This window comes from Ylistrum balloti, unplaced genomic scaffold (assembly GCF_031769215.1).
Source record: "Ylistrum balloti isolate Yb309-2 unplaced genomic scaffold, AGI_CSIRO_Ybal_v1 Utg371684, whole genome shotgun sequence".
Classification (NCBI taxonomy): Eukaryota; Metazoa; Mollusca; class Bivalvia; order Pectinida; family Pectinidae; genus Ylistrum; species Ylistrum balloti.
The window spans coordinates 206,227-267,627 of NW_026782851.1; the positions used below are offsets into that span (position 1 = coordinate 206,227).

Sequence of the window (61,401 nt, forward strand, 5' to 3'; positions counted from 1 at the left end):
TGATAATGTATTGAAAAGATAGTTCAAGTGATTTAAAATAAGATCAATATGTTGCTACACTTCTTTTTTTCCCTACCGACGTGACGTTATGGAAAAAAGGAAAGGTTAATTTTCACTTAGATCTGAACTTTTTGTATAAAAGTTATTTAGTGTTATTTTGGAGGAAATCTTTTTTATTCTGTTTCATTAAAATGTTATAAAAAGGAATTCAGAGGTTAATAAAATGTAGCAAGAAGGTACTGTGATGATACAGAATTCTCATTCTCATTTTTTCATGTTCAAAACAGTATGGCATACCTTAAATTTCATTTTTGACATTATATCCAAATTCATGGGGTTTCATGCTTTGATAAAGAGATATGAGGTGATGTGTTTCATGATTACATAATATTGTATTACTGTGGTTTGCTTTAGCACTTTCCATTCAGTACTTGTAACCCATGTCTTCTGAGAGAGAAAATTTAATTTCCAGGTCTAAAAAATCAGGGAAGGGATCCACTCAGCTAGGATTCACTTATTTTGCATCTCTGATTCGTGTTGATAATTAATCCTCAGTTTTATTGAAATCTTTCCAAGATTCCCTTATTCTCATTGAAATCAATGATAATGTTAACTAAATGATGACATTAACCACACAGTAAAAAATTGGAGATCACAAGCAAAAATTCTACAAAATATCATTAGAGATCCATTCTAGTTTAACATTGTAGATAGAGATGGATATAATAAGTATGAAATTTAAGACATTCTTAATTTGGAATTAATTTGATTTCGAATTATGTTCTACTTTCAGTAAGACCTCCTATTAATTTTTCATGTTTCTTGGAATGTTTGGAAGGTTAAAGACATAACTTCTCCTTTAAAAGTATTTTGTAATCAATTCATCAATTTCAAATGTCAATTAAGATTTTGTTGACAGGTTTCTCTTTCTCAAACCTGAACTGGCCAAGGATGAACCATAATTGTGGATCACATTGTTCTTGATTTCTGAATGAAGGGAAAGCACTTTTTTGTTCAATTTTTAAGGAATGTTGTCATGTTAACTTAACAAACTGTATCTATTCTAAACCTTTGTAGGTGGTTTGTGGTACTCCGCTGGATTTCCCGCTGCACATACTATGGGCATTTTTGTGAAAGGTTTGTTGTACTTTCCTGTCTGTATCAAAACCAATTTGAACTCATTTAGATTTTAAAAATTAAGTAGAAACATTTTTTGGCAGGGAGGGAGTAGGGGAAAGAGCAGGTGATGGAATATTACCTTTCTAATCATCAGTACAATCAGTAATTAGCATGACTTTGATACTGAATATTAAAACACGAGAAAAGATCACAGAGGTGGCACAGTGATGTCAATTAACAAACAAATCCTTCTCTTCTGCAGGGTTTTACCCAGTGATGAAGTGGGCCAGAGGTCAAACAATATCCCCAGCTTCCAGTGTCTACAACCTTTGGACTGGGACGTATACATTGAATGAATTTACAACTTCTGCTCATTCGTTTGCTGCCTCTACAGCTACATATAAATCCAGTATTGTAGACAGTTGGACAAGTTATTACATCAAGGCGGTAAGATGGATAAGAAAAATTGATAATATGAGACAATTGTTCATCTGATTTCGCCCTGATATTTTATGAGGTGGCTTAAAGCGTCCTGTCCTGTCATATAGGTCTTAAGAACCTTAAAACAGCTGGTAACATAACATCAGCTTCTATGCATTATCATATAAAGGTGGTCATCCATTTAGGTTAAAGGGTCAATGGTCACATTTGATAACCTTAGCAACTTCACGAAAAGGTGATACTTATTTAACCATGGTAAGTACATATACTAGCTACAATATATAGCTCACCTAGAGAGAACTTCTCATTACCTTAAACAGTTGTGTGACAGTATATCAGAGGTTCTGGGTTCGAATACTAGAGAAGGCATTAAAATAAAAATGACCACCTTTACACTTATATGCAATGGATTGAGGGCATCCATGCCTTAATTATATATATATTTCAGAATATCGGGTTATGGCAATATATCTTTATATCCCTTATTTGTCAGGTTCGTGTGTCTATGTACAGTGGTGGGTCTGAAGTGGCCTACGTGGTGTTTGATGCCCATGAATCAGACAAAACGACCTGGTTTGATTGTGATAGAATTTTGTACACGAATTACCAGGATCTAAACCGACGGACAGGCTCATTTACGCACTGTAGTATTGCTGGGTAGGTGGAATGTATCACAGTACTATTATAAAGGAGTAATTGTTGAGGAAATATTCACAATAATAAAAAGTATATTTTCTTGAAAAACTGAAACACTAGAGAAATTTTGATCATGTATGAGAATTGCAACAACTAAATTTGTAAAATTTCTGCTATATATTTTGCCTAATTAATTGGTATTAATCAGTATATTGGACTTGTAGAGACTCCTCGGCATACAGACGTTTTTTTATTGAGTACACTTACTCAAGTTGTACCACAGCAGGAGGATGGATTGGTGTATTTGAAGGGTCTGATTGTGGATTTGATAACCTTGGTACATCACCATTCGCATTATACAGTGATACATTGCCTGGGTTTGAATACAATATCAGTAAGTATAATGTAAACTTCATGGTTAAAATGTTTTGAAAATTGAAATTAGAATAAGGAGTAGTAGGCATAATGAAACTGATTTTGATAAGTGTAATGAAATATCAATTTCTTTTATTATAGAAACAGAAACAAAATGTTTTTACCAACCTTATGTTTTATTTGGCTTTATCATTAATTCATTCTGTCTTTGTTTAGAAAAAATATATCTATATATATTTATAAATATCAATAAAAAACAATAGAATGTTTGATTCCTTTGCAATCCGACCTACCACCAAAGAAAAGCAGGACATTATTTCTCTCCCATTCTGTCAGGAGTTTTTTATTTTATGTAATGTTCAGGTAAAAGAGAAAAGATTGACTTCAGAGAGAGCTTTTTTGATTGTTAAATGCGTGTTAAAAACTACAGCATGTATATTATTTCTATTGATAGACATGGCGATTGCTGACGTGTTTGTGATATCAGTTTGTAAGTAAAAAATGAAATGGTTCATTAATAAAAGTCTTAAATGTAACATCTTTGTTGATAATATACAAATTTCTGTTCCTGTTTGAAATCTTGGGTAGAAATGTGACTTTGAATATAAACTTTTGCACAAGTGAGGCTTGGTTTAGAAGTAACTTTCAGTATTCAGAATTGAGAAGGATTGATATATAGAAGTTTTTTATTGCTATAATAAAGAGGATAACATTCTGTGCATTATTTTTTAGTTCAGTTTCATTGGGCGATCAGTTTTGAGAAAGATTGGTTTGGGAAAGTTGCACTGGATAAATGTTTTACAACTATAATGTCAATATCATGTTTTCAATAAAGCCCATTTATTCCATCAGATATAACTCGCCTTATAACACTTTCAATAAACTATTGGTAGTAACGGTGCCTTCTATGTTAGGGTAACAATGTATTCCTTGTTGTAGCCATGGACAATTTCTGTGACTTTAGTCCTTGTCAGAATGGAGGCACATGCTACCACAGGGGTGTAAAGTATGATTGTGTCTGTGCTGGAGATTACTATGGATTAGACTGTGCTGACCGTAAGTTCAGGTTTGACTACCACAAGTTTACCTATTTGTTAATCAAGTATGTTTAAAATGTCTCCTTTTTGAATGAAAGGACCCATATAGTTTTGTACTAGGTCTCCTGGACTTCCAGTTCTGGACTTCCGAATCTGGACTTCCGTGTCTGGTTTTTCAGTTCTGGACATTTCGACATTTCGGTTCTGAACATTTCGGTTCTGGACGTTTTGGTTCTGGACTTCCGAGTCTGGACTTTAAGTTCTGGACTTCCGAGTCTGGACTTCTGGTTGTGGATGTTCTGGTTCTGGACTTTTGGTTCTGGACTTTCGGTTCTGGACTTTTGGTTTTGGACTTCTGGTTCTGAACATTTTGGTTCTGGACATCTACTTCTGGACTTCCCAGTCTGGACTTTCGGTTCTGGACTTCTGGTTCTGAACATTTCGGTTCTGGACATCTAGTTCTGGACTTCCGAGTCTGGACTTCTGGTTGCGGATGTTCTGGTTCTGGACTTTCGGTTCTGGACTTTCGGTTCTGGACTTTAAGTTCTGGACTTTTGGTAATTTCTTGTCTGGGCATGACTTAGAAACCGTTGAAGAAATCTTGACAGTCAAAGGTCAAATAAGTGCAAATTTTTCCAACCTCAAGGTTAAAGGTCAAAGTGACAAAGTGCAGTGCCTTGCCATTCGATCATTTGACCTGTAGTGCATTTTCCCCCAATAATTAAATAATAACAGTAACTGAAAGTATCAGGCAATTTTACTCTTGCACATCTAAGCTACTACAAAAATTTTGGTTCTCTAAAAAAATCTCAGTTTTTTATTCACTGTTTAGTGATATGTGTCGTAATGTTTCGCAAGTAGTGTTTTTATTGTGTCACTAGTTCAACGTTGAATTTGTCTGAATTGTCATCTGAAACAAATCACTTATTCTGTCAAAATTGAAGAACAAACAGATTGAATCATTATTTTATTTGATATATTATTTTTAGTTGACGGAAACTTCACGACCTGGACGGACTGGAATACATGTAGTACGACGTGTTACGCATGGGGAACACAGAGTAGGACGAGAACATGTACCAATCCAACGCCAGCCGGCCCAAACGGTCAAAGCTGTACGGGAGATACGTCAGAAACACAGACATGCATTCCAGATCTTGATGCGTGTTCAGGTACGAAGGAGTATAATATTTCATTCGTATTTGAAAGGAAGCCATTTATGTTCGTCGCCCATAGATTCATTTTATCCATCATAACTGACTTTATTCAAAATATAGAATTGCTTTAAAGCGGACACTTTTTGTAATTGTGACTTTGTTGCAGTGTACAATACTGGAAACATCCAAGTTGACTCGTCCTACACCATGGTGTGTCCGTCGGGACTGCACATATTTGTATCGAGTGCCTTTTATGGATACAGTAGTACCTGCTACGATACAGATCCTCTGTCTGACGTCAGGGTTGTGTGTCAAGGAAGGAACACTAACTGTACCATTACCTTCAATGATGCGACTTTTGGTGGAAATCCTTGTTCATCATACTCAGTCACGAAATACGGATATGCTACAATGACCTGTGTTGGTGAGTAGATCATGTAGTTTAGTCCAACCTCGTTATCTCGTTGTTGGTGGGTAGTTTATATGTACTCCCTGAAAGTATGATATGAAATATTAGTGAGTTATAATTAAATCAGAATATGATTACAGTTGTGTGTCAATTTCTGTTTCCCTGGTAACAGATATACATCAATACACTAGAAATGATTATTGTGTTTCTTCACTTGCAGAGTCTTTGAAGTTATCTACATTCCAAGGCCGTAAGTAAAACACATGACATTTTTGATAATTATCAAAACTTCTGTAATGTTGCATCCTTCGGCATATGTTTAATTGAAAGTATCAACAATTCATTACTTTTTTGTTAATAACGCTTTAAACAATTCAATAAGGTTACATAAGGTAAGATTTTTCAACTAGACTTTAGAGTGAGATTTATTGGCTTAACTTCAGCTTGGCGGCTGGTATTCAAGGCTCCCTCTGGCACAGCTCCACCTTCATCATATGCTGATGTAGCCTCGTTTTACCTGTCGTCTGATACAGTAAATGATGGTACAGAGAGTGTGATGACAGACTTCTCATCCGGAGGCCAAATGTACAAATCTGCGCTGTTGAATGAATGGGGAGTCAACAAAACATTCTCAGCTGTATGTAGTCATGTACCCTCTATCAATATAGAATTATTCTCAGCTGTATGTAGTCATATACCCTCTATTAATATAGAATAATTCTATACTCATATGCTTGGTATTATTAACAATCATCCGGTGGCATTCTACAATATTTTATTAGAAAAAGTCCTGAACTGAAGGGATGATACGACTTTCATTTTTGGGAAAATTCAATGTTATTTTGTTTTTGTTATTTACACTTTTCATTGCTTACCATAGGTTCGATACTCGATTTACAAGAACGGAGAGGAGGTTGCATACATTGTATTTAATGGTCATGGTACATCTAAAGACACCTGGATGGACTGTAGTAACATCCTGTATTCAAGTTACACAGATATTACGACGGTGTCAAAGAACTATTGTGTTATTCAGTGAGTTTATCTTTAATTCAGTGATGCTGCCTACAGGTAAACAAACTGTGTTAATGATGATGAAAATGCATCCATGAAATGTTTTAGTTTTTGCTTTATTTGTATCTTATCTTAGAATCATTGAATTACTATTTAGATCTTGTCCTTGATTGTATATTGCAATGAAACAATTAAAAAAATTTTCTCTTGAAAAAAATTAAAATGTTCAAGCAGTCTGCATGTCAATGTTTAAAATATATAGAGCACCACTTACCATCAACACGATTTGTATTTACAAGCTACACAACAAAAAAAACTTCAAATTTGTATTTAAAACTAAATAATCCCTAACCACTGTCAGCAATTTCAATGTAATGTGATTAATGTCATTTGTAATATAAAAGCTATGGTTTTGATATCAGTAATTTGTATTATCATTACCAAATTGCTGATATTTTCAAAGTTAAGAATGAAAAGAAATTCTCTGATGTGTCTGTTGGGAATATATCATGAAAACATTTCCTCTAATTTATATACATTGTAATTATCAACTTCCAGATATACTTCATCTACAACATTTAAGCATAATTTCTACATAAGTGCAACCCATGGTGGGTGTAGCGCTGCTACTGGATGGGTTTTTATCAAAGACTACGGATCTTTGTCGGGCTGTTCTGCTTGGGCTCCGTACGATGGATCTAGGACAATGCCGTATGTTGCATATTCAACAGCAAGCACATTGACAACATGGAATTCAGGTGGATTGTTAATGTGTTCATTCCTTGAAGATTATTCTTATTAATAAATATGATTATAACCTAATTATCTATTTTTAAAACATGATAAACATTATATGTTCTTTTTCCCCCATGTTGTATGCATTTTGTTGATTATTCTATCCATTCATTTATAATTTCACATCAAACCTGACAGCAGATGAAAATGTGATGATGTAAAATGACACACTAACTTGTAGTTCATTCAATATCAAACAATAGACTGTTTTATCTACTCCTAGAAATATATTCCAGTTTTGCTAAAATTGATTTCCTCTTACTCTGACAGGAAACATGGATTATGCAGATGCAGTTGGAATATTTGTCCAAGGTAATTAACACATATATAAGTGTCCTTTTACTGTTCTGTTACACTTGTTGAACCTCACCTTTGTAATATGCTGTAACTCTGAATCAGTAGCTGTTCGAGATGGCCTGATAAAGTGGTTTAGATGTAATATGTGACGTTGACGTTAAATGATACTTTTACGGGTTGCTCCTATTAAATTGTGCAATTATGTCTAAAAACAATTATGTGCAAGTAGGTTACAAAGAAGCTTTTTTCTTTTGTTTACTTATTTATTTTAAGATCATTAATTCAAAACATCTCCTCATTTTCAAAGAACGATATCAAACAGATAGACAGTTTTAGAAGTAACACTGGAAATGTACAGTGAGTACAAGAACTCTGATAGAAAAGTTGGTAATTTGTCACTAAAGGGATTTCACCTGGGACTATTATTTGTTCATCAATGAGTAGAACAACACTGTTATTATCATATATCTGTCTCGTAGACTGGCATATGACATTCAAGGGAGTGGATGGCGTCACGCCCACAGCAGGTAACTTGGAAACCCTTTGGGAGGGTAGTACTACAGAATACAACGGTGATGAGACAGTCAAGACAATCACCAATGTTCCAGCTGTTTCTTACAAATCCGCCGTTGTGGAGGACTGGTCAAGCAACTGGACAATCATTGACCAGGTAAAGTATAAAAGCCATGGAATATGTTTACTTTGATAGTATGTAATGGTACCATACATTTCTATCATGTTTTTATTAGGTGGGAGGAGTGAGAAAAGGGGAGGGGATGTGGTTATATAGTTATCACTTTGTGTGACCGTAATAACCCTGTGTACAAGATATCTCATAAACCCATCGACCAATTTAGTTTATATTCACACCATAACATCACTCTGCCAATATCTACACCTGGTCAGGTTTTGGTGGTCATAGGGTAAAGGTGAAAGGTCTTGATGACTTTTGAAATAAAAGGCTTGTGTACAAGATATCTCCTGAACACCTTATTGCTTTATATTTTAGGTCTCACTTGTCAGAGAGCTTTGGAGATGCATGAATAGGACTGCAATGGCATCCCTGTAGGTCGTAATCTTTCTCAATGTGGTACTGTCCAATAAATTACAGTCTCTCCACCCTCTTTGTCTTTGGTTTGATCTAGTTGTTAGGACATCATCTCACAGGGGAAAAATCATGTTTGTGATTGATTTTGATGACTGTTCTTGAGCTCCAAACAGTTTAACTGGAGCCTGGTCATATATTTCTCTGACATAACAAATGTGTTCTCTTCCAGTTTAATTTTCATTTGTGTTTATTTATAGTCACCGGAAAATGATGACTCTCAATCAATGACACCACATTTAGTATACAATCATAAAAGTTATCATTATTGCTTTCAGGTGAAATTTTCATTCTTCTCCTCTGGGACGGAAGTTGCACACGTTGTCTTTGATGGAATTAACTCAGACAAGAATTCCTGGTTTGCCGTATCAAACATCCTGTTTTCATCTAAGTATGGAAGTGTAGCTTCGACTGCAACCTCTGCCAGTATATCAACGTATGTATTGCCTTTTCACCTTCAACATAATTATATAAACGAATGCTGCATTTCTGAGGAAAACCAATCTGATAAGAAGTCAGATGTAAAGTAACCGCTGAAATTACTCAAAATTTATCTGATATTATCTTGTATTATTTGTGTGTAGTTTTATCATTATAATTTGGGTCTAATTTTTTTTATTTGCATCAGTATCTGATTTAAATGGTTTCCTATTCATGTCATATAATTTCAATACCCATAAACAGAAATTAATGGACATTTCAATATTTCTTCCACTAAAAAGAGATGGGACAAGAACTTTTTCCATTGTCAAGAACTCGACAAGCTGTGCAGCTTTTGAGGCTTGGATGTTCGTCCTTGACGATGCCTCTGGAAGTACTACATGCTCATTTGACAACAATGTGAGGACACGTCCCTACTTTCTGTACAGCAGTGCTGACTCCGTGGGCATGCCTGAATCTAGTATGCATTTTACTTGAATTACAATATTTGTGTTTTGTAAGAACATTTATTCGAATCAAAATATCTTATGTATAATATTAATGTCCTTATATGGTAAGTAAATGTTAGTCCAAGATTTCAAAATATTAAAATTATTCAATAATTTGTACAACTAATATTTATTTGCTTGGTTTCTTTTAGGCTCAAGTTGGGATAGTGTGAACTTTCCGTATGCCAATACATTAGGCATTTTTATACAAGGTAGGTGTTTTTGATAAATGATTGAAGAAATACATGACCCAATTTTAATAATATATATGTTATGTTGTGTGAAAGGAGACAGTTAGATTGAAAGTGAATATTGTATAAACGAAATGTGTCATCTCTCCTAAAGGCTGGTTTCCTGTCATGAAAATAGCTAATGGACAGAGTTTGGGTTCTGCCACTGGAATTTACAATCTTTGGAGTGGCACGTACACTTTAAATGAATACACCGAGGCTGCATACTCCATGTCAGCGGGCACTGTTTCCTACAAATCAAGCATCGTTGACTCCTGGACGTCCTACTATATCCAGGCTGTAAGTAAATGTTTATTAAACACCAGCATCGCATGTAGATGTTTTAATTCATTCAGGAAAGATTTGATTTTGGTACCACTAATCTAATCTGAAAAGAATTGAACAGATACTTCTTCAAGAAGACAATAATTTATTTCTTTTTATTTCATCCCTAGGTTCGCGTGTCATTTTATGTGTCTGGACAAGAACAGGCGTTCGTGGTGTTTGATGCTCATGCGTCATCCAAATCTTCCTGGTTCAGTTGTAACAGGATTCTCTACACATCCTTCACAGATCTGTCCAGAGATACAACTGTGAACTACTGTTCTGTCGCAGGGTAAGAATGTCTTACTGTAATAACAAATTTTAAGAGAGAGCTGCCCAACAGTTTAAGTAATCAGCTTTCCCATCTGGATTCTTACTTTTAATTTGACCAATTTTTTGGTCATCATATTTCTTTCATCTTGTTTCAACCATTTATACCACCATCAGACAATGTTTCAGCCATTTTATACCACCATCAGACAATGTTTCAATCATTTATACCACCATCAGACAATGTTTCAGCCAATTTATACCACCATCAGACAATGTTTCAACCATTTATACCACCATCAGACAATGTTTCAACCATTTATACCACCATCAGACAATGTTTCAGCTAATTCATACCACCATCAGACAATGTTTCAGCCATTTTATACCACCATCAGACAATGTTTCAGCTAATTTACACCACCATCAGACAATGTTTCAGCCAATTTATACCACCATCAGACAATGTTTCAGCCAATTTATACCACCATCAGACAATGTTTCAGCCAATTTATACCACCATCAGACAATGTTTCAGCCAATTTATACCACCATCAGACAATGTTTCAGCCATTTTATACCACCATCAGACAATGTTTCAGCCATTTTATACCACCATCAGACAATGTTTCAGCTAATTTATACCACCATCAGACAATGTTTCAGCCAATTTATACCACCATCAGACAATGTTTCAGCCATTTTATACCACCATCAGACAATGTTTCAGCCATTTTATACCACCATCAGACAATGTTTCAGCCAATTTATACCACCATCAGACAATGTTTCAGCCATTTTATACCACCATCAGACAATGTTTCAGCTAATTCATACCACCATCAGACAATGTTTCAGCCAATTTATACCACCATCAGACAATGTTTCAGCTAATTTACACCACCATCAGACAATGTTTCAGCCAATTTATACCACCATCAGACAATGTTTCAGCCAATTTATACCACCATCAGACAATGTTTCAGCCAATTTATACCACCATCAGACAATGTTTCAGCCATTTTATACCACCATCAGACAATGTTTCAACCATTTTATACCACCATCAGACAATGTTTCAGCCATTTTATACCACCATCAGACAATGTTTCAGCCATTTTATACCACCATCAGACAATGTTTCAGCCATTTTATACCACCATCAGACAATGTTTCAGCCAACTTATACCACCATCAGACAATGTTTCAGCCATTTTATATAATCAGACAATGTTTATATTCATACCACCATCAGACAATGTTTCAGCCAATTTATACCACCATCAGACAATGTTTCAGCCATTTTATACCACCATCAGACAATGTTTCAGCTAATTCATACCACCAGCAGACAATGTTTCAGCTAATTTATACCACCATCAGACAATGTTTCAGCCATTTTATACCACCATCAGACAATGTTTCAGCCATTTTATACCACCATCAGACAATGTTTCAACCATTTTATACCACCATCAGACAATGTTTCAGCCATTTTATACCACCATCAGACAATGTTTCAGCTAATTCATACCACCATCAGACAATGTTTCAGCCAATTTATACCACCATCAGACAATGTTTCAAACAATAACAAACAGAACATATCATGAACATCCCAGCTTAAAAATCTTCCTGTTTCACCTTTATGTTCATCTTTTTAATATTGAGAAGCAACTTATAGATAGTTGGCTTTATTCAACCTGGTCCTGAGAATTATCATATTTAATGTGTTATAAGGAAACATGTTTCATTAATTATATAGCAGGTGTACAGGCTGTGTATATATATGTATTACAGGAACAGTAATCGATACTTTTTTCTGGAGGAAACGTATGGGTCAAGCTGTTCAGAAAATTTTGGTTGGTTTGCTGTAGTAGAGGGATCGACATGCAGATGGGACTCTATAGGAACAGTGCCATATGCCCTGTATAGCGATGCTGGCTTCTCTGAAGCAAACGATGGTAAAGTTTGATGTCGGAATATATATATATATATAAACAACAAGAATTGAACATTGAATATATAATCTGAATGTCTTTGATATCATAAACGATTTACTGAAAAATACAAGTGATAATCCTGTGAGAACAAAACCAACATTTAGGTTGTAAATTTAAAGAGGTTTTGTCGTGATCACTGTTATGAGACCTGTTAAAACTTGCTGATCTTTCATAATATACAATAGATATATTTGTTTGCTGGTATCTTTGATGTGTCAGCTCACTGTCAGCAGCCATGGTCATTTTGAGACAGAGTAGCTTGTACCAATCTCATACCATCTAAAACGAAGCAAACGGCTACCAAGTTTGTTAAAATGAATGATCTTTACTAACTTTCAAGGTCACAAGAGTCATATATGTTGAAGTCTTTGAACAATTTCTCCTCAATGATAAAAGTTTCAGGCTGTTGATAATGGTTCTTTAACATATGTGGATAAAGGGTTACCAACTAATTGACCTTGACCTGTATTGCAGGTCTCTTGGATTAAGTGAGTTGAGATCTTCAAATTTCTTTTTCAACAAGCAATAGGTCCAGAGTAATGGCATTGTGTAGTAGAAAGCATAAAGAATACAAATTGCAGAAAAAGTTTTTTCTGAAATAATAATGTCTTTTTCGTAAGTTGAAGAGTAGTTGAGCAATTTATTTTAAGCCTATTTTGCCTCTTTCATATATAGGTTTTCATAGCCAAATGACCGTTAAGGCATGAGGTTCTCCTGTTTCGTATGAGATTTTATGATGTAAATCTTTGAAGTTTTTATTTCTTAGAGCTCTTGGCATAAACTATAACTTTGAGAGGAGTTTGATCAAAATTTACATGAAATGAAGCAAGTATAAGATTCTTTTTATCACAAGTCAGAAAAGTTACGTTTTGACAATTTCAAAAGTCAAAATTTGTGGACAAAATTTCATATAGAGGCAGTCTGATTTTGTTGTGCCACTTTTGATTAATGATGTAATCTCATTGACCATGATAGACATGACAGTCGATTTCTGACTGGCACAGTCAATGAAAACACACTACAGGGTATATTAGTGACATATACACAAAACTATTGTGTGGGGAGTTCACTGTATAACAGGCAGATTATGTGATAAATTTATATATAATTAGTATTTTGTCTGCATTATCTAAGGATTTTCAATATTTATATACAAGTAATGGCTTGAATTCCCAGATATCTTTACTGTTTACATCAAATTGGAGAACAAGAACAATTTCTGTTTTCATACGTAACATAAGTAGAGTTAAATCTAAACACCTCAATATGGTAATTGTGGAAAGGATACTGTCACTTTTTCATCAAGGCTAGGAGACCAAATACAGATAGACATTCCCTACAAAATGTCTGCTAACTAAATATCGCTGCTAGCATTAAGCCCAGCTGTTGACAAAGCCTCATTAACATGATATTATATGTATACTATTTATTTTGCATTAAAGACATGGTGGCTGCTGAAACATTTGCCATATCCATATGTAAGTATATCTTGTTGATATAGAAGAAAAAAAGATAATAGTTCACCATCATTACAATCCTGGCTTGCTTTTCGAAATAATTCATTTTGACTTGTGAAATACTTTTTTTTATCTCTCTATACAGTCATGGCTTGTCCTGTGAAATACTTATTTATCTATCTATACAGTCATGTCCTGTGAAATGCTTATTCATCTGTCTATACAGTCATGGCTTGTCCTGTGAAATACTTATTTTTCTCTCTATACAGTCATGGCTTGTCCTGTGAAATACTTATTTATCTCTCTATACAGTCATGTCCTGTGAAATACTTATTTATCTCTCTATACAGTCATGTCCTGTGAAATACTTATTTATCTCTCTATACAGTCATGTCCTGTGAAATACTTATTTATCTCTCTATACAGTCATGTCCTGTGAAATACTTATCTATCTCTCTATACAGTCATGGCTTGTCCTGTGAAATACTTATTTATCTCTCTATACAGTCATGTCCTGTGAAATACTTATCTATCTCTCTATACAGTCATGGCTTGTCCTGTGAAATACTTATTTATCTCTCTATACAGTCATGACTTGTCCTGTGAAATACTTATTCATCTCTCTATACAGTCATGTCCTGTGAAATACTTATCTATCTCTCTATACAGTCATGGCTTGTCCTGTGAAATACTTATTTATCTCTCTATACAGTCATGTCCTGTGAAATACTTATTTATCTCTCTATACAGTCATGTCCTGTGAAATACTTATTTATCTCTCTATACAGTCATGTCCTGTGAAATACTTATCTATCTCTCTATACAGTCATGTCCTGTGAAATACTTATCTATCTCTCTATACAGTCATGTCCTGTGAAATACTTATCTATCTCTCTATACAGTCATGGCTTGTCCTGTGAAATACTTATATATCTCTCTATACAGTCATGTCCTGTGAGATACTTATTTATCTCTCTATACAGTCATGTCCTGTGAGATACTTATTTATCTCTCTATACAGTCATGTCCTGTGAAATACTTATTTATCTCTCTATACAGTCATGTCCTGTGAAATACTTATCTATCTCTCTATACAGTCATGGCTTGTCCTGTGAAATACTTATTTATCTCTCTATACAGTCATGTCCTGTGAAATACTTATTTATCTCTCTATACAGTCATGTCCTGTGAAATACTTATCTATCTCTCTATACAGTCATGTCCTGTGAAATACTTATTTATCTCTCTATACAGTCATGTCCTGTGAAATACTTATTTATCTCTCTATACAGTCATGTCCTGTGAAATACTTATCTATCTCTCTATACAGTCATGGCTTGTCCTGTGAGATACTTATTTATCTATCTATACAGTCATGTCCTGTGAAATACTTATCTATCTCTCTATACAGTCTTGTCCTGTGAGATACTTATCTATCTCTCTATACAGTCATGTCCTGTGAAATACTTATCTATCTCTCTATACAGTCTTGTCCTGTGAGATACTTATCTATCTCTCTATACAGTCATGTCCTGTGAAATACTTATCTATCTCTCTATACAGTCTTGTCCTGTGAGATACTTATTTATCTCTCTATACAGTCATGTCCTGTGAAATACTTATCTATCTCTCTATACAGTCATGTCCTGTGAGATACTTATCTATCTCTCTATACAGTCATGTCCTGTGAAATACTTATCTATCTCTCTATACAGTCATGTCCTGTGAGATACTTTATTTCTTTCTCTACAGCCCATCTTATACTTAGTCCTTTAGGATATATTTTTTGATAATTTTCAGCTCGTGACAATATGTGTGATTTAGTATCATGCCAGAATAGTGGCACCTGTTATGACTGGGGAGCTAGATGGAAGTGTGTATGTGCTGGTGACTACTATGGAGGCAGGTGCCAAAATTGTAAGTTTTTCTCAACGTCATGTTTTATCAATACATGGGCAGTATTCTCTGGTTCTAGGTATATGTTGTTTGTGACGGAAACCACTTAATGTTAGGTGATCCACGAGGCTCTGTTTATCATGTATTTATGAGATTAGTTTATTATGTATGATATTGTTAGACGGCATTTAAATCCTACATCAGGCAGGCATGTTTCAAATTAAAATTGATTTGCAGTGGATGGAGGCTGGACTGACTGGACGGCATGGACAGACTGCAGTACTACATGTTATGCACAAGGGACACAAACACGAGAGAGGACATGTTCGAACCCGACAACAGCTGGGGATGGAATCTATTGTCCAGGCTACCACAATCAGACCGAGTTCTGCATACCATCTAATCTGGACATTTGTACCTGTATGTTGTACAATATTCTTCATGCAGTTATATCAGATCATGACAGAATTGGTAGCTTGCTGCCTGCTGTCTGAATGTGGAAGAAATTATTTTCACTTGTAGAAGTCAGTATATTGAAATGACTTAACATCCAGATCAGTTTCCACAATTTTACGTCACTCTCTTCTTGATGATTTATAAAATGATGACCATTGATATTATAGGTAAATCTAGGATACTGAACATTATATTAAATGTAATGTGTTCTGTCTTCAGTTCAACTCAGTTCTTAGAAACATTTTGAAAAGTGAAAGTAGAAATTATCTTTGCCACCAATACACATCAGTCAACATCAATATAATCAGTAATCTATGTTGGTTTCAGTTGTCACAAAATGTAATTATTCCTAAGTAAAACCTTGTTTTTCATATCTGATTTCATTTAGTAAAAGGTTTGTCTATTAAGAAAGTCCGACATCTGGTGTAGCATGGTATTGTGAAGCAAACCGTGGTCAAAATACCATAATGGTGTGAGCTGCGGTTCACTGAACCATTATGATGAAATAAACGTCACCCCCACCAACCCCTTTTTCTCATTGCCATGATTCAATCATATCAACACATACATAACAATAAATAGGCCTGGGGTGGGAAAATTTAGGGTGATGATGTTTTTATCAGGAAATATTATGATAAACAAGGTTCACTGAAACTACAATTTACCATTTCAGGAGATCAGTTTGGAGGCTTAAAACTAATGTCTTATATTTATTGTTTCTTTGATTCATAAACACAGGATTTGACAGTGAACATATTTCGTTACAGCTTACAACACGAGTGATATCGCTGAAGGAGAGAACTATACCATGGCATGTCCATCAGGGTTCTACTTCCATGTGTATGCTGCATATTACGGGGCACCGTCCATACCATGTGTGACCTCTGACCCTCTTAGTTCAATGCGTACATTATGTCATAGTACTTCAGACACTTGTAACATCTTGTTCAGCGACGCCAACTTTGGTGGAGATCCATGTTCGTCATATCCTTCAGCAGCAAAGATTGGCTATATCGAATTCTTCTGTGCAAGTGAGTGCTATTAAATAATGGGTTTTTACAAACATTGAGTTTTTTGTTAACATGAATCTAATAGCAGTACAGCAGTCAGTTACATCAGATACTTGCTGTAAATGTCAAGATATCATTGAAAGGATTAGAAAGGAGATCATTTCCCGTTGTTTCACAGTTTTCAGCTGGAAAAAAGTTATACCTGTTGCTTTTGCAAATCAAGAAAATATTCACATACAAATACAGTTATTGTAGTTTTATAACAAGTGAAAACTGAGAGACTTACAACACTCGGACCTGGTGAGCAGATTCTGCTTTGTCAACAACACCTCCCATAAAAATCTTATGAATGATTAATCCTAGTGATGCTACATCGTCATTCTGAATGATTTGTATGGTAATTCAATCTCTTTACAAAAAGCAGGTTTAGTTTTTTGTATTGGTTTATAATGAAATGCACACAAATTTTTTATTTTGTTGCAGAAAGTCAGGCGCTTGATGAAGCAAGAGGGCGTAAGTTGTGTTAAAACATAAATGCAATGAAAAGTCATATTGTGTATTTCTTCACTGGCAGCTTTTTTTAAGTGAAAGGAAAAATATAGCTCAAGACATTAATTCATTATGTACCATTATCACTTTGTTTTTATCTATTATTGTGCAAATTTGAGATATCAGTGAAACAAGAGTGCAACCTGTGCTATACATCTTGTATATAAATTTACATATTAGTGGTTGTCTTTGAACACTTCAGCTTGGCAACTGGTTTTCAAAGCCCCAAGAGGTACCACTCCACCATCAGGGTATGCTGATATGATGTCACTGTATTCTTCCAGCGAGTCTTATAATGATGGTGTCATATCTGCGATGACTGATTTCTCTGCTTCAGGGAGTGTGTACAAATCATCTATGTTAGAACAGTGGGGATTGAATATCACAGCCACAGCAGTGAGTACACTGTGACAATTAAATTGTTTCTGCATGAGCCTGCAAAAGTCCAAACTGATAATTAAGTCATTTCTGAGCCATCAAAAGTCCTGGAATAGTTGTATTAGGGTGACCCACCCACAATTTTAGTGCTAGGACACAGACAAGTATAGTGTATAGTACTGACCCACCAACCACATAATCACAATACACAATCCCTAGGTATGGTTGGAAGAGAAACACATTAACATTACTAAATGTCCTTTTACTTTGTCTTTTGAATTTCCTCCACAAGTTAAACATGGCATCAGTTGAAATCCCAACTGATTCACCAAGCTGGATGCCAATTTCATAATCCTTGCTCTTCGATTCTTCTTAGTACGATAACTTTGTGAATGATGATATTTTTCTAGGATTACTGGATACACACACAGTGACAGGTAGCAACTATACAAAGTATGTACAACATTAAATTGTAGGTACGATTAGCCGCTTACAGCAATGGAATTGAATCAGCTTATGTTGTGTTTGATGCAACTGGGAAAGGAAAGAGCGACTGGTTTGATTGTACGAGGATTATTGACTCTAGCTGGAATGACATCGAGACAGGCAACACTACTTGTGAATTTGAGTAAGTTTGAAATATTAGGTACTGCGTGGAACATCAGAAAAATCTTAATACCTCATTTCCCCAAACTACAAGTGATACTATATTGTAATACAACTGCTCATTGTCTTTTTTTTTTCAGAGAACAAATAGGCCTCATAATAGGACCTAGCATGTGCAACCCTGTTGTCATATTAACCAGTAGTATAGTTGGACGACACACTGTCCACTTGTGGAGATGGTTGGATAAAATGTAACCAGCATGCCAAGTTTTCATTCATTTAAATAGTTGCACTGTTCAAAATATACACACATATTTGAAATTGTTCTAGAATTTCCAGATCACAGGAAAATTAGCAAATTTATTAAAGTGTTGATGTTTTGATTTTGTCTTTTTTATCGTTAACTTTAGATTTTCCACGGTAGCCTTCTCAACTTCAAAATTTAGGCCCTTAGGAACACTGATTAGTCCTAGAAGGACGTACAGCCCAGCTGTGTAATAAAGTTCAATTCATAGTTCAGCTCTTCCTAACTCTGAATTTGAATTAAGAGATGTTTTTTACTTGTGTGTCTTTGTACAATCATTAGTTGAGTGTTGTAAGCTTGAAATGTATGTGCATTTTTAAAAAACTACAGCTGTTTTGAATTATCAAAAGGCTAAAATGCCATGTAGTATGATCAGAGGAAGGTTAAAGTTTATACAGGTAAACTTTGTCAGGCAACTTTATCAGACTATTTTTAAACACTTTCTTTGGGTAAGAAACTATTCCTGATATTTATCATATTAATCATTTTTGGTTTATTCAACACTGATCCATTTTGAAGTTCACAGAAGTTACATTCAATGAATGCCAGTTTAGCAATATAGACCCACAGGTCTTTTTCTTCGTTGATTCTATCAGATTAAACAAACGTTGATCTGAAAGACATATTTATTTTCTGTTATTTTAGTTCTGGAGACACCTACAAACGTATATTCAACATCAAAAGTGACTACACAGGATGTAATTCGGAGACAGGGTGGTTTATGTTCAAGGACTATGGAGCCTCTGCAGGCTGTTCTGTATCAGACAGCACAGCATCCAGCATGCCGTATATGTTGTATTCAACTTTGGGTACCCGGACTGTATGGTCCTCAGGTTTGTTCAAATGATTGTATCAGTCTGAGATATGTTTCCAAAATAGAAATTTTACTGTAACTGTTTTGGCCTTTTCCCAGGTTGATATAGCTCTGGTTCTGGTGAAAGAAAAAAAATCATTCTTAGAATTTTTTTTGCTCAATTACCATGAAATTAATTAAAAATGATTGGTTTCATTTGTGTTTGTGTTATAACAAAACCTGATGGTGACTTTTTTGTTCAATGCTAAAACCATGTTATCACAAAAAAAATTATTAATCATTAATTAAATAAAAATTATTTACCAAATCTTTTTATTAGTTAAGGTTCTGACAATTGTTTGCCCCGACTGGAGATTAGAAGTATATGCTTTAGAGGGACACACAATGACTAGAATTAGGTTTTGTTCAGAACTATTCTAGTAAAACATCTATCCCTCCCCAAAGCTGTGTATAGAGGTACCACCCATAGAATCCAATAGATAATGTGCTAAGAAATTGAATAGGTAGGAAACCGAACCACAGATAGAAGTGATATATCTTGGGGTGCTAAGGTCATGAGGATGTTTTAATGGAATAGCTCTAATAGTATTACAGAAGGTTGTACCTGAGGCAGACCATTTTCAAAATTACACGTGTTTGTGGATTCCTTAAAAAATATTTATTTAATCAATGCTGTTACACTATTTTCAAACTTTTGAATTAAATTATAGTTTAATTCCAGGTAACAAAGCAACAGGAGACTGTCTGGCCATTTTTCTAATGGGTAATGTGAAGTTTTTTGCTTTAATTTTTTTTCTTTGAAAACATGTATGTAAAATGTGTATCTATTAATCTAAATTACACTATAATTGAAAAAAAAACACAATCTTGTGTAAAAGAATAATCTCATTATATTTGCAGATAATTTTCCTGTGTGTATATATTATTCCATCTGCTTGAAGTAACATATGAAATGAAATTTTTGAAATTCATTATTCATAGATTGGCACATGGCATTCAAAGCTGTAGCAGAGGATCAGACAAATGGCAGTCTAGTGAATGTTTGGACTGGATCAGACTCCGTCAACAATGAAGTCCAGTCAGCATGGTCGATCACTAATTCTCCTGCGATGAACTACAAATCTAGTTTGGTTGAGGCCTGGTCAGACGCTTTTACCTTTGTTGATATGGTACGTGTTGTCAACTGACTCGTAATTGTGGCACAGTAACTCAGAATTTATTTGGGCCTTGGCTGAAGCCATATAGCAATATGTTTGTCCATTCGTCCGTCCTGCTGTCCGTCTGTCCATCTATCTGTCCAAAACACATTGGTGTAGACTCCATCACTTTGTAAACAAAGTAGAGTGATGAAACTTTGTTTCAGTGTGAACTACTTGTAGAAGACAAAAATAGCCTGCCCATGCGTTTATCTGTACATCAGTCTGTCTGTTCATCTATATGTCTATATTACTTTGGCAGGTTAAGTATGCATATTTCACAAGTGGAGTTGAAAATGCATGGATTGCATTTAATGGGATTGGGACAACGAAAACAGATTGGTTTGCTGACAGCAGGATACTGTTTTCCAGCTTCAGTGATATACTGACGTCAGGAAAGACAACCGTCAGCATTACAGGGTAGGTGTTTTAATGAAAGTAATGTAGGTAAAACCAGCACAGAATCTCGTACCGAATAGTAAAGGATTACTTTTTTTATTTCCATACCTGCAACAAAGTTTATTCACATTAGGCTTAGAAATGCTTGGTGCTTGGTAAACATTAAATCCCAAACTATCACCCTTATATAAGATACTAGGGAATGGATTGAAAATATTTACAAAAATTCATTCCATTTTGGCGTAATAGATGATCTGATCACACATGATGTGGTTTTGAAACTTTTCAAAATTTGAGTATTTTCATGAATATTAAATCAAATTAATTTTTCCCAGATAACTTATTTATATACATTTAAAATTTTTGTAATGGTTTGGAACAGTTGAAAGTTGAAATATTCCTTAATAGATATCAGTTGGATATGAACGATGATAAAGGTGAATGTCTAGAAAACAGCAGTAAATAGTTAGACCATTAGATTGATTGTAAAAGTTTTTTTTTGTTGCATCAAGAACTAAAGAATAGTAACTACGCAGTATGTAAGTATTGCCACAAAGAAATGATTAAGGGAAATCACCAAGCTGTGGGCAGTCCCTCATTAATCATATTATGAGCAAACACATTATCAGACAAATCTAAATTTTGTATATCATTGATATTTCAGAATCATCCTCTATTGTGTTTGGATGAAAGACCATTTCGAATGTTGAACTGTGAATTATTTTTTATTTAATATTGTCTGTAAGGTACATTACAATTATACATTTTAATTCTGAATATTAATTAACTTTACAACTGTGAAGGAAACTGTTGCGTTAGAGTTATTATACATCATACACAGAGTTATTGGGTATGACGACAATAGGCTATTATAGCACGCCACAAGAGAAAATTACCCAGAATTCTAATGCATTAGGGGAAGAATCGTGTTACTAAATTGTCCTGATGAAGCCAGATCTGAGGCGAAACCAGTCAAACTATAAATAGACATGGAAAAAACTTGTCCCTAGTTTGTTGCGATTGATGTACTCCTTTCATTGATATGAAGATAAGTAATCCTGATTGATATATACCTGTAAGATCAGAAAACATACCGAGGCATTAATAACATTGACATCACTATTTTCACAGGGATGGGACAAGGTCGTTTGCGATAATCTACACCTATCCTAGCTGTTCTGGACTGAATGCGTGGATGATGATGCTGGATTACGGCAGCAGTACTACGTGTAGTAGCTCCTTTGATAATGCAGGAACCAAACCCTACTTTCTGTACAGCAGTTCAGGGTCGCATGGACAGCCAGAATCTGGTCATTATAACATTTAAATAGTATAGTTGTGTATCAGTAATATAGACGTTAGATATGCTTTAATTCTGATTTAGTTTATGGGAATTCTGTGTTAGTATCATTCTTGTTTAGAGTTTGTATTCAGTTATAATTTAAATGGTATGAAAAATGAAATATCCAATTAGCTGTTAATCAAAGGTATATTTCAAAAATCTGATTCTCTGATAATAAAATGGTGGACCTAACATCTAGCCCCTCCCCTTCCCCATCGTAAGAAGGTACAAGATGAGAGGCCCAAAAGGGGTTAAATTTCACATTCTGAAATGCCACATGTAAATGGTATTGTCTTTTGAACTTAGGTCTTGGCATGTGAGACATACGGCATTCATTCAACATAGTATGATTATAAATCTTTTGCTGTCTGTTCCCTTGCTACCTGAGTCCAGGTGTGTGATACAGACCCATTGAGCCTCTTGTAATTATGTACTTGAAGCACTATATACCCTGGATAAGCTACATTTACATTGACAGTATAAAAGGAAATAAGGTACAGAGTGTGACACATTTATTCCACAGTGTCAAGGATATACATGTTTCTGATCATTTCCTTTTCTAGCGTCCTCCTGGGACAGTTCTGCATTCCCAAAAGCTGATGTGATGGGTGTATTCATTCAAGGTATGTCAATAACAGATATGCTTAAATTTCAAACTATTTTTGTTACACGTGTTGAATGAAAGGACTAGCAACTGACCAGAGACCACAGGTCTAGGTCATTAGGTTAAAGGTGAAGGTATAATTTGAAATATATATTTACATTTCATTGGTAAATTGTTGTGTCTATGAAGCAAAAGACAAAAATTCAATAATGATTTTAACACTTGAGATAGAGTCAGACACCATGCCAGGCCATTTCTGATGTGTTTTAGCACTATGGTTACTTCTGTGTATGTAACATTTAATCTTGCTTGAATTCTACCACTCATAATCGTCACAAGCAAGCTAATTGCCACTGATTGCTGACTTGAAATAGGTTGAAATGTTATCATTTAGAAAAAGAAAGTTGCATTTTGACAAAACTTTCCCAGAAATTTTGACTCCTTGACCACTGTTTTAATATTAAGTTAATCATACCTCACAAAAATGTCAATCTAAGATTTTCTGAAATGATAGTGATGTGATAGCTCGGTAAAACTGCCAGGAACTCTCCTTAAAGTTAATTAGATGGATATCCAGTCCTTGACAGTGTAGTTATAGGTATGGTACTTGTGTAACAATATGTCTTAGATACGTCAGTTGGCTGTAAGACATCTCCACAATTTAGCCTAGGAATGCACTCACAAGATTATATTTGATGTTTACAAATTTGCGTACATGAGGGTTTATATTAATTGATGGTTAATTTGAAATACAGTTGAAAATATGTCAGAACTAGATAGCTGTATGCTTGAAGAAATGATGTGTACTACTAGACAAGCCTGATTAATGATATCTTCTTTTCACATTTCTATTTCAATTTTCTGACTTTTAATAGGATGGTTCCCAGTAATGAAAGTAGGGAAGGGTGCAACGTTTTCACCTGCGACTGGGATTTATGATCTCTGGAACAATACCTACACTATGAACGAATACAATGATACTTACGCTTTCTCCTGGAGCTCAAACTCTCTTACATATAAATCCAGTGTTGTTGATAATTGGTCCAGTTTTTACATCAAAGCAGTAAGTATTTCTGTGAAAACAGTAAACATGTTGGCATGGAGGCAATATCCTCTCAGATTTCCTTGGAAATGATATATGCTTCCCTCATATATAACCCACATGCTCTTTCATTTCTTTTCATTTCACCCGCCAATGATTACATGATAAACCTATATAAGTGTAGCAGTGTTCACCCCATCTTAGATTCATCCTCCTGTTCATGGATGAAAAGAATGAAAAATTCAATGGGGGCAAACTTTTCTCTGGTATACAGTATTATAGTCTATTTGGTAAGAATGAATATAAATCCGCATTAGGGAGAGGCTGGTTTAGAAATATAGCTGAAATTTCATTTCTGAATTGACTAGATAACAGTCTACTTGAACAAAAAGTATAAACAGTATCATACTTAGATATGGCAATGTGAAGTGACACACAAATGATTGAATGATATCAGGCCAAATAATCACTACAGTACAAGGTATTCACGCCTCCAACTCATTCATAACATCAGAGAATTAGGAATTCAGACAACAATCATCGACTTTGTAAGAATTCTTTTTAATGTCATTAGGTTCGGGTGTCATTTTTCTCATCGGGTGTAGAGCAGGCTTATGTCGTATTTGATGCTCATGGATCTACCAAGATGTCCTGGTTCTCCTGTGATAGGATATTGTACTCATCATGGACAGATCTGAACCGCCACGGCACGAAGGATTATTGTAGTATCGATGGGTAGGTTTACTTAATTAATTCTAGTTAATTAATCTTAGTTCGTTATTTCATTGACTGTGTGAAATGATGAAGTTTTATCTTTTGTTTCATATTGAATGCAAAAATTGCTTAATTCTAGTTAATTAATCTTAGTTCGTTATTTCATTGACTGTGTGAAATGAAGTTTTATCTTTTGTTTCATATTGTAAGCAATTATTGCTTTGAAAAATTGCTACCATGATCTTTGTGATTCGATGAATATTGGGTTTGGTATGCACTACAGGTAATATCTGTATTTCAAACTTGGAGAAATCAACTGTCACAAAAAGACATTATTAATGAACATGTTAAGGGCAGTTCTGATTGACTAGTCCAATGTCTGAATGTGCTTTTTGATATCAACTTTCTAGTTCATTATGGCTCCATGTTGTAGGGATCCATCTTCTCAACGATATTTCTTCATGGAGTCGAGTTACGGCACAAGTTGTGCCACCAATAGTGGCTGGTTTAGTGTTGTTGAGCGTACTTCTGGTGGATGCAGCTGGGAACAGATGGACTCCAACTATCCCCATGTTGTATACAGTGATACAACAACAGCAGAACTCAACACCGGTATACATTTTGTGTTAGGTTGTTAACTGTTGGAAGCAACTTGAATGAAATGTGTGTTTTGAAATCAAATTCAATCCGAATATTCATAGCAAGTTCATGTCATTGTATGTTGATTTTGAATGTGTTATAGGAAAGTTCAAATGTTTTAAATTCTATAAATTTATACTCTTTAAGTGTTTTAATATTTGTGTTTCTCGTGATAGGTATGGCAGTTGCTGACACCTTTGGAATATTGATATGTAAGTTGTATATTTTGTGCTGTTCATTTTCTGGTTGAGGTTTAATCAGACCTGCTATGAAGTATCAGATATTCAAAATTTTCTATCATCTCATGTTTATTATGTCTTGGATAGTAAGTGTATTGGAATGATGTATGTAAGACATATACATAGATATAGATAAAAAATTCAAACAACAATTGTGAAATAAGCTTGGGGGATGGGGATGTCTTTCTGTGCTAGAGTACCTGACAGAAAACCTACATGGTGGGGCGGGTGACCCCTTTACCTTTTCATGTCAGTTCAAAGAATCAAACCCCAGACAGCTAGATGAAAGGCGAGTGCGTTACCTCGGCACCACCCGACCACCCAAAAATATGTTAAATATGTTGTGTAGACATTCTTTGTTAGATTTAACAATTACACATTGAAATTATACAATTTTGTTTTCCACTTTCAGCGATGGATGATATGTGCAGCATTGTCGATTGCCAGAATGGTGCAACCTGTTTGGATTGGGGTGGACGGTACTTCTGTTCATGTGCTGGGAACTACTATGGCCATCTTTGTCAGAATTGTGAGTATATTGTTTTGAAACTACTACAGGGTTGCCAGATCATTGAAAAGTTCAGAAATTTTGTGGAAAGTCAGTGAAATGAAAGTCTTGGAAAAATAATTTTCATGGTTGAACATTTTACTGTGACTACAGCAAGCTTCTGATTCAGTAAAAGGATCAAACACAAAATAACCCTGCCTGATATTTCATTCAGTAAATTGTAAGATATAGGTTAACTGAATGGCTGTAGGGGTGTGTGTGGTCGTCGTTAAAGTCAACTTATTTTGGTCAAGGGAAAAATAGCATCTGGTCAGGGAAAATTCAGAGGGAAGTCGGGGAATTTTATGTTGACTGCTGGCTGGCAACCCAGTACTGACTGTAACATAACACTGTATTCATACAGAATGTTTCTATCCTATAAAACTACTTAGATTTCTATGAACTTCTGCCAAAGAGAAGACGGACCTGTGAGATTTTTGTTATAGAATTCCATGAACTTCAATTAAAGAGAAGACGGACCTGTGAGATTTTTGTTATAGAATTCGATGAACTTCAGTTAAACAGAAGAAGGACCTGTGAGATTTTCTTAAACAAAGTTAGATTTAAGGAAGTTCCACATGTTACTGTATAATTGTAGTGTATTCGTCTATTTAGGGGTTTTAGAGAGGAAATAAATGAAGGGATTGGAGAGACTGGTTTGATAATAGTGATAAGTCACATACCACTTAGGTTGTCCATGACATGTTTTGTGATGTATTTATATTATCACAGTGGATGGAGGCTGGACGACGTGGTCAGACTGGACAGACTGCAGCACGACTTGCTACTCTCAGGGAACCCAGACTCGCATTCGCTACTGTACCAATCCCCCTCTGGCAGAGGATGGACTTTATTGCCCCGGGTTTCAGAATGAGACTCTGTTCTGTACACCCACAAATCTGGACATCTGCTCACGTTTGTATAACTGTCAACTTCTCTGTGTAACAGATGATTTAATAAGGTCCTTCCATCATCAGATTTAGCCATCATATCTCCTGTTTTTCGCTTGTCATAATGGAAAAACTGAACTGAATGAAGTCTCAGGCGAAACAAATGAATTGCATAGTCCTAATTTAAAGTGAAATTTATTTATCAATGTACTTTTGAGTTTTAATTTATTTTATCTGCCGTCCATACAAGTGATAAATGAAACATTTTATCTGCCGTCCATACAAGTGATAAATGAAACATTTTATCTGCTGTCCATACAAGTGATAAATGACACATTTTATCTGCTGTCCATACAAGTGATACATGTAAAATTTTATCTGCTGTCCATACAAGTGATAAATGAAACATTTTATCTGCCGGCTATACAAGTGATAAATGGAACATTTTATCTGCAGTCCATACAAGTGATAAATGGAACATTTTATCTGCAGTCCATACAAGTGTTACATGTAAAATTTTATCTGCTGTCCATACAAGTGATAAATGAAACATTTTATCTGCCGGCTATACAAGTGATAAATGGAACATCTATAATTGTCAAATCCATGGTGCCTTAGTACACGTGTGATATAAATATCGTCACAGTATTGAAATCGTGCATTGGTGTATACATTCTGTTACAAAGAATCTATTCCACAAAGTTACAGTCCTGTAAAGCTGTTTTCTTTTGTGTAGCGTTTTATTTTTGCAATTTTTGTAATCCAAATATGTTTGTGAAATTTTAATCATGATCAAAAATTAAAACAGGAATTTTAGATAACACATATACTTTTGAATGAAGTCTTGATGTCTTGAAAAAAATTATCACTGTGTAAATTTTATGATGCAGTAATAGACGAAAATTAATGAAAGTGTGATTTTTTTTGCAAAAAAGAAAAAAATTAAGTTTTCAAAAAAATGGTAAATGGATTCATAGAGAGAAAAAATGGTTGACGATAAAGTTAAACAGTAACTGCTCTTTTTATTTTCTTTTTGCCTTGTTTTATTGAAAATGGTTATAAATTTGTTTTTGATCCAAATAAGTAATCCATAAAAGCCATTGAATGATTCATTTAGTCGCTGTGTTTTTTGTAGAATACAACACAACATACATGACAGAGAATGAAAACTACACAATAGTGTGTCCTTCAGGCTTTTACATCCATATCTATGAAGGATATTATGGTGCAGAATCTGTTCCTTGTTCGATAAGTGACCCAGTAACACCCTTGCGTACAGCTTGTCATGGCATTTCTGGCTCATGTAATGTCATATTCAGTGACACTTTCTTCGGCAGTGATCCATGTTCTTCTTACCCGTCAGCTGTCAAAAGTGGATACATTGTTTATCACTGTGCAAGTAAGGGATTTCTTCATTATAGATCTCATATGAAGAGATTTGTGCTTAACACGCTATCAAAACCAGAAGATTTACCTGAACCAGGTCTTATTCTCTCAGTACGTTCTCAAGAGTTTCCTTGTGAAAATTCTCTTTGTTTCATATTTTGCGTTTTTTATTTCAGTTTGGTGTTTTTTAGTATTTCTTGATATGTTGTTATCGTGTTGAATTTTCGAGTCATTTACATCAATATCTTTCCTCACAATAAATATGAAACACAAAAACTTTCTATCAACATATTTGAATGATGAGGCAGCTCAGTATTTTACTATTGATATATTGTAGGAAGCAAGACATTGGATGAAGCTCGAGGACGTATGTATTCCCAGATAAATTCACTTTCTAAGATTTGAAGAAGAGATTTTATGTTCAATAAACTTTTCAATGATTCACGTCATCCTTCTTTGTTAGATTTCAGACTCTCTCCTGTTATTGTGGATAAATTTGGTCATGAGACACCAGAAAAAGCAGGAAAAATGAAAAATATCGACATTGTAATGTAAAATAATTACAATGGTATGATTCTATTGCCTAATTTTTTCACTAATTCTTTACAAATCCATTTCAGCATGGCGATTGGTATTTAAGGTACCAAGCGGTACCAGCCCACCTGCTGGATACAACGATATTATGGCCTTATATACATCTAGTGATGCATACAATGAGGGAAACACGGCAGCCATGATAGATTTTTCATCAGGTGGAAGTATATACAAGTCTTCTATCCTGAACCAGTGGGGATCAAACTTGACTTCAAGTGCTGTAAGGATGTTATAGATATCTTGTACCATTCTATCTGTGTTTCTCTCATTTTGGTAATGTATACTGGTGTACTGTTAATGTGATTGTTCTGAGACACACCCACACACACTCACCCACACACATCCACACCCACACCCACCCACCACCACACACCCTCACACACCCATACACACCGGCACACACCCACACACACTCACCCACACACATCCACACCCACACCCACCCACCCTCACACACCCACACACATCCACACCCACACCCACCCACCCTCACACACCCACACCTACACACACCCTCACACACCCACACCCACCCACACACATCCACACCCATACGCACACACACCCAAACACCAACACCCACCAACACACACCCATACCCACCCACACCCTCACACACCCACCCTCACACACCCACATCCACCCACACCCACACCCACACACACCCACTCTCACACACCCACACCCATACCCACACCCACCCACACACATCCACACCCACACCCTCACACACCCACCCTCACACACACACACCCACACCCACACACACCCACACCCTCACACACCCACCCTCACACACCCACACCCACACACACACCCACACCCACACCCACACACACACACCCTCTCACACACCCACACCCACCCACACCCTCACACACCCACCCTCACACACCCACACATATATCCACACCCACACACCCTCACACACCCACACATATACCCACACCTACACACACTCACACCCACACATATACCCACACCCACACATATACCCACACACACTCTTAAAATCGTGTTGAGGAAATAATGTCATTGCTTTGTAGATATTCATTTATATTGAAAAGTTTTGACAAGTGTAATGTTCGTGGTAATGTTTTTAACCACTAAGTTCTATGCTATTGATGTTGTTTGAATAGGCGAAGGTCGCCCTGTACAAAAATGGCCTGGAACAGGCTTATGTGACATTTGATGTTTCTGGGAAAGGAAAGGACAACTGGTTTGATCATACTAGGATTATTGACTCCAGCTGGATTGACATTGAAACTGGGAATACGACAAGTGAAATCAAGTAAATATATCAATGGAAGTTATCATTTTACTGTCAAAGTTTGTCATCTGTTTCATGTTCTAAAAGATCATCAACTTTTGGTCATGTTTTCAGTATATTGTGTTTTTCTTTACATAACTCGACATTCAAAGGATAATTGTATTCACAATGGATAAATATAGCTCATGTCCATCTGTATTCTTTACAAGTTCGGGAGACAACTATAAGCGAGTATTCCAGATCAAAAGTGACTACACAGGCTGTAGTAATGAGACTGGCTGGTTCATGATGAAGGATTATGGTGCCACGGACGGGTGTGTTGAGTGGGACACTACTTCTACTACGATGCCGTATATGTACTACTCCACAACTGGACTGCGGACTCAGTGGTCCTCAGGTTTGTATCATTCTACAGCATTTGTATGTTGTATTGTTTGTAAATATAGTATCTGTTATTAGAAAACACAATAGAATCAGCTCTTTTTATGTTTGATTTTCGAATGAATAACAATAACTTGTTATTTTGAGATCCATGTTAGGTAACTAGGGAAGTAATGTGGCTTATCACTTGAGATCCATGTTAGGTAACTAGAGAAGTAATGTGGCTTATCACTTGAGATCCATGTTAGGTAACTAGAGAAGTAATGTGGCTTATCACTTGAGATCCATGTTAGGTAACTAGGGAAGTAATGTGGCTTGAGTGATATGACCAATCATCATATTAAAGATGATCATTATATCATTCTTGATTAAGATTTTCAACATTGTTCTAGAACAATTGACAGATCATAAAGTTTTAAGGTCATATGACCTATATGGTGTTTCTTCCATCGTGCTGCACCATGCAGGGATAAAGGACTACCAAGTTTGGTCAAATGAATGACCCTGATGTAATCAGTTCAAAGGGGTCTTATGTGTTGAAAAGTTGAAAAAGCTTCTCTTAATAACCAAAAGGCCCAGAAATGTTGGGCCTGTAGCAGGCTTAGCTGAAGGACTACCAATTTGTTTATCTGAATGACCTTGAGCCATTTTCAAGGTCATAGGGGTCCAATAGGTTGCAATACCTTCTTCTCAATTAACAAAATTCACTTTATGAACCTACAAAGACTTATTTGTAAGCTGTATGTAGAATAGGTGAGTGATTCAGGCCCAATGGACCTCTATCACAGGTCTTTAAGGTCAGATGACCGTTCACGTCCATGGGCCTCTTGTTAATTGCTTCATGTTTTGACTCAAAACATTGCATATAGAACATTAAAACATACCTAGCTCCAGTACAGATATTATGTTAGGCTTCAAAATGTCCTCAATTTATTTGGTGAAAATTTTATACTTTTGTTAACTTGCAGCTGAGAAAGAGTTAGCAGACAGCTTTGCGATTTTCTTAATGGGTAAGTTGTTTGTTAAAACGGATGAACTGGAGTTTAAAGATATAATACGCAGTTCGTTATCAGATTCTCTATCATTCAGATTAATGTTATAATGGTATTTTAGATTGTTTCTCATGGTAATGAAATAAAATTTGATCTATTTACTTATTTGTTATAATTTTGTTTTAAATGTCGTTTGTCAGATTGGCACATGGTATTCAAAGCAGTGGCAGAAGTACAGACAGATGGCAGTTTGGAGACATTATGGACGGGGTCTACTTCAGTCAATGATGGCGTTGAGTCTGCCATCTCAGTGACCAATTCTCCAGCTAGTAACTATAAATCTAGTGTAGTGGAGGCCTGGTCGGAAGATTTCACGTTCATTGATATGGTATGTCGAGTTCTATCTTAGTGACAATAAACAATGCACTTAATGAACTCTGGGGGAGGCACAATGTCCCACAACTAACGATATCCGTTAAATCCTTCCGGGGACTGCCGTTAGTATACCTCACTAAAAAAGGGTAGAATGTAGGTCGAGAGTGAAGACAACATGAACAGCTCCTTCCCAATTCACGATTTATTTCGGATCCGAAATTTGTCAACAACTTGATGTACAAATAAATCGTGAATTGGGAAGGAGCTGTTGGTGTTGTCTTCACTCTCGGCCTACAATATAATATATGGTGATCTATTGATTGTGATTTATTCCTTCCAAGGATCAATGATATACTTCTGTCATCTTATTGTCTGTAGTTATGTTCACTATATATGATTGTATAACTTGTAAGATTGAACAAAAGACACACAAGTGATTGTCTCTTTTCAACACAAATTTAGACTCCTATTAGTGGAGCCAAATGACACATTAAATTGCATCATCAGTGATTACACTATACAATCTATTTTCATGAGTCCTTTTCAAATTTAGTGCTAAAAACAACGGGTACTACAATGCAAAATTAAGGTATTTCTAAAGATTCTAGTTTCATCAATTGAAATTCTATCAATACAGAAACATGGACTCCAATGTAGAACTGCATCATACAACTGTCTTGTCCTCGGACTTGTCAGTGATGATCAGGGCCTGAATCATGAGAACCTAAACCTGAGGCAGTCAAAGAGAAAATAAATAATGATAAATGTTATAAAGGAGATGAGAATAAGTTTCTTAATTTCCAATATTAAATGGTTTCAAAAGGATCTCAAGCACTGGTGTATTTTCTGAACTGTGGCACTCTTTTAATGAACCAAAACAAGGCATGCAGGTTACAGCAAACATTCAAGACTCCAGTCTGAAGTTGATTCTCATAAACATGTGTTAACATACATGGTTCACTTAACTGGTTATTCTTTGTGTGTGCTTTCTTTATCCTTAAAGGTAAAATATGCCTATTTCACTGGTGGCATTGAGAATGCCTGGATAGTTTTTGACGGGATCAGTACAACAAAGACTTCATGGCTTGCGGACAGTAAAATTCTGTACTCCAGCTACAGTGATATACAGACGGGTGGCAAAACAACAGTTAGTGTAACAGGGTAAGCTAATAACAAAAATGGCATTAATTATTCATTCGTCATGAATGTCTGACATTTGTACATGACATGGACATTCAAATCATGAGCAACACACACACATCAGGTTTGAAGTTAAACCAAAGTTGATTACTTACACATATATATTACTGTGTAAGAATACTTAACTGGCTTCATCTTAACTGGGGCTGTGGTGGCCAAGTGGCCTTTGAGTGTGTTTACCACTAATCTTCCACCTCAAGGTCGCAGGATTGTGGCCTTTGAGTGTGTTTACCACTAGTCCTCCACCTCTAGGTCGCAGGATTGTTGCCTGTTTGGGGCAGTCGCCAGGTACTGACCACAGGTCAGTCGTTTTTCTCCGGGAACTCCATTTTTCCACCAATCAGAACTGATACAGCCTTAAATGACTGTGGCTGTTAACAGGGTGTAGAGCACCATAACCAAATCTAAATTATATTAACAGTTAATTATTTTGTCATTGTTACATTCAACGATAGAAAATGAGTTTAAGTTAAGGTACACAACCAGAAGTGATTTGCTGAAAATGATAGTCTAAACCAGCTTCAAGTGTAGATATAGATCTGGGATATGGTGACATTCAATCACATCTCAGTTTAATCATTAGGGAATCAATAACCTATTACATCTATAGAATTGATGAAATGAAAGTATCCAACCACAAGTGAAGATTTTGTAGGTATGGTATTTGGTGGCACTCGATCACAGCCACGGTTATTTCTCAAGTAATCAATATCCTATTATATCTATAAAACTGATTTTGTGTATTTTGTAACCCTAGCTCTTGTTCAGGAGTTTAATCACATTCAAAATCCAGTACATAGTACAAAGAGTGGAATTCAATAGTTTCTTGTGAATTACTTATCATACATTGTTATCAAGCTATTACAAAATACCACATGCTTTATATTATATATAGACGATCAGCTTCTGTATAAAGGAAGTTATAACACAGCGTGACATTATATTGAAACATTAAGATAGTGCAGTGGATATTTTTTGTTACAGAGATGGAATTAGATCATTTGCAGTGATCTATTCCTACCCAAGCTGTTCCGCACTAACTGGATGGATGATGACGTCTGATTATGGCAGCAGTACCACCTGTTCTTTTGACAATGCTGGAACTAAACCTTACTTCATATACAGTAACACTGACGCCTATGGTTTACCAGAGTCAGGTAAATATTGTATATGGTTGATGTGTATGGTTTACCACAGTCAGGTAAATATTGTATATGGTTGATGTGTATGGTTTACCACAATCAGTTAAATATTGTATATGGTTGATGTGGTTTACCACAGTCAGGTAAATATTGTATATGGTTGATGTGTATGGTTTACCACAGTCAGGTAAATATTGTATATGGTTGATTTGGTTTACCACAGTCAGGTAAATATTGTATATGGTTGATGTGTATGGTTTACCACAATCAGTTAAATATTGTATATGGTAGATGTGGTTTACCACAGTCAGGTAAATATTGTATATGGTTGATGTTTATGGTTTACCACAATCAGTTAAATATTGTATATGGTTGATGTGGTTTACCACAGTCAGGTAAATATTGTATATGGTTGATGTTTATGGTTTACCACAGTCAGGTAAATATTGTATATGGTTGATGTGGTTTACCACAGTCAGGTAAATATTGTATATGGTTGATGTGTATGGTTTACCACAGTCAGGTAAATATTGTATATGGTTGATGTGGTTTACCACAGTCAGGTAAATATTGTATATGGTTGATGTGTATGGTTTACCACAGGTTGGTAAATGTAATGCATGCATGATTGTGATTGGTTTATAATATTGGGCTTTACCTGTATGTATCAAAATTGCAAAAAGATTGCCAAAACTTATCAATCAAAGTTTCATAAGTCGAAATGCTGACCTTGTTTTTAAAGATTAATGCACTAGTGCCTGAAATATTGCCGTTAGATAAAGGTAAAATTTACCATGATTATAAAACATGTTTAAAAGTAACTTTTAAACTTGTTTGAAGATCACTCTAGATATTTCATTTTTGTTGTAATTACAAATGATAACATAATGTGTGTTACGCTAACATAGCATTATCTTGCTTAAGATTAGTTACCAGATACAAATAATATCATTTTTTTACCTGTTCTACTCTAGCTTCTAGCTGGGACAGTACAAATTTTCCAAAAGCTGATGTCATGGGGATTTTCATAAATGGTAAGTGGTGAAGAGGATTGACATCAAGTATAACCTACACTAATCTACTTATGCTATCTGTACATTACTAGGCTAACCTTACTAGATTCCAAATCCTTTAATATTGCTGCAATCGAACAGGCCTTAAAAAATCTTCAGTGGAAGTCCAATAAAAATTCCACCATAATTGGATCTAAATGTAATACAATACATAATGCTGGAACTTCTATATAAAGACGACCTGTCTATGTACTGTAAATTCATTTGATTTCCTGACTACTGTCACAAACTCATCTCTTCAGATATATTCACGTATACATAGTTTCACGTACACTGGTCTGGAAATGACTCCGAATTCACAAATCATGAGTTATTAGAGACAAGGACTTTTGAAGACTACAATATTGGTAACAGTTTCATATTGAGCACAATTTTGTTTATCAGGGTTGTGTAACATATGAAAAGACATATGGATCAGTCACATGATATATGCTGTATCCTTACTGAATGCAGGATAGTACATAGACAAAGGAACATTAACTGTCAATGTGTGTTTGGAAAGTTGTCATCATCGTAAGATTTCAGCTCTTTAGGCAAGGCATGTTTGTGCAGTCTTCAACATGTCTCTTCGTAATTCATTATTATACAAGTTAAACAGTGGTTGTCCTAGTGGTAACATCGTTGTTGATTTTCCTAAAGTTTATTTTGTACTTCAATAACATAGATATTTTGTTATTGTAAATATTTCAGCACCTTTTCAACATAAAAATTGCATGGGGGATTTACAATTATGTCTAATATGGCGCACATGCTCGCTCTCCAACCTCTAACCTGTAGCTTTATTTCTGATTGAGAAGGGATGTTGTTTAAAAGCACACAGATGTCAGAATTTTAAAGTAACACATGTATATATAGTTATCTAGCAGATTGTCTGTGTATATGTAAATTCAATGGAAATGTCTATGAATGCAGATTTTGATAACAATGGAATAACGAGGATGTCATTTAGAGCTGTTATTTTCAAAAAAATAATCATGAGGGATTTAAATTTGCATTTCAACATGAAATTGAAGTGATTTACAGCAGATCAATCTCTAGGCTCCTTGAACGGCCATTATAGTCCGATCTCACTGTAATTTCATTCCATGACAAATGAAGTGTATTAACTGTAGTAAAGACAACACTGTCATTATACCTTCAAAGGATGGTTCCCAGTGATGAAAGTGAGCAAGACATATGGACCATCCCCTGCTTCTGGTATTTATGATCTATGGAATAACGCGTACACCGTTAACGAGTACAACGACAGCATCAACGCCTTTTCCTTCGCTGACAACACAATACCCTACAAGTCTAGTGTTGTGGATGCCTGGACTAGTTACTACATTAAAGCTGTAAGTAATGATATCTATATCTTCAATATTTGTCAGTAGATAACTGGTGAATACTTAGTCTTCATAAACATAATGTGTTGTCTTAAGTTCATATTAGAGAAGAAAGCTTGTCATACTTTTGTTAACATTTGTTTATTATTGATTTCCTTCTTTGTCAAGCTAAAACCAGGTTAAGACAATGTTTGGAACTTACAGATATAGTAATACAAAAAAATGAATTAAACTGTATCAACTTGTCCATTAGTGATGCTAAGGGCCTAAACTGTTGAAACCATCAAACAAGTTTCAAAAACAAGATCAGGTAAACTGATCCCAAACTTAATGCATCTAAATGGCTCAATTTTCCACACAAAAAGATGTTGTCTTTCTGTTAATAAAATTTTCTATTTAGTCTATGGTTTTGTTTAGGTTCGGTTGTCATTCATTGTGTCCGGGACTGAGCGAGCGTATGTTGTGTTTGATGCTCATGGTACCACAAAGTGGTCCTGGTTCTCCTGTGACAGAATCCTTTACTCATCATGGACAGATCTAAACAATGACGCATATCAGGAATACTGTAGCATTCAGGGGTAGGTTTACAACACACCATATACAGGTATGATTTGCTCTATTTTAACCTAAAAGTCTTAGGTAAGCCCAGTTTGAAATCTTTTTATGAGGTAGGCATTTGTTGTCTTACGACTTAATCTGCTGCACATCGATGCTGTTTGGACAAAGATAAATGTGGAGCTATTTTGATGTGTTTCCTGGGATACACATAAGGGTTGATGTATTCTCAGAGTTCACAGTCAGGCAAGCAAATAATAAATTGACAAAATCTTTCAACAGTATGCTTATGTCCTACAAAAATGGCCTTACATATCCTACTGTTGGTTAAACCTGTAATTCTGTAACATTTCACATGCTATTTTTGGAAACCTTGATTTCATGCTGTAAAGTTTAAAAGAGAATTCTATAAATTATCAGTCACTTGTTCCTGTTCTACAACACTGTAATATGGTGTTAAGTAATTTTAATGTTATTTTATACAGCTGAAAAAGTATCAAAGCAATTTGGAAAATAATATTTTTTGGGGGGGTTTTGCAGTAACGCAGCTAACCAACAATACTTTCTAATGGAGTCAAGTTACGGCACAAGTTGTGCCACCAATAGTGGCTGGTTTAGCGTTGTTGAGCGTACTTCTGGTGGATGTAGCTGGGAACAGATGGACTCTAACTATCCCCATGTTGTATACAGCGATACAACAACAGCAGAACTCAACACTGGTAAAGATTCTGATAAATTACGTATTTATACCAAATTGATGAATAATTTCTGTAAATCAGGGTTTACTGGTGAAATATAATCAAGGTCGCAGTTCATTGATAAATATTCTCAGGAGTATACTAACATGTGAAATACAAAAAATAAAATTTGATTTTAAGCAACGATACCAGAATGTGTAGTTTAAGTCAACAACATCCTCGATACTCCAGGAAGTCACTTTCACTCTGTACACCCCTGGGACATGTCACGGCCAAATTGAAGGTCCCTTGTGCTACATCTTATGAATGAGATAACAGGTTTGATCCTTTAATGTACATCAAACAAATCTCTAGGTCACAAAACAGTATGTTGTACTGACTCTGAAGCTGTGATTTGTCAGTTTTTTAACCTGAAATCCATTTTTGACCAATCAGATTACTTTGCTCATGCGTTCAATTTTGCCATGAACTGTTCTAGAAGTGCAGAGAGTGAAAGTAAGCGTAACCTCTGGAGTTTTGAGGTTGACCAATGAAAGTACCTGAAATTTCTTTCACCATTCATTAATGAATTATTCCTTCAGAACATCTTTCCTGTATAAATTCACATTTGTTTGCTACTATTAGCTATATACAGTGATATCAATCTCCTCTACAGGCATGGCTGTGGCTGACACGTTTACAGTATCAGTATGTAAGTAGAGTGTCTCTTTAGATATACTGTTAACCTACCTGTTTTTGTGTGAAATACTACCTCACAAATTTTGAGATTGCATTAGAACTACAAAATTAATTGCAGTAAATTAAAAAAATATAAAATGCCCACTAATTTTCATATAATTCTTTTTTTATAACACATGATTGTTTATTTATATGCAAGTTTTGGGAATATATTGCTAATTTTGATATCAAGGGCGATTTTTTCCTTGAATGTTCAATTCTGAGAATTCTGTGTTCGGTAACTCTCAGGTAAAGGTTAATATAAGTGTGTTTCTTGAAGATGGTTCAGAATTTGTGAACTTAAATTGCCAGGAACTGGTTATATTGCTGAAATTGGAAATTTATGATTTTATCTGTAGCAATGGACGATATTTGTGACATAGTTGTATGTGAGAATGGTGCTACTTGCTTAGACTGGGGTGGACGTTACAGTTGTGTATGTGAAGGCCTTCATTATGGACATTTATGTCAAAACAGTAAGTGCATCAAGTTAGACTGATATGTAAAGTTTATCCAAAATCCTGCAAATTTAAAAGATAAATTTTAATTCAAAAATGAAAAAAAAAATTAAAATGAACAAAAAGCAAAGTTTTAATTCATTATTAAGTCTAAATTCAGCCCTTTTTTTTTTTTTTTTTTAAATTGACTGATTCATATTTCAAATATTCATTAAATAACATCAGAATGATACATAATTTGTCTGACTTTAGAAATGACTTTCATTTAGTTTTCGTATATTATTAAAGTTGTTTTGTTCCAAAAATAAATTCATTGTCAGAAGTATTTCACTATTTCTCCGTCAACAACTGTTGACATTTTCTGATAGTAAACTCTGATTGTTTCAGTCGATGGTAATTATACAGCATGGACAGCTTGGACAGACTGTAGTACATCATGCTATGCGACCGGAACACAGTCTCGGAATCGCACGTGCACTAACCCCACACCTCTGGGTATTGGACAGGATTGCACTCGTTATGGTGTGGATTACCAGGTCCAGTTCTGCATACCAACTCATTTAGATATTTGTGATGGTAAGATACTGAAAAATCAAGCAGGTTTTATTTCTTTGTTTCTCACATTAAGATAAAGAAACAATGTTTAGGTTTTATATGATTTCTAAGTTTACGTTTAAGGTCATATATATAACAGTATTGAAATTGCCTTGTTAGGTATGTGCAGTATTAATCCACACAATTATTTCCCCATCCTCAATACTCCAGAGGTTATATTCACTGTCTCTCTCTACACCTGGAAAATGTCATGGCAAAATTGAAGGCACTAGCAAAATAATCTGATTGGTTCCAGGAGAAATAAAGCTGACCAATCACAGACTGATATGCTCCATTGAAGATTACAAAGGCGTGACACCTAACTTCAAAGCCATAAAAATATACATTTATGCGTCCTTGAGATTTGCTTGATCAAACTAGTCCTCTCATCTTATCCACATGGTGTAGTGTATTGAGCTTTCATGACATGTTCCAAGGATGCACAGAGCAACTGTGATTGTAACCCCTGGAGTATCAAGGATGTTATTTCCCCCATCAAACAAGAATTTGGTTTGTTTTTACTATTAGAATACAATACTGGAGACATTTCTGAGAATGGCAATTATACAATGGTTTGTCCCAGCGGTTTCTACATACATGTTTACGATGCTTTCTACGGCAATGGGACAACCTGTTCGGATTCAACTGCACTTTCTGATGTACGAACTCTGTGTCATGGACAAACGACTAGCTGTACACTGATATTTAATTACGCTAACTTTGGCGAGGATCCCTGCTCCAGTTATGCCTACCTCACTAACTATGGATCTGCTACTTTTCATTGTGCCAGTAAGTTTAACCATAATAACACCATTCCTTGGAAGATACTTTACATTTCACAAATCAAAATCAATTCTGTATATTAAAAGGAAAACATCAATAAATGCCTTCAATTCAAACTATTTTAGGATAAATTGTCAAAAATTATCTTTTGAATTACGTATTTTTTAATTACATTGTTTTATCGAATATTGAAGGTTATATACTGAGGAGATGTATTGACCAAATTTTATTTAGAATTAATACTGAAATTAATCACTGTATCTGTGAGTTCTAATTAAATCTATTCAAGCCTCGCAAAGAAATAATTTTATTTATATTCCCTTTTAGAACAACAACTATTGGATGACTGGAAAGGACGTAAGTATTGTCTGGAATTACTAGGAAATATTTAATTTAGACGGTGTATTTCCATCCGAGTCAACAAGAGTGATTGATAGGAATGTTAGCTGGCTTTATCATTGTAAAGTTTGGATATAATTACATTTTGAGGGGATATGGGTTTATCTGTGAGCCCCTGTTCACTTTCTTTTTATCAATAAATAATTTTTGAAAGTTTTTGTGAGTATGCCCCCGGTTTTCTAATGTTATTACTCAAAGATATATTTGTCTGGTTTCATTCTTTATAAAAGCAAGGAGATTATACAAACCATTTTATAGTGTACAAAAACAGTTGATAAAAACTGATAATGATCTACTGTAATGACAGCGATCCTCTGATACATATGTTTTTTTTCAATTTCAGCCTGGCGACTTGTGTTTAAAGTTCCCCAAAATACTGCCTCTCCTGCAGGCTATTCTGATATAATGAGTTTGTATACTGCAAGTGGATCTTATAACGAAGGAAACACAGCAGCCATGACAGATTTTAGTGCATCAGGAAGTATATACAAATCTGCTCTGTTGGATCAGTGGGGAGACAACATGACCGTGAACGCTGTAGGTTTATCAGGACAAGCATTTCATGTATTGTCAGATACAGTACAAAGTAGACATTTTTTTCTTTAATTTTTTAAATAGTCTGATTTGTTTTTCCTGAAATAATGAAAACAACACAGGATTATCATTGATGTAACAATATAACATTTAATTGTACATTTTATATGTCTGTCAGGTTTTGATGACAACTTACATGTCGGTGAATATCTGGGTCAATATCTAGGTCAGTACCAGTCTAGAACTGATGCTAGCACTGTAATGTTACTTGTGGATTGGATTTCAAACTAAAATTAGGCCACATTTAGGTTAAAAGAAAGAAAAAAACAGAAATAAAAGATGCCAACTGAAATGGGGAGACTTCCATTTAGCTCCCTTTACGTGAAGAAATCATTATATCTATTTGTTGTTACATGCAGGTGAAGTTGTCAGTGTTCGCTAATGGGTCAGAGGTCACCCATGTCATATTTATTTGTTGTTACATACAGGTGAAGTTGTCAGTGTTCGCTAATGGGTCAGAGGTCGCCCATGTCATATTCAATGCATTATCATCAACAAAATTGACATGGTTCAATCAAGCCAACATGATATCATCGAGCTGGCATGATATCGTTGATGGGAACACGACCACAACACTAGAGTATGTATTTTTGCAAGTTATTTTTATTATAAAGTTAAGTTTGAAAGTGTTTATCAAGCTAGATATTCATAAATTTCATAACTCCGTTAATCAACAAGGTTATATCATCATATGTTTGGGTAATATAATAAGTCAAAGTTCATGGTTATAAATATAGAATGGAGATATGAATGGGTTTTCAAATATGGTTTTAAAGGCTATTATTTATGTATACACTCAATTACTATCGCATTCGTGATTAGCAAAATGTCCCTGAAAAAAGTTTGCAGATAATATATAAAAAGCACCTTAATTATAAGATAAAAGGGATTAGCTAAAGATATCTTGTAAAAATATTCTTTTTGATTAAGTTTAAGCCATTGATAACTTGAATCTAATTTCCTAGTACTGGAGGTACAGAGAAGAGGACATTCTTCATCAGTAGTGACTATTCTGGCTGTGCTAATGAAACTGGCTGGATCATGATGAAGGATTACGGAGCCACTACTGGGTGTACAGAGTGGGACGATCCTAGTTTGACTAGGCCATATATCTACTACTCAGGACTTGGCACGAGGGTTCAGTGGTCAACAAGTAGGCAGTTCTATTATACCCTATTATACTGAGTTAACTTACCAACACTTTAGTGTAAATATTAAAGATGAAAATATACAAAGGGTTATGACAATCTACATTAACACAAAGTCATATTAGTATCAATATTAAATATTGGCTGAGAGGTTAGGATATCTAACAGTCTTTATCACTAACCTTCCACCCCTAGGTAGTGGGTGTTAGGCTTACGTGTTGTTAGGTACTAAATACAGGTCAGTGGGCTTTCTCTGGGAACTCTGGCTTTCCTCCACCATCCAAATCTCACACATTCTTAAATAACCCTGGCTGTTAATAGGGCATAAAGCATCAATATACTAAACAATAATATATAGATAAATGTACATTTCGTTATACCTGTTATATTTTAAAAAAATTGTTTTGCAATAATTGTCTCTCCTTTGCAGCGGACAGATTGGAAGCGGATGCATTGGCAATATCTATTATAGGTAAGGAGGACAGCACACAAACAATTTATAGTTATAGAAAGGTTTATTAGTGTCACTGTATACTCTCAAATCTAGAACAAAATGCTTAGTCATCAGCCTAAGTTACACAAAAATCCTTTAACTAAAACCCAAATTGATTGTAATAGAAGGATGTTGATTTACATGTTTAATACATTCAGTGAGAAGTTAATGTTACAATACTTTATACATGTGTAATGCTGTCTTAATCTTTCAGACTGGCACATGGTGTTCAAGGCAGTAGAGAGTGTTACTCCAACTGGCGGTGTCAGTCTGGAATCTCTATGGACCGGAAGTGACACCGAAAATGACTTGATAGCATCTGCCATTTCTGTCACTAACACACCTGCCAATATCTACAAGTCAAGCGTTGTGGAGAACTGGTCTGACGATTTCACATTCATTGATATGGTAAGTGGTAATGAACACAAGGTATTACATATGGTGTGGTTAAATAATGATTTGGCTCTAATGTATCCAAGTGTACATAGCTAACGTTAAAATGTTAAAATGTTAATTTGTATTGAAAGGTGTATTCTTGTTTATTTTTTACATTTTTTTTTTTTTGCGGTGAGGACTATCAAATGAAATCATACAAAATACACAGAAGTGCAGTTTCCATCTTTTGATGTCTTCTTTATCATGCATTGATGATACCGTGGTAGATCGCTTCTGTTCTAACTTACAATTCAATTGTTACTTCACTTTCTCACTACTATTACATAATGATAACCTAAAACTGATCTTACATGTAATGTTGACAGGTGAAATACTCCTACTTCACGGCTGGAATCGAGAAAGCATGGATCGTTTTTGATGGAGTCGGCACAACGAAATCCACATGGTTTGCAGATGATAAAATCCTCTTCTCTAAATACACTGATATAAAGACAGCGGGTAAAACTACAGTCAGCATATCTGGGTAGGTATTTCAAAAGTACCATAGAACAGCTTAAAACTACACCTTGCCTGAGCTCAGAAATTTTCGGTTTTTTCATTTTGATATTTTATTAAGGAATCTCAAGTTGTATAAATGATAAGGATATTCAATGCAAATTTAAAACGATTTGACCATTTATTTATGATCTATTTGAAGACTGCAGCTTTTTCTATTCTGATAAACCTGTGTACAGTAACTTTTTTGTGACATTATAAAACTGACCATGGAACTACATCCAGATTTGAGACAGTTAATTTCTGATATATCTATAAAAAAATAGTAGAAATTTATGAATTTGTGTCCTTTTCTGACAGCATGTATGGAAAGTGTCTTGTTTCATTTTACAACCTTCTTACGAATTAGAAATTTCTGCATTGTCCTGTTTAATTTACCAATGGAAGAATAAAGAACACATAACTTATGATTAAACAAACTTTTATATTCAACCAAGGGACTCAACCAGATCATTTGCTGTCATTTACCAAAGCAGCAGTTGTACATCAACCACAGGATGGATGATGCTTTTTGACTATGGAAGTTCAGGCACCTGTAATTCATTTGAGAGGGAATCTAACGTAGCTACAAAACCCTATTTTCTGTACAGTAATACAGATGTATATGGCTACCCTCAATGGTGTATGTAACATAGTGTTAAGACAAAGAATCAAATAAGCAATTCAGTTTACATTAATTTGGTGTATCCTGTAAACTTGATTATGAATATGAAAATAAAAGGAAATAACAAAAATTGAAAAGTGACTCTGTTCTGACGACTGCATACCTAGCATGTCGAAACATGTCAACTGTTAAACAGTTTGAATACTTCCTACAGATGCTGTCTGGTCCTCTGTATCTGTTGGAAATAATAAAAGTTAACATGGTTGTTATTTGAAAATATTAAAAACTGTAGAGCAAAATTTGAACATAATATAACATTATGCATTGCATATAAATTCATTATATTGCCTGTTTTGAAAAAAAGTGTACATTAATTTAGATAAATCTTTTTTTTTTCCACACATGTTCAGTGATATTTTTTATACTTTTTGCTGCAGCATCGTCATGGGATAGCACAAACTTTCCAAAGGCTGATGTAATGGGTGTCTTCATTAAAGGTCTGTGTCTTTTATCACCACTTTGAAAAAAAAATCTAGAAGTATGATTGGTTAAAAAGCATTGTGTCTAAATCATTATTTGGAATTATCAGGGAATATACAGGCATGTCACATGGTCTTCATGGGGTCGTATTGTGACATTGATGTTCATTGGATGCTTATTTGAATTCCCATTTCTGATTGGTTGAAAAATAAGCAAGTTATCGTTTCAGCTGATTCATATAATTGTATGTTCCAGGTTGGTTCCCCGTACTTAAGGTTGCCAGAGGTATGGACATTACCCCATCCACTGGTATATATGATCTCTGGACTGGTACTTACATCATGAATGAATACAACGATTCTAGTGAAGCATTCTCATTCGCAAGTGACACTATGACTTACAAATCCAGCTTGGTTGATACCTGGACAAACTATTACATCAGAGCGGTAAGTATTTTAGTTTGTGTGAGAAGTTCAATATTCTCATTACTAATTGATTTTTGATTTTTGCTGGTCAATGGAAATGCGGTAAATATGAACATACCATGGTACAATTTTTTTTTTTTTTTTTTTGGAAGGTATTGTTCTCCAAAAACATGATGTGTACTATACACAAGAACAAGGCATGTTCATGAAAGTTCATGCACAGACTAGGGTCAGTATATAGGCCAAATGATTTACCATATCAAAGAGAATTTGTGTGTAAAACCATCAAAGTAGATAAAAAAAACCCCAAAAATTGAAAAATATCTTTCTGTGTTTAATGCATTTTGATTTTCCTCTCAATTACTGAACAATGTGAATTAGTCAAAGCGAGTTTCCAAACACCACAAATATTCAGGTAAAAACCTAGGCACATTTCTATAGTAGAATTGTAGCACTGCACACTATAGTTGCATTACGTTACTTTTGAATAAGCACTAAAAATGATATATCCACTGTACTGATGGCTGATGTCATGACCTTGCTGACCCTGTAAGACCATGGTCAGCATGAATAATGTTAAGAATTTTATAATTCTAAATTAATTTTACAATATATACGAATGAAATCTGAAATGAATCTGAAAAACTGAAATTCATTGAAATGACAACGGCAAGATATAGAATATTTAAACAGACACCCCTGACAAGGGTAATAAGTGGTTTCCGAAGGCCTCTGCTTCATCAGCTACACTGCTATGTGAATCTTGTTGTTTGTGTTGACAGGTGAGGGTGTCCTTCTTTGTGAATGGGTCTGAACAAGCCTATGTTGTCTTTGATGCTCATGGTTCAGATAAAACCAGCTGGTTTTCCTGTGACAGGATCCTATATACATCATGGGCTGATCTGAGTACTTACGGGAGGAAAGATTACTGCAGTATAGCAGGGTACATAGTAGATATACAATTTCCTCTTCTTTTTAGCTCACCATCAAATTACCTATTATCTCTGGTATGTTGTTTGTCCGTTGTAAACATCCCATATTACTGATATTTCTTTTGAAGCACTGGAGGGATATTTCTCAAACCTGATGTGAATATATACATTATTTTTCCATCTTCAAAACAATTTTTTTTAAATTTTATTTTGTAACTTTTCTATAAAGTGTAGACCCTCCATTGATAGAACTGTTAATGTGTATTGTTATATTGCAGAGACTTTGCGAACAGCAGACATTTTGCCATGCAGTCCTCGTATGGTAGTACATGTAATTTACATAACGGCTGGTTTGCCGTGTCTGAGGCTGGGTCTGGTTGTGCATGGGAGACACAAGCATCTGCACCATTCGCTGTTTATAGTAACATAACAACACTTGGATTAAACAATGGTATGAACTCAAGTTAAAATGAATGCCATTTGTGCACCTGTCTAACTTGTATTTACAAACAAATCCATGTACCATAGTAATTTACAACACATAATCAGTTTGTGTTACGTGGTATTTTAGATGTGCCCTTTATGCATAACAGCAGGCAGTTACGTTGACATGGACACAACTATTATGCAATAAATCATGTTATTCAATCATTTTTAAAGACATACCCTTAATACTTACTTCTATAAGCCTAAGCTATTGCCGGCTGTCAGCCAGACTATATAAACTGTATTTCTCTCTACACTTATCGACAAAAGAGGATTTCGTTATCATTTCTATATAGATTCATCTTTATACATTAATGAAACTTTTGTAATTATGTTCTCAGATTTTAGACCGAACACTATCAGTCTAAGCCTATGTTCCTTAACTACTTCCTTGGTAACTGTATTGATGATGTCATAATCTGTTGTTGTAATCCTATGACCCCCATGGTCACTCCTAGCTACACACTACATGTTTAATACTTTTTAAGAGACCTCCGTACACCAATTTATCTTCCTGAAGCCTCAGCATACATATGAACTTAGCAGGACGTTGGTTCCTCGAAAATTTCTCCAACTGAAGATTTTTCTCGTCTGATTGATTGTTACGCGATATGTTTAATAACAAATATGATTTCACTTTATTTTTTAAAACCCTTTTTTAATCTGACAAACATATCTGACACATACAGAAAGCATGCTACTGTGATTGATGATCCTTATTTAGAATATAAGTTTAACAGGATTTTGTGTTTAACATTGCAGATATGGCAGTCGCTGATGTGTTTGCTGTCTCTGTCTGTAAGTATATCCTTCACTCATTCTATTGGCTCTGATCCTTGAGAGTGTCCATGTAAAAACTCAGTCAGGTATTAAATAATTGTCAAAATTAAAAAAAATATGTAGATCATTGAGACTCAGTTGCTAGTGATTCCTTTGGCTCTGTTTTACAACTGAAAATACGCTGTTTCTCCTTAAAAAAAAGCAAAAAGTCATATCTTCCCAATTTTAAACATTACTATATTTGCTCAGTATACAGGCATCAGCTGCTGTGAAATTCAGATAGAAAAGAGAAACCTACTTCGGGCTTATCATCGCTTTATGTCTTTATTTTGGTCTTTGAATTTTACACAAATATTTCTATTTATAGCCATGGACAATATTTGTGATATTGTCGCGTGTGAAAATGGTGCCACCTGTCGTGACTGGGGAGTCACTTACAACTGCCTCTGTGAAGGCGATCACTATGGATGGCTTTGTCAAAACAGTGAGTTGACTGATGAAAATTTACGTAAGGTTTCTGGAACATCTAGTCTCACTCTCCTAGTAATATCTAAGGGACCTTTCTTTATGTTTGTTCATGTTTTCTCCTTGTTGCAACAATTTAGAGTTTGGATTACAGTTTTGCTACTCAAGCTGTGAATACATAAATATATATATATAACATTTGTACTACAAGTATACATATATATGGACCAGGGTTTTCCATAAGAGCCGGTCACCGGCCAATTTGACCGCCTACTTTGATCATTTGGCCGCCTACACAATCCAGTTCTGTAATAATGTTCCGTACACCACTACACGTACACCACAGGCCATCCCCACCGCGCCGCGTTGCGGCTCATGTCAGCTGGCTTTGCCAGCCTCCTACTTTCACTACACAGCCTACTACTAACAAAATTATGGAAAACCCTGATGGACATTGTGTTATGTACAAGAACTGTTCATCAGATGTGATGATATGAATAAAGACACTTAACACCTATACACATTCATTTTGTGTAAAATCACTTGAATCTTATTGTCTTCAAGGTTTTTCTATCATTATTTATCAGCAGGTTTCTTGCACATAATTTTTGAACCAATTAAGTCTTGAAGAGCTGAAATTAACATTTCGTTTCTCATGTTTGATCTTTACACTGTAACAGTTGATAGTCTCTATACATACTAGACAGCAGAACATGCAGTTGTATTAGTAGTCTCTATACATACTAGACAGCAGAACATGCAGTTGTATTAGTAGTCTCTATACATACTAGACAGCAGAACATGCATTTGTATTAGTAGTAGACAGCAGAACATCAGTTGTATTAGTAGTCTCTATACATACTAGACAGCAGACAGCAGAACATGCAGTTGTATTAGTAGTCTCTATACATACTAGACAGCAGAACATGCAGTTGTATTAGTAGTCTCTATACATACTAGACAGCAGAACATGCAGTTGTATTAGTAGTCTCTATACATACTAGACAGCAGAACATGCAGTTGTATTTAGTATAATTACCCATGCTGACAGCAAAAAAATTAAAAGACAGAAAAAAATAAAATTGTAATTTTTTTCAGTCGACGGTAATTATACATCGTGGACAGACTGGAGTGATTGTACAACAACCTGTTACGCTGAGGGCACTCACTATAGGACGCGGACATGCACAAATCCAACCCCTCTAGGGATAGGACAGGACTGCACTAGATATGGAGAACCTTTGGAGATTCTCAGGTGTATTCCAACAAATCTAGATATCTGTCCAGGTAAGTATATGCCATTTAGGAAGAAATTTTTCAGAATGACTAATCTTCACAGCTTCAGTATAGTAAGCCACAGATCTTCATGTTTATCATATTACCTCCACATCAGTTTGTGTTGTAATTTGAGTTTGGATCATGTTGACATGTTGGTATATTTTTGTTTTTTATTCCCAACAACAGTTGTCACTTAAGTGAGAAATTATGTTGTTTTTCAACAGGCTTTGGAAGACGATGGAGTTTTCCTTGTTGTGAATTTTATAATGGTTTCATTTGTTAGGATTCTTAACATTGTTTCTTTTTGTGGTTTTGATCAGAATACAACACAGGGGAGATAGCAGAGGAAACCTCCTATTACATGGTGTGTCCCTCTGACTTCTACATACATGTGTATGCGGCTAGCTACGGCAATGGGACCACATGCTATGATGCTAATGCGTTAGAAGATGTTAGGACTGCCTGTCACATGCAGACAGACACTTGTAACGTGACTTTCTCTGACACTTTCTTCTCTGGAGATCCATGTACAGCGTACCCAGGTGCAGTTGTGACAGGAAGTGCCAGGTTCTACTGCGCAAGTGAGTAATATGATTGGAATCAGTTCTATTCATTTTAAAATGTATTAAATGAACAAACCTGAATCATTTCTGTATGTTGAAATAGATATGTCATAGGAAGAAATACTGAAAAAACACCAAGCCCCCGACAGGATTCGATCTAGTGACCTTTCAACCTCTAACCTGACACTCTAATGCTTAGCTACAGGGAACATCCCACTAGCCAAGTCCAGTACTGCAACATGTACTCTCAACTCAACTTCTACTCATTCTTAGAATTCAAACATGCTATAAATCTCCACCATTTTACAAAACATGAACTCCTCAGAATCAAATACTCAAGGCAATATATTGTCTTAACACTTCAGTCATAGATTTGTAGAACTCACTATAGCTGTATGTACTATTAAAGTAGAATTAGAATAAACTGCACATTAGGTCAAAGGTCATTTTATAAAAGAACAAGTAATAAACATTATGAGCAAGGAACGTTATCATTATGTATGTTTTGATTTGCAGCGATTATTTTTTGCGATTTTGCTTCAATCAGAAAATCAGCAAAAAGAAATCACACACGAAAGTTGGTTTATAGTAATATGAACAGATAACTTGTTAATCCAGTATCACATGACCGTGTTCTGACCACAAAATGTGCTGTTAGTGTGTGAATTTTTAGGTCATCTGACCGATGTGTCGTAAACATTTTCAACTTCTTCTCATGTTCTACATGTCTCATTGAGCTGAAACTTACCAGAAATGATCGTGACATGATCCTGACCAAAGTCTGTTAATTTCGGGTTGGTCCGAAATCCAACATGGCTGCCATGGCCGCCCTCTTGAAAACACATTTTTGGCTTCTTCTCAAGTTCAAAATTTGAAATCTTGTATTTTATGTCAGATGACCGTTAAGGCCCACAAACCTCTTGTTTTATAAACTGGCTAAGATTTTTTTGGTTTTTCCTCTGTTTGTCAATAGTATTGAGAAAGTACTAGAATTCATTGGTTAAACATGACATTTGATCATTCAGAGTAGAAATATTAAATTGCTGGAAAATGTGGCAAAGAAAAAGATGTTAGATTAAAATATTCTTATTTTTTAAGGAAACCATATACATTCTTTGTTTGACAGAACGGCGTGAATTGGACAATTTCCGAGGACGTAAGTTTACATCTGCCATCAATTCTTCATGATACAATATAATGAGATATACATAAAGAAACTTTAATTCTGATAAATATTCAGTAGTAAAACACTGGTTATTGAACACATTATTCATATTGTTTTTGCCCTCTGTAGAGTAGGATGATCTTTCAAACATTTAAGATTTTATAGTTCTGATTAGTTGTAATGACTCGTGTTAACCTTGCCAGCCTGGCGACTGGCGTTTAAGGTGCCCGCTGGTACAGCTCCCCCTGCTGGCTATGCTGATTTCATGGCACTGTATGATGCGTCTGGGGCATACAATGAATTTGATACAGCTGCAATGACAGACTTCAGCGCAGGAGGCACTGTCTACAAGTCAACAATGCTTGATTATTGGGGAGTGAATACATCTGTCAGTGGTGTAAGTATCTTGTGATATGTTTTGAAATCATCACATCCAAAGATCTTCTGCTTCATGTGATGGGTTTGGTTGTACTACTTGTACATATAGATATTCTCAGCCTCTTTTCCTGGAAAGTGTTTCTTCTGTCTCCAACATATTTTATTGTCAAAATTGTTTTTGATTTCATATCAAATGTTGTCCTTGATTTACAGGTAAAATTATCTGTGTTTAAAGACGGGCAGGAAGTGCACTATGTAACATTTGATGCTGTGGGAAAAGGAAAGACAGATTGGTTTGATTGCAGCAATATTGTAGAGTCAAGCTGGCATGACCTACCAGATGGAAACTACACATGCACAAAGAGGTTGATATCTCATTTATCTAGCTGTGACTTTCCGTTCCGTTTCTTAAGATGAAAATGTTTTGTTCTTAGCAACTTTCTCCCTAATTTTTCAACAGTAGCAACTCTTCATTGTTATGTATATGTTAAAACTATGAGTTTGTCTCATGTTTCTTCTAGTGAAGGGGACACCTGGAAGAGAAATTTCTTCATGAAGAGTGATTATACAACCTGTACGAATGAAACAGGATGGCTTGTGCTGAAGGATTACGGGGCGACTGACGGCTGTTCTGAGTGGGACACTACAACATCTCTTCCACAGATATGGTACTCACAAACAGGTGTTCGTGTTCAATGGGCTTACGGTAAGCTGATTTTTTATCAAATATGTTTAAAACAAATTATCGTATACAGGTAGGTCCCAAATATATTTGTATACCTGGAAAATAAATAAATAAAGTTTGATAATTCAAAATCTAGTGCTTTAAAAACACTTCTGGGTGTGTTATCACCAGTAAGTTTTTTCCCATTATTATTTCATCTGTTATATTGGTAAACTGTTCCAGGTAAGGTGCATACATTACATACACAGTGTAGGTCGCGCATGTATAATACTCTTACATGTTACGTGTATTCAGGATGTGTAAGTCTTATGGATATTGTGCCGGTGCAGCATTTGAGGACTGTTTCATTAATTATTGGACAATTGTCACTCTCTTCTCCAGAATTAAATCTTTTAAAGTCATAAACAAAGAAGTACTAGTTACATCTAAATAAACATCTAATTTTTCTTTCAGGAAATAAAACTACTGCAGACGCATTGGCAATATTTCTGATGGGTAAGTCTGTTTGATACGCGGTGAAAATTTGATATTGATGCTGGGATTATTTTGTTTGAGATATGTACACCTTACATTTTTGTTTCATGTCATTTACCTGTTAAATGAATGTGTTTATGTACTTGACCCAATTATTGCTTAGTGTTACAATAGAATGAAACAATACGCCTTTCACTGTGCATGAATCCCTCTGTTTTTGCTATCTAAGCCTGGGTTGTATTGTTACCATATTATAGTCAATGTATTACCTTACTTCACACAATAAAATTTTCTATGATGTCCCCCATCCCCATCCCCACACCCACCCACACCACCATCCCCACACCCCCACACCCTCACCCACACCCACATCCCCATCCCCACACCCACCTACAACACCCCTATCCCCACACCAACCCACACCCCCATCCCCACACCCACCCACACCCCCATCCCCACACCAACCCAAACCCCCACACCCACCCACACCCCCATCCCCACATCCACCCACACCCCCATACCCTCACCCCCACCCACCCACACCCCCATCCCCACACTCTCATCCCCACACCCACATCCCCATCCCCACACCCAGCCACACCCTCATCCCCACACAGACCCCAATCCCCACACTCCCATCCTCACACCCACACCTCCATCCCCACACCCACCACCATCCCCATCCCCACACCCACACATATCCATGTATCGGCTACGCCTCCTAAACTACTGAACTAATTTCAGTGATACTTGCTAGCTATAATCCACATATATTGTAGATGTGTGTTATCTGTATCAGATAAAGTTACCTCCCCTTTTCGGAAACTTACAATGTAATAGCTATTCCTAAACTAATTGATATATCATATATAATTCATGTACCAAAATGAAATACCATGTTATTATTCTATTGAAACCTCTGTTGGTAGCTGGGGTATGAGTTGGCCTCCAGACAACAGTTCTAGATTTTTAAGTTTTCATCAAAGGTGTAGACTTATCCGAAACTTTGATATGGTGGTGTTTCAGATTGGCATATGGTGTTTAAGGGTGTAGAAGAAGTGACCCCTGAAGCAGGGACCCTGGCTAATCTGTGGACGCTAACAGACACAGAGAATGATAATGTCATGACAGCCACAACGATTACCAAATCACCAAATGTGGCTTACAAATCCAGTCTAGTCGAAAACTGGTCCGACCCATTCACATTCATAGATATGGTAAATTGTACTTTATATGTATATTTGGTCAATGATGATGATGATGATGATGATGATGATGATGATGATGATGATGATGATGATGATGATGATGATGATGATGATGATGATAATGATGGCCCTTTATTCAGGGTTATTTTTAATCTGTACACTATTTTGAATACTTTACATGTATAAAAAACCAAGGAAAATACATTTCTCTACACACTCCATTGATGTGTCTTGACAAAATGGAAAATGATTTGTAAGTATGAATATATTGAAAAGTGACTTATGATTCTAAATGTTTTGTTTTCACTAATTACCGGTAGTAATTTGATAAGAGTAGATATTGTATTGACATTTAATTGTGAATGCTCAGTGTATTCTCATTTCAAACGGGTTTCAGGTGAAGTATGGTTTCTTCACCAACGGAATTGAAAAAGCTTACACAATTTTTGACGGGAGGAGTACAACTAAGACCTCTTGGTTCACTTCAAGCAAAATACGGTTTTCCAAATATACAGACATTTCATCAGTATCAATCGGTCATTGTAGCATTTCTAGGTAAGATGTATTGCACTCGTTTTTATTATTAAATAAGACTGACAAATATTTTTGTTGACAGTAACAACTTGAGGGAAAAACTGCAAATCACATTTCAATTTTGGAAGTAGTTTTTGGTTTCATTGTATGACTAGGAATATCTTCACCTTGCATGTTTTATGAGGTTGTTTTTCATTTTACAATATATATACCCTTTTACATATATATTGGTAGCTCATTTTTGTTATACCTCATGTAACAATCTTAGTTGTAGAGAAATTGAAATGCATTTAGTGGCATGTGACAGTCATTTGATAACTCATGTTAATCCACATTCGGTGAAATGTGATAACTCATTTCTGTTTTACCTCACATCCTAAGATATTTATCATGTACAACATATATACTTTTTTTTTACATTATACTGCCCTCCTCGTCTCCCCCTGTTTAATAGGTTCGTCATTTAAATAGAAAAATGCAGTGGTTTTAGAAAGAGAATGAAATGTAGTGAGTCTATGCCAACATCTTCCTTTTGTTCATATTTTGCCCTAGTTTTATTGAATTCGATGATGGTGATGTTGACATATTGGTATATTCTTGTTTTTTTTTTTTTTCATTAAGGCAGAAAATTTTATTTAAACATCCTCTTTTCTTTCTAAAATCAGCGATTCACGACGACGTTTTCTGATTGCCCATGACATCTCAACAACCTGTAGTAGCTATAAAGCATGGATGTTGACACAGGATGTGGGTGGTTCAACATACTGCGCCTTTGATAATAGTGCATTACTCGGGAAGAACCGTCCAAACTTCCTGTATAGTGATGGCACATCGTACGGACTTCCACAACCATGTAAGTGACCTGACAATGACCAGCTGCCAGGTGTGTCATAAATTGTATACTAAGATTAATAATGCTTCAACAACATCAATAATGTATTTGAAATCATGTCAATACTTTGTATTATAATCATGATGCTTTATTTTGTGATAATTTGTATTATAATTACTACATATTTTATTTTGAGATTAAGCAGAATTACATACACTCAGACACTCCATAGTGTGTCATTTATACACACTTTGCATAATTTCTTAATTTTCATGATTTTCAAAGTAGAAAGTGAAATGAAATGATTTTGGTGTCTCAATATTTCAATTAGAAATCTATATTTAAACACATATCATAAAATATTTTTCTTGCTTCATTTGGGATATTTTAATTGAAAATTATGTAGAAACAGATATGATGTAGATCCAATCTAGGTAAATCCACTAACAAGCTGTAAAATACTCTTTCATTTCAGTAATAATTACCATAACTTTAGTATGCAAATACAGTACCTACACCCATCTTTGTATCCCAACAACAAAAGATTCAAAAGAAAAACAATCCCGCCCTCCCTACGATCCATGAGCCATCACGGCAGGAACGCAGAGTGATCTCCCTTCCTCTTACCTTTATGGCTGCCGACGAGTGCGGAGGTGTCTGAGCTAAGTGCTTTTCTTACTCCTTCTCTTCGTACTGCCATTGTCGTTTGAGTATATTGTTACTCTATTAGTAGTCTATAAACCCATCTCCCAACTTATATTGTGAAATTAAGTATTGTCATTTGTTTATTTTGACCGTATTTCCGGCCGTTTTTTCCTCCACGTATTCGAGTGCGTGACTACTTGTCTCGTTGCTCGGATTTGCGTGAAGTTGGAATTTGTTTTCTTGCTGCTTTGTCAGCCGTGTTGTACGGCCGTTTTATTTATGCAGTGCAATCTTGCTGCGTACGATAGGCTTTGTGCTCTCGTTCGTAGTTTTTTGATTGTTCGAGAACTTCGTTTCCGGCCGTGTTTTTACTCCGCGTGTTCGAGTGAGTGACTACTTGTCTCGTCACTCGGATTTTCGTGAAGTTGAAATTGTTTTCTTGCTGCTTTGTCGGCCGTTTTGTACGACCGTTTTTTTTTTTTTGCAGTACAATCTTGCTGCGTACGGTAGGTTTTATGATCTCGTTCGTAGTTTTTTGATTGTTAGAAAACTTTTTATCCTTGTTTTCATTGTTACAATTTTTTATTGTTTCGATGCTGGATAAAGGTGCCGGGTTTACGTCGGGGGTCAGCGCATGGATGTTCCTATTTCTATAGATAATGGGAACCCCATGATACCTGTCCCATTTGCCGACATTACAGCCAGACCTCACTATGTGAACTTTGTTTGCACATGGAGTCTGCTGCTTAGGCTCCCATGCCTTTCCAGCTAACTTTCCGCCGGAAGAGGGATTCGTCCTCTTCTTCCGGTAAGGGAAGTAAGCTTTTTAAGACCTCCCTCCTGAAGTTCTGAACCAGAGCGTTCCTGCTGGGGGTGCTCTCGTTCCACCGAGCTCCGCCCTTCAGCAGGGGGTGGCTCCCCCTGTCCAGGTGCGTCCTGGAGTAGGGGGGGGGCAGCCCGACCCTGACTCGGCGCAGTCAAGGGTCGAATTGGCCGGTAGCTCTCGATAGGCGGCGGTGTTACCGTCGGAAAGGGACTTCCGGTCGAGGTCTCTGATTCCTTCAGGGACCTCGGCACGCCAGGTGGCGTCGTTGGTGGGGGCCGCTTTGACTCCGGAACTGTGCCTTCGGGTATAGGTTCAGGGGCCACAGACTTTTTGTCAGGATTGTCTGTGGCTACGGGGATTAGTGACACTTGAGTTCACTAATCCTGGTGTCAGCGCGGGGTCTGTTTTCCCACCCTCACAGGCTTCTGGCTCTGGGACTTCCGTCCCAATCCAGATTTCCCAGTGCAGGGTTTCCCAGGGGATTTTCCTCCAAGGGTTTGGGGCTTCAGGCCAGGAGTCCGGTTTCCGGTCTCCCTTTCCCCCGGGCTCAGGGAGTAGGGGTGCCTGCGGGCACTTATTCCTGGGTCGCCCAGGCCAACCTGCGGATGGTTTTGGGTACCAACAGTTACTCAGCAGTTACGGGCTTAGCCTGTACATGTCTGGGTTTCCACCTGGTGGGAGTGGCGGTTCATCCTGGTCCTTTGGACAGGATGTCCAGCCCCAGACTCAGGCAGGCCATCTTGGCCAGTTCTGGGGTCACTCCCGGCCCGCTGGACCGTTCCCATTCCCTCAGGGGTTTGGGTTTTTACCCCATGGGTCTTCACTCGTGGAACCCATAGGGGTTGGTCTCTCCTCTAGGAGATGTTATAGCAGTGCGGAATCCCCCCCCAATGTTCTGCTACTTCGGGGGCCTTGTTGGCCGGTCCTATAAAGGTTTGCCAGACCTTAAGGACTTCCGCCTCCAGCGCGGACCCGTCGGTCTCCTGTTCCCAGGGGTCGGCTTCGGGTCTCCGACCCAAGCCTACAGCTACAGCTGTTGGTCGCGCTGCGTCCAAATGCCATAAAGAGGAGTTCCCCTCTGCGGAGATGGCTCCTCTGGCGGCCCCTGTTCCTCCCAAGGGGACTTCGGTCTCTATTGAGGAGGAGATGGACATCGAGGGTGCGGGCTCGGCAGAGGAAGACGATGTCATTCATCTTTCTCCTGGGCCAAGAGGGTTCACAAGGGGAAGATGGCCCTGAGACTGCTGAAGCTGAGGCTCAGCATGTGCTTTCTGGGATGCGGGTCCTCCGGGCCAACATCTCCCGGATTCTCAGGGCGGAGGTTTGCCCACCGCCTCAGCATCGTCGGCGCCTGAATCCACCATCCTTCTGGGTTCCCTGGTGGCTCCTCGGGCTTCCGTTCGCTCAGATCGGTCTCTGCCAGAAGGCAATATCATGTCTTCGGTTCTGGCCACGGCCCGGGCTCCGGTTTTAGAGAAGGACTCCTTCTCTACCCGTGCTCTCGGGTTTGTCGGTCTGCAGCTCAGTGTTGGTGAATTGTCGGAGGCTTCAGCTTCCGACTATGCCACACATGATGGGCAGCTGGCCTCTCAACCAGCACAGCTGGAGTTGAGACAGCTGGCTGCCTGGCCCGGCAAATCAGTGGACCAGGTGGTGCTCGATCCCAAAGAGCACCACAGGATGGAGAGAATGTTGCACCTCTCCATCCAAGTTCTGTCATACATAGACTTCCTGACAGTTTGTCTATACAGGGTATCCGATTTGCCTGAGTGTCGGTTATCCGAGACAGAACAGCCGACATACAGGACACGGCAGCCTTGCAGGTTCTCTGCTCGTCAATGCCGTGTTGGCTAGGCAGTTTTCAGTTCTGAAATTCCGCCCAGTCCAGTAACCCTACCGTTTCCGCTTGTTGAATGCCCCCTTCTAGGGCTCTACCCTGTTCAGGGGAGCTCTTCCTTGGGTTCAGAAGGATATGAAGGAGGACTCGGTCGCCTCAGCACTTCTGGTGAAGAGGTTTCAGGCTGAGAAGGCCAGTGCCTCGCAGGGGTCAGTGCCTCCTAAGAAGAAGGCGAAGTCTTCGGCTGCTCAGTTTTCTGCACAGCCCAAGTCCCAACCTCACTTCAACGGCAACAAGGGGAAGGGTAGGAAGGGTAAGAAACCTCCTGGGGGCAAGAAGAAGGGTTCCTGACTATTTCTGCTTCTTGGCCGCGAAAGGCGAAGGGTATGGCCGGGTGGACGGTGGTTCTCCTTTCCCGGGCTCATGTCCTTCTCCTGCAGGCTCAGGCTCCGGGTGGGCAGACGATTCTCTGGTCTGGCAGGGGCTCGATCTGCCCCATCCGGAACTCCCTGTGGGCGGACGTCTCTCTGCTTTCCTTTCCTAGTGGCAGGATATTACAGAGGACGCTTGGGCTTTTGTCGGTGGTCAGGGAGGGTCTAGGTATTCCCCTTCTTCAGGATTCGTCCCTCGCCTCCTGGCCGTTTTTGTTTCTTTCCTCCTCCCGGGGATTCAGAAAGGGCACGGGTGCTCCAGGAGGAAGTAGGGACCATGCTGCCAAGGCAGAGATGCCCTTGGGGCTCACGACAGCTCCTTTGGTGTTCACCAAGTTGCTGCTGGTGTTTCCTTCACTCCTGCAGAATAGACGTCCACATCTATTTCGACGACTCCCTCATGCCTCTTTTGGTGTGGGAATCGTTAGTGAAGGACACTCGTCTGGTCCTGAAACTCTTGCTCAGAGTCGGCTTCATTCCTTCCAGAGAGAAGTCAGAGGTTCCTTCATATTAGGACTTCTTCTTCCTGGGGAACCATTTTGACATGGTTCGGGGCTTAGCCCTTCCACCTCTGGAGAAGTTTGAGAAGGTCAGGGCTCTGGCTCTGACTTTCATCACTTGGTCGCTTGTCCAGGTACATTGGTTCCTCAGTTTTCTGGGGTATCTCAACTCCTTGGCATATGTGGTCCCCCTAGGGAGGATTCACATCGGACCTCTCCAGATGTTCCTCCTGTCTGACTGGGTTCCGTCATCCAGGAGGCCTGGATCCCGCTTACCCAGTCGGTCAGGGAGTTCTCTTGCTGGTGGACCATTCAGGAGAACGTTTTCCACGGGGTACCTCTGACCAAGCCTATCCCCTCTATGATCCTGTTCATGGACGCGTTCATGACAGGAATGTGAGCTTACCTCGATGGGGGAGTGGTCTGGCGAATAACTCTCGAAGCACATCAGTGTACTCGAGATGAGACTGTTCATTTGGCTCTGCAGTCCTTTAGGGGTATCCTGCAGTCCAAAGTGTGGCTACCGACAACAGTTGTCGAGTATCTGGAGAGACAGGGGCCACCAGGTCTCATGTCCTGTGTGCCCTCTCCATCCACATCCATCTTCTCTGCCAGGACATGCAGTTGACCATAGCGGTCAAGCATCTTTCTGGCAGGCTGAGTGTGTTGGTGGCCACTCTCCAGGCGCCACCAGCCGGTGTTGACGGAATGGCAGCTGTGTCCCTTGATTTTCAAGGGGAATTGTCAGGCGTGGGACAGACCTATTATAGACCTGTTTGCCACTTCCCTGAACAACCAGCTGCTAACCTTCGTCTCCCCGGTCCCAGACCGTAAGGCGTGGGCTGTGGACGCCCTTTCTCTGGAATAGGAAGGGACGTATGCATATGCATTCCCTCCCTTCAACCTGGTGGGCAGGGTTCTACAGAAGTTCTGGGAGCATCACTGCTCCTTACTTCTGAGAGCCCCTCTGTGGCCGAGGCAAGCTTGGTTTCAGGAGCTCTTGTCGTTTCTGGTGGAGGAGCCCTTGGCTCTCCCCACCAGACCGAATCTCCTTCGCCAGCCTTGGCCCAGAACGACACACTCTTGACCAGAGATCCTCCACCTTCACGCGCTGAGGCTATCTCTGGAAGCCACGCCAAGGCAGGCTTTTCTCAAGAGGTGTCAGATTGCATTGAGCAATCAATCAGGGCTTCCTCTTCTGCCGTCTACCAGTCACGTTGGATGATCTTCTGTGATTGGTGTGTCGGCAAGGAAGCTTATTCATTCGAAGCCTCTGCATTTGATTGCGGAATTCCTAATCTCTCTGTTTAGGTACCGCTATCTGCCACCTGGCACTATTGCTGGCTATCGTACAGCTATTGCCAGAGTTCTTGCTTGTTATGGCAGGAAGGAGATCGGTTAGTCCTCCTCTCTTTCTGCCCTAATCAGAGGCTTTGCTATGAATAGAGTTGTTTTTAGCGAAGAATCAGGTTCCGGGGTTCTCGCACGATCCCATCAGGATCCTGGCTGTGACTAGCTCGGA

The 61,401-nt window shown here is 36.9% G+C and overlaps 3 protein-coding genes across 3 annotated transcripts in view; all 3 read left to right on the forward strand.

Moving 5' to 3' along the window:
- The window catches only part of LOC132563345 (uncharacterized), a 16,256-nt gene extending 12,573 nt beyond the window's left edge, over positions 1–3,683 (forward strand). Inside the window, exons 13-17 of the mRNA XM_060228108.1 lie at positions 1,078–1,137; positions 1,382–1,566; positions 2,054–2,217; positions 2,421–2,590; positions 3,511–3,683. Of these exons, the coding sequence (XP_060084091.1) occupies positions 1,078–1,137; positions 1,382–1,566; positions 2,054–2,217; positions 2,421–2,590; positions 3,511–3,683 (752 nt within the window). The remainder of the gene's footprint in view (positions 1–1,077; positions 1,138–1,381; positions 1,567–2,053; positions 2,218–2,420; positions 2,591–3,510) is intronic.
- Positions 3,684–5,176: 1,493 nt separating this feature from the next.
- LOC132563346 (uncharacterized) lies at positions 5,177–16,186 on the forward strand. The gene is made up of 16 exons (XM_060228109.1): positions 5,177–5,189; positions 5,618–5,811; positions 6,055–6,209; positions 6,747–6,946; positions 7,254–7,295; positions 7,760–7,950; positions 8,664–8,821; positions 9,108–9,286; positions 9,467–9,526; positions 9,660–9,844; positions 10,000–10,160; positions 11,939–12,102; positions 13,584–13,619; positions 15,399–15,515; positions 15,732–15,914; positions 16,170–16,186. The coding sequence occupies exons 1-16, from the start codon at positions 5,177–5,179 to the stop codon at positions 16,184–16,186; spliced, it is 2,055 nt and encodes a 684-aa protein (XP_060084092.1).
- A 19,392-nt stretch (positions 16,187–35,578) lies between these two features.
- Positions 35,579–55,661, forward strand: LOC132563347 (uncharacterized; the record flags this gene model as incomplete). Its single annotated transcript, XM_060228110.1, has 32 exons — positions 35,579–35,597; positions 36,780–36,970; positions 37,379–37,539; positions 38,057–38,235; positions 38,870–38,905; positions 39,291–39,407; positions 39,777–39,965; positions 40,512–40,772; positions 41,094–41,123; positions 41,509–41,702; positions 42,188–42,339; positions 42,725–42,912; positions 43,338–43,379; positions 43,615–43,808; positions 44,162–44,319; positions 44,789–44,973; positions 45,393–45,452; positions 45,691–45,881; positions 46,643–46,803; positions 47,071–47,243; positions 48,041–48,076; positions 48,426–48,542; positions 49,622–49,810; positions 50,122–50,382; positions 51,491–51,520; positions 51,733–51,926; positions 52,121–52,200; positions 52,429–52,613; positions 53,046–53,087; positions 54,093–54,283; positions 54,672–54,829; positions 55,474–55,661. Coding segments are annotated over exons 1-32 (4,552 nt in total), but the record flags the coding sequence as incomplete, so codon positions are not given.
- Between the last annotated feature and the right edge of the window lie 5,740 nt (positions 55,662–61,401).

Bases quoted from the DNA above. Each gene is read 5' to 3' on its own strand.
- LOC132563346 (XM_060228109.1), top strand. The intron at 9,287-9,466 runs GTATGCATTTTA...GGTTTCTTTTAG, and splicing joins CGTGGGCATGCCTGAATCTA to GCTCAAGTTGGGATAGTGTG. The intron at 12,103-13,583 runs GTAAAGTTTGAT...TTTGCATTAAAG, and splicing joins CTTCTCTGAAGCAAACGATG to ACATGGTGGCTGCTGAAACA.